General features: G+C 38.5%; 1 protein-coding gene across 1 annotated transcript; it reads left to right on the top strand.

The window, feature by feature from the left end:
* Positions 1-38,364: 38,364 nt before the first annotated feature.
* LOC109984423 (uncharacterized) lies at positions 38,365-43,033 on the top strand. The gene is made up of 10 exons (XM_065958281.1): positions 38,365-38,419; positions 39,427-39,488; positions 39,873-40,155; positions 40,304-40,467; positions 40,635-40,917; positions 41,066-41,229; positions 41,397-41,679; positions 41,828-41,991; positions 42,159-42,441; positions 42,641-43,033. Exons 1-10 carry the CDS (start codon positions 38,391-38,393, stop codon positions 42,816-42,818), a joined length of 1,893 nt encoding a protein of 630 aa, XP_065814353.1. The 5' UTR covers positions 38,365-38,390; the 3' UTR covers positions 42,819-43,033.
* Positions 43,034-72,089: the final 29,056 nt, after the last annotated feature.

Here is a 72,089-nt window from a genome sequence, read left to right as displayed (position 1 = left end):
CACACATATGTACACACACAGACACAAACACACACACACACACACACGTGCACACACACACACACACACACACACACACACACACACACACACACACACACACACACACACACACACACACACACACACACACACACACACACACACACACACACACACACTGAAAGGACAATGATGCATTTTAATCTGTCCCATTTCTTGAGCCATCACAGCACAAAACATATGAAGGGTTTAAAGAGTAGTCTTCAATAACAATGAACTTCTTTTACATTTTTCTTAAACTAAAGCAGATCTTTTGTTGAGCTTTATATATTGAATCTACTCATCTGGCTAGTTATGAACTTCATTTAAATTACATGTGATATTTTTTCTTACTTCCAAAGCACAGTACTGTAAGCTTAGTGAAGGATACTTTCTGGCTCCATGTGGTATTCCTAAAAGGTCTCAGAGAGACGAATAAGTAAAAATTTTATACTAACCAAATCCAAAGGGTGGACTTATGATTATGTCTTTGATTTTTAATATCCACATATGTTTTATCCATTTACTTCATAATTCATTCATTCTTCATACATTTTACATATTCACTTATTTCTATTCAGGGTCACCAGAAGGCTCTTGGCCAACTCTGCATGCACAAAGCAGAGGCAGGGGAACATTTGAGTACACACTCACACCTGTACGCAGCCTTCAGTTTACCTGACATGCATTTTTGTTGCAAGTGGGAAGAGCACTAAGTGACCTTATCATTCCATGTGCAAGCTCTGGTCAAAGCATAGTCCTATGGCCACATATGGGATTTGTGGGGGCGATACTGATATTGGAGAAATAAAAAAATCAGATACAGATACATCGAACAATATCTTTCTTATCTCTATGATCGATTTGTAAAGATAGATAAATATACACGTTTATTGTGTCGATCACTCAAATGAAGTCATCAAACTCGTTGAAAAGATAAATAATCAAGACAAGATGGTCCCTCAACTGGAAAGCAACCGCACATGAATGTTAATGTAATACAACGATACTCAATGAAATGCTATTTGACTGGTATATAAATCTAATAATATCAGCACATATCTGTGATAAAATTAGCTGATACCGATAGTCACTTGATATGCTAACATTGACACATCTATATGGCTGGCCCATTAATCGGCCGGGCTCCAAATCCCCATTTGCTTTTAGGAACGGATTTTAGGGAGCACTTCATGCAACCTCTTCTGTCTGTCTACAGCAGACTCTAATGCTAAAGTAATTTTCAAAACAAAACAAATCCTTGTATCCTGTCATGTTTTACACATCAACACCTTAAAAAAAACCTCACTAACTCCCTGTTTTGAATTAAAGGTTCCTTAAATAGCCATCCTTCTCATCCAGCCACTGCCCTGAAAGTTATAAATGTTCTATATGTGAAATGCATGTGAATAAAACCACTTTACAACCTCCCTTATCTTAAGGATTTACAAACGCTCACTGGTTTTCTGCAATCAAGATATCCTGCTGTGGCATGAAGAGAGACATTTCAACTTCTACTTATAGTGTAGGTCTTCTTATGTTCAGCTTTCTAAGGTATATCATCATACTTCTACGTAGATTTGTTTTTAATGCTAAATGTGTTTCTAATCACATAGTGGATTAATACAATACAACCAAATCAGCAACACATTATGTTACTATCAATACATTTAATCTGTACTCTTTTTTAATAAAGAAAACATTTCTACAAAGCTAGGCAACATCTCTGCTATAAATGTGTTATTCATTATTTGATTTATGAGCATTATGAGCTGCTGGTGTCTTAATGTGACACTGTTTTGTCCTTAAGACATCTGTCTTATCTTTTTTTAATTCCTTTTGGAAAAAAAAACATCAGTTTCTATAGTAATTCCTGCTCAACACTAGGGGCACAGATGAGACCAATAATTACACCTTGACATCCCATGATGATAATTTCTAAGTGTTAGAGAGATAATTATTTATGTAAGTATAGAATACATTTAACATCTTATGGCTTTAAATACTGCAACATGTGTCTTATTCAAGGACACCTGGTGGGCTGCTTTTTAATGAAATGTTTTGACAGTTACCAGAGCATCCACTCTCTATTAGCACAAGGTTTTCATCCAGTCTCCATGGCAACAGAACCAGATTTGTCAGCTCCCTCACATTTTGGGTGTTCTGTAGTTTCATGTATGTTGCAAGAACATGACACGTATTCAGCACACTGCATCTTATAAGGAAGATTAACTTCAATCATGTATTTTTCTCTAACACTTTACAGTTTGTAGAAATAATATGCACTCAGAAGCCGAGTGTGAATGCACCCAGAGGCGAAAGAGACGGATTAAAATCTGATTGTTTAAATTATTAAGAGTGAATGTACTTCTCAAGGACACTCAGAAGCTCACTGTGAAGCTATATGACTGCTTAATGCTATAACTTTATCATCACCACCCCCCCCCCCCCCCCCCTCCCCAATATGAGAAGATACTTGTAGTTTTTTTTACTACCGTGTTTAAAATTCATGATCTGTTTCACAACCAAGGATGTAAAGCTTGTTTATTATCTGAGTGTTGTTGTGAGGCTACTTTGGAAGATAAATCTACCTCTATCTAAAAAAAATAATGAATGGCATAAATTTATATTTACAATGACTACAATGTTGTATATTTTCTAGCCTTTTGTTGTTTTCTACATCTTCTACACATACATTATATTTGATGTTATATGAATCACAAGGCAAGGAAAGTTATTATATTTATATGTTTAAATTAATTGTTCCCTTCTGTGTGATTTTAACCTGATAATTTAGCAGTGGACTATACTTCCTACCCTCAGGTTAAAACACCAAATTAGGAATTCATATCAAACATCCTGGAGCTATACTTACCAACGAACCACTCCATCTGAATGAGTGTCTGTGTGCTTGTTTGCGTACATGTATGCCTAAAAGCAGCCCTAATTTGAATATGCACGGTCATTTCAGATTTAATTTGCCTCACCATGTGACTAATTTGTGCTCCAATAACTAAAATATGCCCCAGGCCACATAACCTAGCCCTCCTTAGTGTCCATTGTCTAAATAAGCTAAATCAGTATTTCTCAGATTCTAAAAACGTTTGCAATGACTAGATAATGTAATTCAATTAGAGGTCAGCATGGACAGCCAAGTATAGGTGAGCTACAAAGCACGCAACAATTACTCCTAGGTTGTTTCCTGTTGACAGTAAGTAGAAGCAAGAAGAATGTTGGCATCATGTTTTTTTCTCTATTTTTTTAAGAGAAGTACGTAAGTTTGGACTAAACATAGACAAACTTTATTATAATAATAACTCTGCTTGCACTCGCTTGTTTGGTAAATTATTACCTTGATATCAGCCTGTATTTTTCTAATTACTGCTGAAAAGCTGATGGACCTGGTCCATGCTATGCGGGCCTGCACAATATACCCAAAGACATTCAATTGTGATAACAGTGATTCATACAGCAATGAAAAAATGTGCAATGTATTAACAAACATTTGATTATAACTGTTGGTCTTTTTTTCGGGAGTAACTGCTTGGCTCATGCCTGATCCATCTGAATGATGCAATTTCTACATGCTACATGTAAACAAGTCATCTCTTTTTATCGAGACCTTTTTTAAGAAGATGTGTTTTGATTCGTACAAAAGCTTGTCAACATATTTATAAATTCTGCTCTCCTTCTAAACTTCTTCAACAAAGTGATGTACTAATGTCCATTAAATCAAACTGAATAAGTCGGGTTACTGTAAACCCTGAACAAATGTAAAATCGATATATATCCCAACAATCACTAGAACTTTATTTGGATTCTTTCCTCTTTCACATTTTTTATTGTGTTCATTCACTACAGTAAAAACACAGCCAATGCAAGGCACCAAGCTTTTTTTTATTTTTCTCACCAACTGATCATGGCCCTCATTGTTAAGTATGAACACTGCAAATGTGTCAGATTTTAATTACTTCACCTCATTTCATATTTCATATATAGTTAAGCTCTTTCAACAGTGGAATAATTTCCTGTCTCTCCGGATATAGACTCTCTCTCCCTCTCTCTCTCTTACACACTCACACACAAAGAATACACACACATGGTCTGTCATGTAACCAGGTACCAGCAGTGACATGATAAATTGTCTTCATCCCTTGGTTTCCAGATTGGGTAATACAAAGACAGACGTCCATCCTGTGGGGACGAGCTTCATATAATTTAATCCTCTGTGGCTACTTAACCTGTCATTGCTGCTGTGTAGCATGTGGGTGGAACAATATAAAGCCCTCTAACCTTGTACTCAGGTATGAGAGCTCATCATACTGAAGGTGTATGACATGGTGGAGATGTTTAACATTGTTTATCTTTAGGATAGAAAATGTACTACAAGACCTGACCAATTTAGTCCAATAGAGCAAGTTATCCGTCTGGCTTTTCAAAATTAGCATAAGAAGAGTTGAAAAAATAATCCAAATAACTACCACAGTCCTTTCAGAAAGGTGAATAAATTGTAGCAGGTAAATCTGTCATGTCATGTTCAAAGAATTAGCTTTACACAAAGGGGAAAAAATCAGTGCAGATCACAAAAAATATCACAAAATGAGAACTAAAAAAAGCAGCAGGGGTATGTTTTGTGTGATATTTACAAAATAAATGTTTGTACCAAAAGCAGTTGTGTGAGGTGTGATGTGAAGCATTGATGTTCTTGTTGTTCTATATGCATCTCATCATGCAGAGCTCTGTCGTCTCTCACTATCCCCCCCCATTCTCCATCTTTCTCTCATAAACACACTTCAGAAACACGCCATATGCACCAGCAGAAGTTCCTGCCACAGTGTATACAGTCATAAATCTCCTCACAGCAGGAGGGCCAACTCTACTGTATGTTCATGAGTGAATGCATATCACCTCCATAATAAATTCAGTATTTATCTAAACCCAGTGCCACCAAAAGTGGATGTCAACTCGTGCAGCAGTGCAACTTTTGTGAGACTCTTTGAACAACGTTCTGGTGAAGGTTTCATGTTTTTTATTTTTTGTCATTTCTCTGGTGTGTGTGTGTGTTTTTTTTTTCTCCTTTTCTCTCACCTTGCTGGTTGTGATCACTGACAGAAAGCATCAGCTTTTGGGTATTCACATGTGCCAGAGACCCCCTGCAGAGAGAGCTGCTGCTGACAGCGTCACACACACACATTTACACACCAACACACAGTTTAGAGTGTCTGTGATGTAACCTCTACCCCTCCTTGTCAAGGAAAAGTATTTCATATAAATGTTTATGCAGGACAGGGAGGGTTACTGCCACCTCCTGTTTCCTTTCTCTTTCAACGGTTAAAAAAAACAAAACAAAATCCAGGACATTTAGAGTAAATCAAACTACCTCATACAGCTTTAGATGTTTATTTCAGTCCTGCCTTTTCTCAGGGGTATTTGGAAGACTTTCAAAATCGTCTTTGATAAAATACTTTTAAAGCAAAGTCTGAATATGACAATGTGTAACAGAACTTTTACAGAAAAAGTGCACAAATTTGTCACAATCATCAGATTAACTTTTTATTAAAAACTAATTTACAAATGTCACCTACTTACTTTAGAAATCTCACTCTCATTCAGCAGGGTATTAACTTGAAACTCACTCTGGCAGACACTGATCATAAGCCCAAAAAGCAAAAAAAAAAAAAGAAGTCCATTCATGATCCTAAGAAGCAACGTCAAAGTGGATTTTTTTTTCTTTATTATTAAAGCTAGCTACTGGACTAGTCATTCACTGAGGCTTTCTTGAACTGAAAAGTGGCAGGCTTACATTTGCTCGACTATGGTTCCCTTGATAAAACTAGAGAGGCACCTGTCAGATGTACCTGACTGCTCTTACACCTTCAATATGCCTCAAAGACAAGTTACCACTTTTTTGTCCCTGATGAAAAAAATCAACTTAAGGCTTTACCCATTATCGGTTTATTGCCATTATCAGGTTACTGTCAGATGGATGAAAATAACAGGTAATGTAAAGGTTGATGGGGTTTTCTATGAATTTTTTTTTTTTTATAGCATTACCATTTCATAGTGATATATGGTAGAAAAGCTGTTATTTCAAAGCTAACACCTCCAGTAAACACAATAACATTTTTGAGTTGGGTTGGAAATAAAAGATTGCTCTTTTTGTTGCTAAATCAATAAAGTTTATTTTAGTTTAGTTCTGGTTAGAGGCTTTAATGCAGCCCAAAGGCTGATTTAGCTGCAACTGTAAAACGATGACTGAGAGGCAGGATGAACAGTTTTTGTTTAAAAATATAAGCCTGGTAGAGTCATAAAAATCGTATAAGTTTCTGCTGGAAAGTATGAGTTTCATTTTGTGATCGCGCATATGAACACATGTTCATTTGTATGTGAATATTGTCAATGTAAGTACAATAGTTTGGTGCGTATCAACGCGGAAGAGGAAGTCACAGCTCCAAAAGCTACTTAGATTGGTGCACAGCGTGTGACAGTGCAGCAGTCATCTCCTTTTGTTGAACACAGTGCACACACTGCGAACACAGAACACAGGGGGTCCTCTAGGCAGGGAACTCTTGCTGTACTCTTGCCATCATCTTTACCGGAACGCTTCCTGACAACCTTCAAGACCACTCAAGCAGAACTTTGTATTCCTGATTGCAGGGTATATCTATCTTCCACATGTTGAGGGCGACTCTGTGCTTACAGATTATGAGAGGATAAATGTACACATCAAAGTCAAAGTCAACTTTATTGTCAATTTGAAAATATGCCAGACATACAGTGGAATCGAAATTGCGTTTGTCTCCGTCCCGCGGTGCAATACAACCAAAATAAGGTAAAATAAGATAAGGTAAAATAGATAAAATAAAATGAGGTAAAAATAAGATAAATAATATTTACAGTAATAAATTCTAAATTGTGCAAAAGGTTCAAAATGGTAAATAAAATTAAATTAAATTTAAAGAAAAAGTAAACTTGTGCAATATGTGCAATGTGCAGTAAACTGATTGTACTTTTGAAAAGTTAGATTCAGAGTTATTAGTCCAGAGTTCTTGGTGGCAAACGGGAGGGGGTTTCAACGTCCAGTGTCCGTGGGGGCAGAGGGGAGGGAAGGAAGAGAGGGGAGAGAGTTAAGCTTCCTGACAGCTTGGTAGAAGAAGCTGTTTCCCAGTCTGGTGGAGCCGGCCCGCAGGCTCCCCGATGGCAGGAGGCTGAAGAGGCTGTGTGAGGGGTGGGTGGGGTCACGCACAATGCTGGTTGCTTTACGGGTGAGGCGGGTACCGTAGAGGTCCAGAAGAGAGGGGAGTGGGACACCGATAATCCGTTCAGCAGCCTTCACTGTGCGCTGCAGGGTCTTGCGGTTGGCAGCAGTGCAGCTTACACACAGTGATGCAGCTGGTCAGGATGCTCTCGATGGCGCCTCTGTAGAAGGAGCACATGATGGATGGGGGGGCTCGTGCTCTCTTCAGCTTGCGGAGGAAGTAGAGGCGCTGCTGGGACTTCTTGGCCAGTGATGTGGTGTTGGTTGTCCAGGAGATATCCTCACTGATGTGAACCCCCAGGAACTTGGTGCTGCTCACTCTCTCCACAGCAGCACCGTCGATGATCGATAGGAGTGGGGACTCTCCGGAAGTCGACAACAACCTCCTTGGTCTTGTCGACGTTCAGGAATAGGTTGTTGTCTCTGCACCACGTGGCCAGTTGGCTGACGTCCATCCTGTAGTGCGTCTCATCGTTGTTGGAGATGAGACCAACCACTGTTGTGTCGTCCGCGAACTTCACAATGTGGTAGATCTGCTAACATTGCAACAGTACTCAGAAGGCTCGCTTTCCAGTGATGGTCTGTGAGAGTGCTCTTCTAAACCAGCTCTAAGCGATGATGCCATGAGAGAAACTTTTATCTACTTTAAGGAGTTTCAAATTAGTTAGTCATGAAACAATCACAATTCAGTTAGGTAAACCCAGAAAGCTCAATTTCCCATGTAACACAAAGTTGAACTATAGTTCCCTCTAGGTAGGTAGTATATGTTGTTCATACTCTTGTTTTATGGGATGTGATGTCTTTTTCTCTATGCTACTTAATTAACCATTAACCTTATCATATGTCCTTTGTCCTATTCAAAATAAATGCCATGGCCTTGAAGCTGTCCACAATCATATCCAATTAGTTTCTTGAAGTTCTCTTGTTTGTTTGACATTTTTTGGTGTAATACAAACCAAAAGGATTCAGTAAAGCAGAAAGCATGGGTTTTCTTTTAAGCCCTGATACAGACATATTTTCTTTAGCACGCAACAATTGTAAAGAAATAGCCCATAATGTAAATCAAGCAAAAACTCATAAAAATAAAACACACATCTTTGCTTTGGGCATATTTCTAATAACTAACCCTTAATTGTTAACAGCGTACATTTTTATTTTTTGACATTACGCCGAGCGTCTCAAGCTTGATGGGGCATGAAGACATAGTAACAAGCACAATAATTTCCCTATTTTTTCCTCCCCCTCTCCCTCTGTCTTTCTCATTCTTTATTTGCAGCGTACATTTTCACTGTTAAATGGAATTATGATCAAAGAGTTTGTGGTTGCGTATTGTGTGTCCTGACGTTAGTCACACATCAGTGAGTTGAATTTTGATCTGCCTGGAGCGCCGCAGACTAAAAAGCAAGGCAGACGGATGGAGCAGAGAGGAAGAGGGGTGTGTGAGTAAAAGAAAGTGGAAATAGGAAACATGGCAAAGAGTGAAACAATGTACTCTGGTGCCAGGATCCTTTTTTTTTGTATATCACTGCCTCTCTCTACCTCTTTCCCTCTCTCTCTTGCCATCTCTTTTTCTCCCTGTCTCCCTTGAAGCTTGTCAGTTAGAGCCTTGGCTGCCACCAAGGGAATTGGAGGATAGAGGATGGGTGTGGAGCAGTAGAGGGAGGGGTAACAGACAGAGAGAGAGAGAGAGAGAGAGAGAGGAGTCATGGGTGGGTTGAATAATGAGGTACTGTAATAATGCTTGGCTCTTCTATGTGCTGACATTACCAAAACATTTCCCCAGAAAATATAAAATGTGCAAATTCTACATCATCACATGTAAATATTTTACTTAGAACATGCCATTTGTCAACCTCAAGGAAATTTGAATCTCAAAACAATTTGCTATGCAGTGAAAAACTTAAAATCTATTTCTTATCCAATGTGTTATTTTTTCCTACTCAGGAGGTTGTAATTAAAATGCATATTAACATAAAATATTCATTAAATAGACCTGCAATTTAAGGTTTACCTTGTTGCATCTCTTCCTACATTGAAGCTATTTCAGCACGTCTGTACAGTTCCATAAGCCCCCAGCACCTAATCACAGACTATTTTTTTTCCCCTACAAAAGTGAAAGGTAACATTGCCACCCACACTCTCACAGTGATACAGAGATGATGACATACGACACACCCTTGTAAGGCAAAGATGCAAAAAAATAAAAATAAAATCTGAGCTTCCATTAAGTCCTTCCATCAGAAGATATGAGATCTTGCAGGGCATTGTCTATAATCAAATCAGTTTCTTTGAGGGAAACACCTCATGGCATGGTTTTCTGTAGGCCCATGTTACACTTTTAGTTGAGTCACAAGTGATCCTGTCATTGGCCCTTTGGCCCTGGAGTTATATTGCTCTTAGCCTTGTGCTTGTGTTTTTTTTTTTTCAGTGCTGACTAAAAAAACAAGCTGGAGGTTGATATGTTGTACCCACTAAACTGTCCTGTGTTCATAAAAATGTGCTATATTAAATAAGAGGTTTGTTTCTGCACAGGAAGTCTTTTTGATCCATTACCTGTCTGGAGGTTGTTTTTTTGTTGTCTCTATTTTTGACAAGTTGCCTTTCTCACTGATGTAGCTGATACTCTTAGTGCTTACCTCTTTTGAGACATGTTACATCAGCAGATCCAGAGCTGTGAAAAACACTGCTTGTACAATAAAGACTCCTCTAACCAACACATAAATGTATTCAAGAGTACACACAGACTCATATCCACCACATCACCTCTGCTTAACTCCCCTGACATTCACAAGTCCCCAGATGCTTAATGCTGAACTTCTGTTGAACTTATTTGTTTGGAAATGTCTGGGTTTGAGCATGTATTTGCATGTGTGTGCATGGAAATTAGGGAGGCAATTTTGCATCCAAAATGTGATGGATGGTGAATTGACGAGCTGTGTGGGCCTGTTTGATGTTTTATTCCGGTAGTCTAGCAATACCAAAATTAACAATGTATGAGGAAAGACAATGACTATTCTCAGGACTAACTACGAGGGTCTTGGGGGTCTCGCTGTTTGTGAGAGAATAAACAGAGGCAGGCAGTTTCAGAAATGGTGACACACAACAGCTATGTCAAACAGCTATGTTTTTTTTCCAATCATTAAAAATTGAACGAAGAGAAAGTTGATATTGAAAGTTCTTACAATATGTATAAGGGGTCATACCTACAAAGTATCCGTTATCAGAAACGTATAGACGAGGTTAGTCCTGAGAAGGATATTAACTTGTTTGTACTGTGGTCACTTTGCTGATGATTTAAAGACCATTAATCTATTTTATGAGTTATACAATCAAAATTAAAATGTATTAAAGAGCCTTCTCACTGTCATCATACTGCCTGATGGTTTGACTGATACAAAAACATATCATTACATCCCATTATGTTCTAATGCTATAAAAACATTGTGCACTACTACATAAAAAAGTGATCTTTGATATGACTTGGCAACAGGATATGATGCAGCTGATAGAAGGCTTCATTCCAGACATGAGTTCACAGAACCTTTATGATTGACATGTCATCAGCTTTGATTAAGCACAATAAATTAACAGCTTCATAGGTGACCAACTTCATAGGTTCAATTGTCAGGAATTAAGTGACACCCTGCATCCAATAAGAATCAAGTATTTACCCTGACCATGGTAGATAGCCCATCTCCAGCAGAGCTAAGATTCAATAATGAACACAGTATTGTTTTTGTTGTTGATAATAGTCCTGTAGATAAAAAATATTTGAGCTGCCCAGGCCACAAGCAGAGAGATATCAATGAAGTAGTACTGACGGAGTAAACCTTCAGAGACAGGACCACACTACAGAAGAAGAGAGTTCAGAGGTCCCGACTCTGAGAAAATAATTGGGCAGGGAGACAGAAAGGCCACTCTCAGGCCAGGCCAAATTCATCGAGGTAGAAGACAGACAGACATAAACTAGGCAGTTAGTGTGTCCAGGGAGGCCAGCGCAGCTCTGACCGGGCCAACCAGTATGTTGACATGTTTTCACATCCAGAGCACACCAGGGGATAGATGGGGTCTGCTGTGAGATCGAGATGTGAAACTGCTCTGAGGGAGGGGGCTGCCTTTCTTTTTGTGGCCTTTCACTCAGTAGTTTTCTACAGAAAGCCTGCATGTCTGCTTTAAATATATTTTTTAAGTTTTTATTTGTAGTTTTGCATGTAGGTATCTAACAATATTTTGTTTTCACAACCAGTGTGGTTGATTAAAAGCCTACAAAATATTTTCACCAGACTAAAAGTCTTTCGAGGTACTTCAATAAAGTGTACAAAGGATTAATGAAAGTCATTAAGAGTCTCCTAATTTAGATTGTGTGGCTGAAAGCCAATGTGCAAGCATCCTGGCCAAACAGCAGTAAGTGAACAAACCAGGCTGCCAGATGACATGCCCTCACCACGCGTTCACATCCACAACACACAGGGGATCTGCAGGGACAGCTGGGGCAGTCAAGGTGAGAGCCTCAGTTCTCAGTGCTGAGAGAGATACAGTAATTGGCCAGCAGACAGAGACAGACTGCATAACCTGCCCAGCACAGTTTACAACAGGGTGTTGTTACAGCAGAGGTAGTGCCTCATCATGGGTCAGCAGTCAACACTTTGGTCCAGATGGAAATCTCTCAACATTTGATGGTAATGCCTTCCATGCAGTTTTATACATTCATGGTCGAAAGAGAATACAATGCTTGTGACTTTGGATATCCCTAAACCCCAAATATTTCCAACAGTTATCAAAGCCAGAGAAATCCTTATTTTTAGAATTGTATCAGGTGACGTGTCTTGTCGTGGCTGCTCAGTGCTGCCATTTAAAAAAAAAAATGTATTTAACCCTTTTTTAACCAGGGAAGAAACTCATTGAGATTAAAAATCATGTTTAGTGCTGCCCAGGAAACACCAGATGATACGCTAAAGACCGCTGCATAAGGAAGCGGGAACTGCTACAGAAAGCGGCCGTATACTGTTGCTGCATCTGCTGCTTTAGTGTCAGAACATGACAAACTATAATTAAACAGGTACATTCCACCTTCAAGCCCTGATATGACAGTTTGCTGCTGGGGAGTCACACTTACTGGCCCAGTGCTTGCTGAGGGTCCACACCATAGACTGTATATATTGGACTGTTTATATTATTATTTACAATATGGTCCACACCACTCATTTGTGACATCTTGTCGACGATGTTTTCTCCCTGCTTTGAGTTGGTGGGCTCAGCATTTTCTTTGGTGTCCCTATCATTAATTTGAGGCACATTCAGCGTCCCCCTTTTCCCAGTGTTTGGACGGTGTAATAACAGGTTTAAATTTATCAAAGTTTTATCGAATATTATTTATATTTATAAAAAGTATATTGTGATAATTATCTTTATTGTGACCCAAAGATAAGAAAATAAAATACATGTGCAAAATTCTCTTCACTTTATATTATTTAATGAAAAATGCCAACCCTATAGCAGAATAAACATCAATTATCTGCTTAATATTCTTAGGAAAATACAAATGTTATGTATACAATAACATTTGACTGCATGCAATATATGTCAGTCAAAGATCTGCCTTCCAGAAATAATGTATAAAATAAGATTCAAAAATGAATCTGAACATTTTGTTAACAACTAGCAAGAATGCACTCATACAGTGGTAAAAAAAAAGTAATTGAACTACTTGAATCACCATGCAAATATGAATGTTAAAATGTAGTTGAGGTACTGACAAGCTAAAGAAAAATCTAGCTAATCAAGCAGATATCATAAAGAATAAACTTCAGCTGACATCTAGTTTCTATTTTCTTTATAACTTTGAAAGCTGGTTTTCCTCAGATTTGAACCACTCACTCTGTAAGAAGAACTCTCGACATTGTTGCATGTGTTTCCTCTTAATGTCCTTTTGAAAAGTACACCCCGAAAAAAAGAGTAGCTGATGGGATTTGGGCCAGGTTTGAGACAGTGCGTGCGAGTGCGCTGGAGAGAGTCAGTGTGTGTTTGTGTGTTATGTTAGTTTATGTGTGTTGTGCGCCCCAGGGAGCCGGACTCAGACCAAATTACCTGTCAGGGGTTGACATCACCTACCCCCCAGCCAACCATACACAAAGGACAACTGGGCCCTGCTCCAAGGGTCCTGTGATCTGTCAGCTCCACTAGACTCTCCTTCGTTCTCTCTCCATCTATCTGAATGTATGTGTTATTTCTTTTTTTTTCTTTTTGGTCTTTCTTTTCCCTCTCTCCGTATAAAAGTACAGGTCAGAAAAGTCAGGACAGTCTCAGACAAAAAAGATGCCCAATGTCTCCCTCTGGTGCTTGTTACTATTGCAGCCTGTTGCCTACACACACACCGCAGGGAAGCTGGTGTCCCTCTTAAACACACACCTGGAGGAAGATGTGTCAGGGGTCTTTGTATCCTCAGGTCCTCAGGGCCCCAGGCTGTCCCTCATCATGCCACTATCACCGGTTGTGAGTGGATGCCCCCAAACGTGCAGATCCTCATTCAGACAGTGAGACACACCACAAAATGCCCCGAAACTAGACCATACACACATAATTGAAAATGAATGTCACCCATAAGCGTAATAACCACACAGAATGATACACAATCCCCCCCCCTCTTCTCTCTCTATTTCAGTCTGGGTCTCTCATTCTCACACACACCCAGTGACCCCTGCGGCCACCAGAGAGTGAGAAAGCTGAGACTGAACCAACATGTCTGATTGGGCTGCACTTGTCAAAACAGCAGAAGGAGGTATGGAACCAAGCTGAATGTTCTCAAGACTCTTTTCTCAAGGTCACAGACTTTCAACTAGACTTCCTATAGGGAAAAGGCTTGACTGACTACTGCCTGTACATACAATATGTGGTGTGTATAATGTATTTTTCACAACACGGGTCAGAGCTACATCCAGCTATACTTGCCTGTGGTGGTGAATCTTGGCCAGGAGTTGCCTGTTGTTATCCCAACCACAAAGTTCAGTAACTTTTTTTTTTTTTTTTTTTTTTAATTTAACCTTTATTTAACCAGGTAATTAACCCATTGAGATCAGGATCTCTTTCACAAGGGTGACCTGGCCAAGAGGGCAGCAGCACACGTCATAAAAAGCATTACATGATAAAGAGACAGTTTACAAACAATAAGTTAAGAGAGAACAACAATTTACAATGTGCAAATTGATTTACAGATCTTGATCACAGATTACAATTCAGAAACACAGGCACTGTCCAATTGTCTCACGTTTTTTATCTTTTAAGATAGAGCAAAAGGCTTCAAGCGAAATGAGATCTGTCATTTTCAAGTCATTTTGGAGAAAGTTCCATGCAGTGGGAGCAGCAGAACTAAACGCTCTTTTCCCGAGCTCAGTGCGGACACGAGGCACAGACAGTTTAAAGACATCACAGGAATGCAAGGCATAGTGGCTTCTGGTTCTTTGAAGGCACCAAACCAAGAAGAGCTTTATAAATAAGCTTCAGCCAATGTATATGCCTGCGCACCTTCAAAGATGGCCAATCTGAGTTAGTGTACAGGTCACAGTGATGAGTGAAGAACCTACATCCAGTCAAAATTCTCAACGCACAGTGATACACGGTGTCCAATGACTGTAAACATTTGGCCAAGGTGCCCATGTACAGTACATCTCCATAATCCAACAAAAGAAGAAAGGATGATGAAACAAGAAGTTTCCTTGCTCTGAGGCAAAAGCAGGATATATTTCTGGAATAAAATCCCAACGTCACCTTAAGTGTAGAGGCCAAATTGGCAAAATGTGATTTAAAAGACAGATCACACTCAAGAATAAATCCCAAGTACTTGTAGCTTTTGACAAGCTCGATTTCATTTCCTTGAGAAGTTAAAATCAATGGGACATTTGTTGTTTCTCCACTTAAATGTGAAAACAATATGAGCTTTGTTTTATGAGTGTTTATGACCAATCTTAGTTCCCTCAAATGAGACTGGACAACATTGAAAGCTGACTGCAGAAACTCAAAAGCTTGTGCAACAGATGTTGAGCAACAATAGATGATAGTGTCATCAGCATAGAAGTGATACATGGCATTTGACAGATTTTCACATGTTATTGATATAAATGGAAAATAAAATCGGTCCTAGTATCGAACCTTGGGGCACCCCTAATTACCAAACCAGGAGGCTGCTTGCTTTGATAAACCAAGTTGATGGAGGATTTTGATCAATAATCCGTGATCAACTGTATCAAAGGCCTTTGATAAATTGATAAAGAGAGCTACACAAAATTGCTTACAATCAATTGTTTCGATAATGTCAGTTAAAATCTTAAGAGCAGCTGTAACAGTGCTATGTTTTTTTTTCTAAAACCTGACTGATACTTAGATAATACATTATTGGCATCCAAAAAATCCTTCAGTTGTTCACTAATGATTTCTTTAAATACTTTTGCCAAAATGCAAGGTTTAGAAATTGGTCTGTAATTGTTTACATGTGAGGGTTCACCCCCTTTTAACAGGGGAAGAACAAATGCTGATTTCCAGACCTTTGGGATTTCATTGCTGATCAGACTCAAGTTAAAAATATATGAAAGAGGCTCAGCAATAAAATCAGCAGCCAACTGAACGGCTCAAGTTTATCAGGACCTGCTGATTTCCTGGAGTCCAGTTTCTTTAATGCTCTCTGCACCTTAGTGGCAGACACTGGCATAAATTGAAAACAATTACATGCCTGCCTTATAATATCTTAAATAGTAATGGTACTTAGTAGCTAAAAGGCATTGTAACATGTAATGACTTTACAGTTGTAAAAGTGTGTCTTTAGTTAAGTGTTTAAGTTTTATCTAGAGCCAAAGCACAGAACAAAAAGTCCTGAGTTTCAAATTTAATCAAATCAATCAACTCTTTTTGTGTTGGTCAGCCTTTGAGTTAATAGAGTGTCTTTATCTCCGTGCTGTACGTGTTTGTAAGTTGCCTATTTTTAGCATGTTTTAAACTCTAAAATGTGATTGTAAATTTTTCCCAAGTGACCAAAGTGTTCTTTTCACCACAGGGTCTTAATCAGCAACATCCTCCCTCTTCTCTGCATCCTTAGTAATGAGCTAGTTACCCAAAAAATCACCATCAACAGAAATGAATCTAAGAATTGCAGAAGCTTGAGCTTTCCTGATTGGCCAAACACTGTGAATGCATTGCCTTCTAAAAGACCAAATTTATGCATGCTTTCATTTACTTGTTTATAACTTTCTTTCAAGCAGTCTTTGGTGATTTGTCCGTTATGCAAGAAAATATAGCAATGACAACTTAAATGTTGCTTATATTATAGCCTTAATATGCAGTATCAACTTTGAACAAACTCTGTAAAGTGAAACATATATCTGCAAAAATGTATGGAATGGCAAACAGCCTCTTAGGGAGATACTCTCTCAAGCCTGTAGAGCAAAGCAAAACAAACACCTAAGCTTAATAAGGGATTTTTGCAACACCGCTGATATTGCCTGATAAATCAACTCCTGCATGCGCAAAGAAATGCATCATCTGATTTATCCAACCACCGTGAAAGACGGAAATTGCTTTTTTCCTGTGTGACAACACTCCTGCTCAGTGCTGAAGGGCTTCTTTTAAAGACCTAGGAGCTTCAACCACTTTTTCGATGTGTCAGGATTTCTATTCATTTGGAGTCCAGGCATGTAAAACCACCACACCTCACCAAAATGTAAATGCTGTCAGTACAAGTAGACGTAAACCAGTTTCCAGCCAGGGACCGCCAGACTTAAAGTTATTTAGTGATGCTGTCAGCCGATTTATTCCTACTTGGTCCAATTTACATGGAGCTTTCTCCGTCTTGAGCTGTGCAGCTTCCTTGTTGAGACTGAATATGTGTGGAAGATCCTTCCTTTTAAGCAGACTGGAGTTCCAGCATTGAGTCTGAGATTGACTAGCTGTCACCAGATATTGATTTCCTCTCGCCTACTTAGTTCACAGCAATAAGCCGAGGGTAAATCCCAGGGTAACACACAGTTCCTGCATGGACAGGAGCCTGCAATTGACTAATGCAGTGTTTTGGTCTTATTTTTATCCTGTGATGTAAAATCCATGTTACTCTAAGTAACTTTGAAACATTGTTCCAACCCTCATATTTTCCACGGCACCATTATTCATCTTAATGGTAGAAAGTTATCTTGGAAAACTTATTTAAAAAACGATTTGTATAATATTTTCCCTTCTCTTCGGAATAAACAAACAGAGGCCAGAGACATAAACCAGATTTTATGGCCCAAAGCTGGAAATGCAACAACAATTAGAGGTTTACTATTAGAGCGCCATCAGGACAAACAAGTCTTACGAGTTTCTGAATTATCATGTTATGGTATTCATCAGCTGATTAGTGATCATGATTGGTGCGATCCCAGTGGTTAATCAGCTCTCTAAAAGAATAATGAGAGGACGCTTGTTAGCAAGCCAAACACCTGCAAAGGCAGACGCTCTGTTGGCGTGTGTGTGGGATGTGTGTATAGCTGGACGCTGTCCAACTGGAGTACTGATACCTGCCCTTGTTTCCTCTTTCAGGCACGGACACCGGTTCAATCATCACGGACAGCAAGCAGTAGAATAAGAAATCCCTGCCAAATATTTTGTTTCTTTTTGTAATACTGACATGCATTCATTGGCTTTTTTCTTGTTATTTTTGTGGAATAACACAACAGAGGTGTACCAAACAAGACCATATTTAGTTTGAATTAAGCTTGTGTAATAAGAGGCAAATGCATTGGCTGCATCCAATAGAAATCAACAATATTTTGTTGATCAACAATCACATAAACAAGGGCAAATAAAGAAGGAAATATATAAGATAAAGAGAAATATTGCCAGCAGTGTTTTTACTCTTGTGGCAGCTCTGCAGGAGGGCAATATTTTTTTCCTCCAAGTGTGAGCCTGGATAACTAATAAATGTTACATACAACGGTGAGTGTGTGCGTGTGTGTGTGTGTTTGCACAGTGGGGGTGATTTGTGTGGTGCGGAGGTAGTTATGAATGCATGACCACTGAGTCAGATCAAATAGGTCTACTATCCTCCATATCTATTCTACTTGCGCTGAAGAGCTTCGTTCTATGCAGACCAGCAGTGGTCCAATAAACTGCCAAAGAAGAGACCTCAATTATATAAAATATTGGCAAATTTAAATCCCATTTTTTTTTTTTTTTTTTTTTTTCAAGCTACCTGCCAGAGGAAGAAGCTAGAAAAAAAGTCAGAAATAAATTTCAATGCAGCATAAAAACCTCCATCCTCTATCTTAACCACTTGCCATGTCATTGAATTGAAGCATTCTTGGCATATAGCTTCCTAAGGAAAGCCCCTTTTCTGCTTTGTTTCCCAGTGTATGTCAGACCAGATTAGGGCCAATGCAGAGGGACAGTGGAGGGTGAAGGGGTGCATTTGACGTGCATCATGGGTCGGGGCAGGCGGACCCCCTGCCGGGTGGCCTCGGCTGTTGTAACCTTTAATTATAGCAACATTGACAGGGTTGCAGATGGTCCAGCTGAAGAGGGCTTAAAGACACAGGATAGTACACATTCTCTGTAAACATCTATGGCTATCTATTTCTGTTTGTTTCTGTCTTTCTCTCTCTCTTTTTCTCTTCCACTAACCTTAAGCCTCCATTTATTTTTCAGTGACTCTGATTGTGTAATAACCCTTAAATAAACTGGCCTAAAGTTAACAATTGAGCTTTTATATGATCTTTTTTGTAACACAATTCCTAACATAAAATATCTGATCAACCAATAGTCATTAGAATGTTAAAGTGGCTGTGCTTCCAACGTTTGCAGTGTGTTTCTTATCCTTGATGATGTTTACTTTTTACTTATCTAAACAGGATTCGTAACTCAGTTTTTCCTATTTCTGAAACGAACTATTCACAAAGAACTAAACTTGATAAATAAGGATAAAATCATTTTCTTGGTGAAAAAACTTAAGGCTTAAGGATTGATGATTATTCTGTGTCCTCGAGTGCATTTTAACCCCCTTCCAGTATTACTTAACCTTATATCCAAGCTCTTGAAAGCACCTCTTCCGTTATTCATAAAAAACATTGGTTTTAGCTTTTATATCAGTGGGATGTTCTAAGAAAAATCACTCAGTAATTGATGTCATTACCATGCATCACCTGTCACTTGCCTTGCTTAATGCAAAGGGACAGAGATTCACCTAAATGGCAGCAGGGAACAGTTAGCGTCAGGGAAGGTGGAACTACACAATGGAGTGCACTTGGTATGCAGTTGTGCCTGTGAGTCACATACTGAAGTGAATAAGGACAGAGAGAGAATGAAGTAAAGAAAAGAGGAGAAAGACACAGGACAAAAATAGAGGAGATGCTAATAAGGGAGAAGAGAGCAATCATTTCCTCAAGTGATTGCATAGATGGGGGATAATTTATTATGAATGTGTGCCTAGCTTCCCTTGACTTAGATGCATTAGCTTTGCTCCCACAACTGTTTCTCAATAGATCGCTGGAATCGCAATTTAGTGCTTTAGTATCATGCAAATGGCACTGTTGGCCAGCTCCTAATTCATAGATTGCACTCAGCAGCCCCTGGCCAAACCATTGTCCTATAATTAATGACTCATTTCCACTTTTTTCCCCATGTGTGGTTATTGCTATAAACAGCTTGAACCTTGGGGGAGGGGGAGGGGAGGGTGGATTCAAATTAAAATAAAAACACAGATACAAACCTGACCATAAAACCTATATGCTGATAAAAGAAAGATTATATCGCTCTGAGACACAAATCGTCTGCATATACTGAAAACAACTATGTAATCAACAGTATTATTTCAGCCCAAGTGGATTAGCAGTCTATGAAATGATGCATCCAAGCAAATTGAATTATACCATCTGTGGTTTATGTGGTTTCTAAGGCTCCAGGGACTGCTAAGATTGTTGTTGACATGTAGCCATTATGGTAGCTACAGTATGTCTGTACGTCTGCTCTGTATTCCATCACATGTCTTAAGACATTGACATATTCACAAACACATGCAACCCTGGCTTTAAAAGTGGAAAAATATGAAGCGTTTAGGAATGTATTTCTGCTTTAAAAAACATACAGAAACACATGGGGTATGTTATTAGGTACAGTATACTTCATTTCATACTCACAGATGGGTTGGCATGTCTTTAAAACCAATTTTTGTGTTTGCCACTAAAAGTGTGACATGCAGAATCAAATTCTCCCTGTCTCTATCTGTAACGCAAGCTTTCACATTTCCCTTTTCCCCCCCAAAAAATACGCCTGCTTTGCTTGAAGTATGTGCATCCAGCCTGGGCCAAAAGCCAGTGCTGTCTCACATATTTGCAGAGCCTCACAGGATTAAACAACATGGAGTCTACAGAAGGAAATGGTCCAAGCAGAAATCAAATCTGCCCCTCTGAATAAATATAATTTCCCTGTCTGAGGCACATCCCTCCAAGATAACCTGTCCACTGAACACAGCTGCTTGACACACATATTCACGTGCACACACATAAAAACAAAATCTGTTCCTTATATATGATTGCACACATCCATACACGCACGTGCACATCCACACACACACACACACACACACACACACACACACACACACACACACACGCACACGCATCTGAGCATGGTGAAAAAATCCGCCTTGGACATGACAGGAATGCAGACAGACAGCCATGTGTAAAAATGCCTATCCATCCATCCATTTACCCATCCACTTATCCAACCATCCATTTGTTCATGTGTCCATCTGTCTGCCAATTCGTTTATCGGTCCATCGATCCCCCCATCCATCTGTCTGCTCACCCATCCATCAAACTTGGTTTAGAATTAAGGTCTAAGGCTGAGGCTCTGACCTAGAGGCCAGACTGATACGGTGGGCTCTCTGAAATGATGTGCTGAGATGTGAATTAGGTAAAAGGTATTGATGAAAGTAGTATATTGTCATGTCAAAACTGTTTGAATAAACCAAGAGTGATTGCTTTGGCTCCCTATGTTGGTAAGCATTATCAGATCTTGAAAAGTATGCCCTTGGAGATTACCTGAATTACCACTTCACTATAAGTAAAGTCAAAAAAAGAGGAAGGACAATGGAAATGAGAACAGAAACAAATCCTTCATCCTTTTTGTACAGGGGTAAGAGGCTGATGCAAAGAAAACTGGACTGATTCCCTGCAAGTATCTATCTTGTTTCATCTAGGAAACTGTGTTCTTAAAATAATGAAACTGACTGCTCAAGGAATCTGTTTATTTTTTGGCCACAAGTTGTCAACAGACGAGTTGTCTCAATGACACAATTTGATATTTGATGAAATACCAAGTACAAAAGCTCAAACAGGCTGAATTACAAAACCACCAGGACATGTTGTCTCTCCATTTTTTGAGACTTTTGTTTCTGTTGCTAACAGAGTGACAAGACTCAAAATAATCACACTATATACTAGTGGTGTTGAAATTAATCATTTAATCGATGCATCGCGATGGAGACAGGACGATTAATGCATCGATGCAGGGACAGGACTTTGTTTCAGTGTTGAGTGAGTTTGTGTTACCTATCGACCTTGGTGGTGAGTAAACAAAAGTAAAGTAGGCTAAAACAGTTGACTCCCGACAGCGTCATCGAGAATCACCACTAAGTGTAGCTCCGCTAAAGCATCATTCATTCAATGATAAACACATTCTATATCTGAAAAGTTCTTCTTCTTTTAATGTGAAATTTTCATATCAGGAAACGGGGTGCTTACAGCAGTAGCAACTTAACACAGCTTGTCTGAATTAAAAAGGACAGAAACAAAACTAACCCTGAAAAAAAAAACAGATCTTCGATTCAATCCCTTAAGAACTCAAAACAAGTCTAAAGGAGAGTGACATCAAAACTCATACATATGAATTAAAATCTGTAAAAAGCCATTCATGTCACACCAAATTCAGGTCTTCTGTAAAGCTTTTAAAGCTTAATACTGTAGGCAAAATATTTGAATCTTTTCCAGTTTGATCTCAATTAAAAACCTAAATGTGATTTAACCACATTCTGCAAAGACAGAAGTCTCCTTTGGGTATTTTAGGGTTAGGCATTATAAAATGATAACATGTTTCCAAATCAACAGACTTGAATTGATTGTTCAGTGTTGAGCACTGCAGTCTGATCAGCTCTGTGTGGAGTGCACGTTCTTCAACTAAGTAAACTCAGTTAAACCACTTCTGATATGAGTCTGGCAGTCCGTTCTTCTCCGTAGCCGCACTGTCGTGATCTAACTCTGTCACTGACTTTTTATGCGCCATGAATCTGTGCCATTTCCGTGCGCAATTCGAGAAAGCATTGTAGCGCTGCTCCACGGTTAAACCAGCGGACCTCTGTATGATCGGGCAGCCTGTGCGTGATATCGTTTTTGGATAAGAATGAAATGTTCAGTAATAGTTATATTTTTACGGTCTGATGAAACAGCAGGCTACTGCATTTAGAAGTGATGTCGTGCTGAAACTTTTACGTGATCAACACAACACGTTCACCTCTGGGTGACCTAAAAATTAACCATCTGTAATTAAAATCAGTTATTATTCATTTTAATTTACTGTTCTTTACAATAACCAGAGGTAAAATAAGTCTATCATCAGGCTCAACGCCGGTGTCCACAACCTACGCTTAGTCTGGATGTGAGGACCGAGGGCTCCGTGTCTTGGCTGGATGGACTCTCAGTAGTGGGGATGGATGGAATGACAGTCGTAGGGCTGGTTGTAACAGTAGGCTTAGTTTTCCTAATGAAAAAACTTTCATTGTTTCTACCTCTCTTCATTTTCCCTCGTTTTGTCACGTTTATTTTCTTTTTCCGTTTCAGTTAGGCTACTCTGGCGCTCAGGTCGCTCGCAAATTTTTAAACACACACATCTTAGAACAGTGAACAGGACCACAGCCAATCAGAGGCAAAGACCCGCCCGAGCTCTGTCTCTTATTGGTTTAGGCCACGATATGATCCTACCATGAGTGTGAGTTCGGTCACAGGAGAACACAGAGAGATGATGCGCTTGCGAAAGAAATGTATGTTTTCACCCGGGCAGCGTCAGGTGCACCAGTGTGACATAGAAAAAATGTTAGTCGCACTCTTAAAAAATTTGGTCGCACTCTGGAGCCCTGTGGAGGCTTGTTAGAATAGAGAGGGATTCTAAATTAACTGTCCCAACATATTACAACAATTATAATACCTTTTTTATATAGCCCAGGTTTACTGCATGTTTTGTCATACAAGCAAAAGCACATAAACACATAAATAGAATGTAAGTACCCAGGTATAATAAAAATCTGAGACTTGATCTGAAGCCTGGTGCATCCACTGAGAACACTGAATAAATTTCACCATTTACAGACAAATTATGTTGAGATTAAAAAAAAAGCAAATGAGTCAGGGATAAACAAATATCCAATTTCACATCTTTCACCAGGCTATTTTTGTGTGTGAAGAACACAAGTTAATGTGTTTATTTTATAAATCAGATTGAATATAGGCAAAAAAAAAAACATGTAATATGGAATAAATGATAAAACTTGGTCCTGAGTGTAAAAAATAAGGACACTAGAGGGAATGCCTGTGACATCACAGTTGGCAGGGGTCACTGCAGTAACAGCCAGAGAGTGGCAGAAAGCACACACTGTTAAAATGAATCAGTATGAAGAATGCAGTTAACTCTATTAAATCAGTTGAAATTATGTCTTGACGATGTTCTCTGCGGGCGATAGATGGTCAGCTGATGTTATGTTTATAGAAGCGTTCGGATTTGTATCGTTATTAAAGCCACAGGACAAAGCCATGCAGATACAACAGGACATACTGTACGCATCATATCACCAAACCGCCATGCTTTCAGTTAGTGATGAATATAATCCAAACCCCCTTAATTTTCCCGCTTCTCCATTTTACCGGTTTGGTTTTGGGGGGTACCTTTAATTTCAGCAGATCAATCATGCAGTACTTTAAAGAACAATGATGGTACAGCATTAAATAATAAGGATAATGATTATATCCTTAGACATATAACTTTTAAATCTGATTAACGGCTGGTGTTACTTGGAAAGATAATACAATGGATTAGTCCATTATTGCAGATTAAGTGAACTCAGTATGTTAACTTGACTCCTATTTATCCAAATACCAAAGTTATTTGCCCGTATTTGTCATGAAGTTTAAGTATGTAGCACCTAATTACAGTTCCTTTTTATAATACTGAAAAAATTTTGAAGTTGAGAGTTGTACTGTGTGCAGTTGTCTCATTAGAAATAAACAGGCGGCAACAGGTGATGAAATCAAGCATAGCTCTTAGTCAAAGAAAGTCTTGGTACGATGAACTCACCGTGATGTAACTGTACACAGTTTCAACAAACACAGAGTAATGTTTTTACAGACCATCAAAAGCTAAGCTAAGTGAAGCAACTAATTAATCTCTGTATGTCTACAACCTGGATATGTGTTTTAAGTAAACTGTAGTCTAAATGTCCTTCATTTGAGCAGATATTCATCTGTTTTACTCACATTTCTGACCTAACTCTTACTCAAGTTATTGATTACACATTATGAATGTAATGGCAAGCTTTTGAACCAGCCTGCTAATTTGATAAACTTTTCACTGAGAATAAGAATGCCTGTGGTGCCATCCCTATTCACAGAGAAAACAGCATAAGCACCAATGAAGGAGCTATTAAGAAACAGACAGGTTCAGCCAAGGCCCACCTACACACATAATACATAATCAGAGACTAAAAGTGCCTATAATAGAACATTTGTGTACTTGAACATCTTGCAATCTTTCACACACATTACATACAAACACTCACAAGCATAAGAACTAACCTGCCCACAGCCAAGGTCAGAGGACTGCAATATGGATGAGCACATTTGATCAAACTAGGAGAGGTTATGCAAATAAGATTCAAGCAATTAAACCAAATTCATGCATAATACATAAAGCCTCTGCACTGATCTGTGTGTGTGTGTGTGTGTGTGTGTGTGTGTGTGTGTAAGAGTGAAAGACTGCCTGATTGCCTGTGTTTTTTACTTTCTTGGGACACAAAGGGGTGTGTCAGCAGCCTCCAATAGTGCTACAGAAAGGATCGAAAAATGATTTTCAGATCTATGCTGGAGAACATACAGTATGTAGTAGTCTAGTTCTCAGACATCTGGAGTGTAACCAAAGAGCTGGACTGTGAATCTGAACCTAAACGACACCTAAATATAAAGAGAGCAAAACATCTTTTAGCTTTAAAGCTCCTGCTGGCTGGAATAACTTCCCTGTACACATCAAATCTTATTTGTCACTTTGTTTGATTAAAAATGAGTTGTCTTCTTTCTCTTTGATGGAGTGTTCTTGTTACACTTCCGTCACTTCCATTCTTGCCTTCATTTGGTTGTCATGTTGTTTATCCACCACTTTGTTTTGTCTAAGTGAGTTCTTTTTTGTTGTATGTTTGTGTATTGTTAAAATGTTTTCCTTGTTTTGTTTGTTTGTTGCTGTTCTTTTCTCTTTTTAATTGTTGTCAATTTGTATGTTGTGTTGTGAGTTGTCTTCGGTTGGGACCCTCTTGAAAATGAGATGGTACATCTCAGGGGGCTTATCCTAATAAATAAATATGAATAGTTCATAGTTGCTGCAATAGAAAAAGGGGGAGGGTTCCAACAGTTCCTAGAACTATGAAAAAGTTCCAGTAGTCTGAAAAATGCCTTCTGATGGTCAACCGACATGCAATAAGCTCCTTAATGCTCATGTAAGGAAAATGTAAAAAGCTACCTATTCTACTGCCAAGCTAGCATGGCCTCTAGCTTCCATCACCTTTTATATCTATCTACAAAGCCCTTTTTTTCTAACCTGAGCCTTAAGGAGCACCTGTTACCTGCCATAGGACTGATCACAGCCTTATTATTCCCATTCTGTGTATCAGACATTTTTTTATTGGGTTGTGATTTTTGGAATATTTGAAAAGTCATTGATTTATCAAAAACGGAGGAGTTCATGCAACGATTTCATGCGCTGCATTCATTTGCAATACATTTTTCCTCTAGTTTTACCAGGTCACTTGTTGTAATGCATCAGACAATGGCTTTCACCTAACTGAACACAGTTTGCTAACTGCATTAAATAACAAAAGAGGAACATATCAGAAAGCATTAGCACCATTTGCCAATAGTCATTTAGTAGAAGGTGATTTATGACACAATCTTTCATATGAGGAAACAGGACTCTCTGGAAGTAAAAAAAAAAAAAAAACTTGGATAACAATTGTTATGTCATCATGGTTCATGGTTACATCATGTAACTTACATGACTTCTTGTTGGTTTTGGCATTGTTATGCAATAGTAGTGCCATTAATGGACTTTTTTGTTTACCCTGGTTCCTCAGGAGGCAGAGCAGGTGAAAACAGTTCATGTCAAAAGGGTGGGGTATGCTTGTGAAGCAGCAAGTTCTTGTTTAACAAAAAGCAGAGAATACAAGGTGGGGCAGCTGTCATGATGAAACAAAAATCAATACATGCCGACACAAACACTTGAAGGAAGCTTGGTGTTCATGGGTTACTCTTAATGACAGCTGTCCTTTTCTATCGGAAAGGTATCCTTAAGTGACTTTTTTCCCTGATTACGGACTCTATCCACTATCATATCCCTACAATAAAGGCACAAAAAGCCCAAAAACAAACCTTAAAAAAAAAAATATATATATATATATATATATATATATATATTTTTTTTTTTATTTATTTTTTTATTTATTATTTTTTTTTTTTTTACTTGACCTTCAAGGGGGGCGGGGGGGCTATTGAGGGGGCGGGGGGCCCTAATATAATGGTAGGGGAAACACTGATCTGGGTGTAGTGCGTCTTCAGTTGTTTTTTCTACTGCAAACACATTCCAAGTCCAACAGATGGGATGATACAAGATAATAATGTTATCTAAATTGCAGCGTTGAAATCAATAACCATTGTTTAATATGCATATAGTTTAGAGAATACTTGAACATATAGTGTACCTTGGATGAGTGCTCACATCAAGCCATATGCTTTGTTAAATCAACTGACAATCCAGTTCACTTCACTGAATATGTGCCAAGTCAAGAAGAAAAAACTATTTCACATGCATTCATGTGGCGTTACTGTGCAGCATGGTGTTGCTGGAAAACAAACAGCATGACAGGCAAGTTAGCATGCACCAATACTGCGACACTGATCATAAACAAGACAGAAAGCCACACCGTCAGAACAGAAATGCAAAGTTATTGTAATTATTCGAACAAAAGTAAAATAAAAAAGGCTTTCCACTATAACAATTACAACCTAAACAACATATTAAATAAAGAAGACTGCATGATATTCAAAAATACCAAGCAGGTATAAATGATGTTCAAGCCCAGCCCTTTAATTCCATGCAGACTGTTTACAGTATCTGTCTGGCTGGGACACTTGCTTACAGACCTCCCTAGACTCTGACTGCCTGTCTTTCTCCCTGTAATTATGCTTATCCTCTTTTGGGGTGACCCCCACTCTCCCAGCCCCATTTGCCCCTGAAATCTTTATGGATCCTGTGCCGGTTGTCATGGAAACAAGGAGTACGCTAGGCACATGGTCCCCCCCTTTGAATACAATTAATAAGCAGCCTGATTTATCCATCTTTCTTAGGAGAGAGGGTGCAAGGAGGAGGAAAGGGGGGGGGGGGGGGGGGTGCTGCTGATAATTGGGGTAAGGAAAAAATAGAGGAGGGAGAGGGAAAATGAAATTAGCAAGGTTTTTTTATAAGTGTGATTTTTTTTTAGGGTGTGAGGCGGAGTGAAACTGCTTAGAGGATGGGTGGGTGGAGAGACTGATGGGTCGGGATAAAAGAGGATAAGGAAGTGGAATGCTACAGTTTTTTGTGTTCAGCTCCCTGCAAACAGTTTTTTCGCCTTTCATTCTTGAAACTGTGACAGTTGTGACAATGTAAGGATGTGCAGGCGGAGGGTTGAAACAGACACTGAAGAAATAAGGTTTTGTTGTCAACCATTCCCATGTCTTCTTAACAAACAGTGACCATTATCTATAGTTAAACATTTGAAAGATGTACGCACAGATATACGGTACTAGGCTCATACAAAAGAAGACAACACATTTGCTTAAAAGGGAGGTTATTTTCCCCCAAAGAAGAAAAAAGTACATCTCAACTAAAGAAAGGACGAATATAATACACTCATCCTGGCCTGGTCTACAGCCACACCTTGAACTAGATTATTTAACTAGCAGAGAAGATTACATTAACAGGATTAAGGTTTATTTGACCCATGAAAGCATATATTTGCTGATTTGTATACTGCTGATTCATTGTTTGATGTGATTTCTGCTCGTGTTTGTATCTTTTTTGAAAAATTGATTTACTGCTTTCTCAGGCAAGACATGGAAAAAAATGTTTGGCTCATAATGGGAATGTTCCTGGTTAAAGAAAGATTAACAAATGAATAAAATGCTATATTTCTTGAAATGTATTGTGTATTAAACCTTGAACATTTAAACTGCACTCTATATCCTTGTTTGTATTGTGTGCATTTGTCTGTTCTCATTTTCTTTTTTTTCTGTCAATATCCTCCTCTCCCCTGTCTCTTCTTATATATCCATCACCTACAACAGCACACATTATCCTCCCTCATTAGACACAACGTGAGAGTCCTTCAGCTGCAGCACAGGGCTTGAACTTACAAGGGGGCCACGACACAGAGGGAGTAGACAGGGGGTAAGTGAGAGAAACTGTGGAAGGAGAAGAAAAAGAGACACAATGAGGAGACAGAAGGGGCAAAAAGGAGAGAAGGGGAGAGGGAAAGAGAGGAGGGTGGGGTAAAAGAAAGAGAGAGAAGTGGGAGCGCGAGCCAGGTGACAGCCATACAGAAGTAGTCGTGTGGAAAGAGCCAAATGCTAGAACCAATTAATTCCCTCCACATGTTTTGAGACAAAAGCCTGTGCACTTGACCCTCCTGTGAGCGGAGGGGAGAGAGGGATGGGTGTCGGCATTAGTGGGGATGGAAGGAGGAGGCTGGGGGTGACAAACTGTATAAGGGGCTAGAAGAGGATGGGGGAAGAGGGAGACAAACATATTGATGGGAGCGTAAGAAGAGGCTGCCTTGGGAAAGGAAGGAGAGTAAGTGACTGGGAGAAGGAAAATAGATAAATATAGAAAAAAAACAGAAAATGCAGTCACAGACAATGATAGTTTTAGATGGACAGTTATAGATTATCCTTAAATTAGTCAACCTGCTTCAGGTTCTGCAGATTTCAAAAACTGTGCATACTTGTGTTATTCAGGGCTATTTAGAATAAGGAGTATCCTAGTTACAATATAGGCTTTACCTTGTTCTGTTGAGAGATATTGGCCTGATTCAGCCTTTGCTTGCAGCAATGAATACAAACAACAGTAGACAAGCAGCTCCATTTTGCAGTGATCTTTCCCTGAAAAGGATTTCATAATACCATCTCTATATAATCTAGCTACACTTGTTTTACAGCACTGCTGAACACAGCCATCAGTAAGATCATTTCATGTATTTATTGTTTATTCTCTAAATCACTGAGCTGAACAGCTCATTCAGTGGGCTACATGACTCTCCCAAAAATGTCCAAACATTGTCCAACTGGGTTGCATATAACGCAAACAGTTGAATCCATTCCCCTGACTCTATGCATACCTATTCCTTTCAACCATCTATATGAAAAGTCTGCATGATGCCAGGATCTGTCTGGAGTAGGTCTGTGTCCGTCCGTCATTACTGCGGCCTGCTTCTCTGGACAGATGCCGTGGTGACTATAATTGCTGTACTGATTATTGATAAGTACGTCACACTACCCCACTTCAACAAATAAAAGCAGTATTTATTTAAAACAGTGTGCGTGTGTGCATATGTATCCCACACCTACACAACCAACAGAAAACTCCACTGCCAGGTACAAACTCAGCTACCCTCCAGACAGATTTTTTGGGAGACTCCCAAAAGTTGTTTTTAAACAGACTTGACATATCATAATAACTGTCATGCTTTAAATGTTGAATTGTACTGCAGTTTACATGGTACTATTTGTTAAGGGTGACAAAAACTGGAGGTCACGCTTACAACAGTCAAAAAAGTTTCCCATCCAATTTGTGAGGCCATGTAGCCATAGGTGTATAATGTCTTTAAACACTGTCATTCCTGTTCAAGCCAGAAGCATTTGAAATGACTCTCTCAAGTCATTGCTACATTGATGAAGAGAAGTCATAACTGACGAGAAATCAAACTTCATCCAGAGTTTCTCGTGTACAAAAGTGTCAGAATGCCAGCTAATGAAATATTAATGATGCTATATCATGTCCTTTTCCAGAGACAGCACCACATTTGCTCAACTGTTGCAGAGGACGAAAGACCAAGCATGTGTATCCCCGCAGATTTTACAGTATTAAATCGATACAGCCGCAACGCTGTGATGACAGCTTAGAAAAGATACATTACACGTGAGGCAGTTCCCAATAAAGCCAATAGGGGGCATGATGCAAGGCACATTCCGTATCAAAACAAACAAGCATGGATAAGAAACTCGCTGAGCAAAACTGAAAGCAAAGATTAAGGTGACTTTTCGTATTTTTGCAGTCTGGAGTTGGACATGAGTAATCCAAGATTTGCAAAAACAAGGTACACACATGACAATTAGTTAGCAACAACAGCTCGGCTCGCTACACAGGGCCAGAGTGTGCCGTCTCAGTTATCACCCAATGAGGCACGTAAAGTGTGTTTGATAACGAAGGCTTCAGGCAGCTGCTTAGTGAGTGAGTCACGCTGTATAACTTGTTGGTTCAGTACAGGAGCCACAGTGTGTTCAGTAGTTTACAGAGATTTCTGCAAATTCAAGTGGACTCAAGTGAAACCAGAATGTTACTCATTATACAAAAAACAAGCGAGACAACAGGAAGAATATTCAGATTAAAGATTAAAAATGAAAGAATATTGTATTTGCATTTATTAATACCTCTGGGATTATAAACAGAATATTTTGGTTTACTTTTAGGATCTCTTAGGACGTAAATGTATGAGTTTTAAGTTGTAGAATCCTTAAATCTATGTTTCTGCTGTTATTCTCAACAATAGAGAACAGCTGTTGAAGTGAATTCTTTGTAGGACATGGTCATGATCCAAAATCAAAGCATATCGTTATGCGTATCAATCGTGGCCTCTGAATCATGATACGTATCGTATCGTGAGGTTTAGCCCAGGCATACTAGGAAGATCGCTTACTTACTGTTTTGTGTTGTTTACTTTTCTGCCTGTGTTGAACAGAGATACAGGAAAACTTTTTTTTTCTTAACAGTCCTATTCATATTCCTCTAAATGGTCTAATTAAAGAAATTATGGGATGCAAAAGGATTATTGTGGTACAAATAAAAGTACAAGCCTTTCAGTCAATTTAACACCAAGCTGCACTAATCGTGGATAAGAAGAAGCAGAGAGCATTGGTTATCAGAACTGTGGAAAGGAGAAATAAAAGACAAACAACCCGAAAATGACCTGCCCCTCAGAAAAAAGGAAAAGTTGATCTTTCTTGACCTGATGGCTACTGAAAAAAAAGGGACACATTCTGTGCATTTTTTACCCCTAGCCTTTCCCTTCTCTTTGTTACTCCAAAGCCAGAGAAGAGGATAGAGACACGCTATCAAAAATGATTGGAAGAGAAAATCCTATCATTTGATTGTCTGAGAGACTGCCCCACGCGCCCCCACCACCACATGCGTAACACCCAATTTTAGGAGCAGCTCTCTGGAAAAATAGACTGAAACAAGTACTCGAGCAGGGGGAGGCAATCTGGTGCTAGAGATGTCATTAGAGGGGACCTAAGAGCAAGCGATTGAGCAGAGAGTGCTTCCCTGGAGAGCCGGTGTAGAGTTTGTTCTTTCACTGAGATTCCCTCTTAACACCCCTTTTTTTCTCCTTCTTTCTGTCTCTCTCCCTTGCTTCTGTCAAATATGTGATGTCTTCACAAATTTAACAAATACATTTTAGCAGCGTACAAGCCCACTGTAAAACTACATTATTTAAAAAAAATCTGAGGCTGGTGCAGGGGAGGAAATGTTTTCTGCACCACTGCCAACATTGAAAGTTCTGTTTATTAAAAGTAAAAGTCTGCATGCTTTTAATGCCTGGTTTGCACCACTGATACAACTACATACAACCATGATGTTTCAAAGGCTGTATGTTATGACGTGAGTTAATAACTGTTTTGTTGTCAACATAATTTTTTTTTTTTTTTAACTCTTATCTTAGGGTATATTTTAATATTAGGTTTGTATTTATATCAAATGTGTTTTTCCCTCTGAATTCATTTTTATTTGCAACAAACAACTTTAATCTGCTCAATTTATCCACGCATGCACAAGCATAGACAAAAACACAATGTCTACACTTGGCGTTTTGAAAAGTTCCACTCGATATTGTGTTATTTATAGGAGTTCAGCACAGAATCAGCAGCAAGCAGCTGCATTTGCTAAGAGTGGAAAAGTTGTTAAATGCCTTAAAGAAAACACCCGATGAACATTCCAGTAAATAAGGTTAACATTTTTTACCCATTGAAATTATTTGGAGCATTATGAAGCGAGAAAGAAAAAACAAATGAGACCCTAAAATGTTGAAAAGCTGAAACCCTATTGAAAAAAGTGGGAAAGATTTTTCTATTAGAGTGTGAGCCTTCAAATTTTAACTTGAATTCATTGAACATAAAATTTCAAGGCTACCAAGAAACTTTGCAAGTTTAAACAACATGTGTATTTGTTTTGTCTCTATAGTGTTACAGTGCAGTCTAACATGAACTGGTAAAATATTTAAAATATGTAAATGAAAGGTTGTATACCTTATAATGTTAACCCTGAGAGCAACTAAGTACTGCCTGTCCCTGAATCCAAGCGACATGCAATTTGAGATTTAATAGCCATATTAACAACACTGTCACCATAGAAACCATCACACTAATTTTATTACGAAAGTTAAGCTTTTGTGAAAGCCCTATAAAGGTTTTTGTATGACCCATGTCTTTTCCTAACCTGCCAAGTCCACTGAAACTCTTCATTGCACCTTAAAAATAATAATTATCTTTAACCTTAATTAAAAATGGACATCCAAATATATCCATCTCCCTCAAATTCCTAAGCCATATGATGATTCCTGTGTAATAACAATTCCAGATTAAAGCCAACGTTGTGACTAAGGAGCAGATGGTGTGTACATTAACTATATCACACACCATTTTATTCTGCCCCCTTTTCTAACAAGGGTTAAGTACTTAGAGAAGGCAGTCGCTGAAGTGTGTCCCTTATGGCAGACTGTCTGTGGCCAGAATAATGTCGAGCTGATTGGCTGCTCTCTAACAAGGTACTATGTCAATGTGGCACCAAGAAATTGAGGTTATTATAATAATAATGTGGCTGGGAAAACACTCAATATCAACAGGAATGATAGCATTCAACTGTTTGCGAAAGACCTTGAAAGACTAAACAGAGATAACCGTTGCCGCATAAATACACTGTAAGAGTTTGACAGCCCCGAAGACCAATTTACAGAAAGAATAGTAAAAATTAACACAATCATATCAGACCTAAGATAGGCAAGTCAGGTCAACAGACTGTGGCATCATTAGAAATGCAGACGTGACCTACTTTGAGTACCCTATATAGTACCCTATATAGTGAGTGTTTGGCTTGGCACATGCATACAATTCAGTTTATACACTAGCAGAAACATAGATAAAATAGGGGACCAAGCAGAAGGAAGGGATGGAATAAAAATAAAAAACAGTGAAAAGAAATAGACAAGAAAAGAAATCATTTGGGGAAAGATAAGAGGGATGAAATGAAGAGAAGATATTGTAGAGAAACACAGGAGAGGATCGCACAGGAAGTCGAGGTGATGGGGCAGACAAAAGTTGGAAAAAGAAAAAGGGAGTTGAGTAGGGGTGTAAAGGTACACGTACTCGAACCGGACCGCTTCGGACCGATCCGAGTATGCGCAGAACAGAAGTGCTTTAATCTGTGTTCCCACACAAACCACAAAGCGTAAGCACACCTCAGTGTGAAGGGCGGCGTCTAGTATGGGTCACAACATTTAGTTAGTAGATTGTAAAAAAGTTCAAACATGAACTGTGCAAACTCTGCAGATTACTAGTTCCTGGGGCGCTGTCGGTTTGGACAGTTGCATATAACCGGGATAGAGTTCTTTTTACGGACTTACTCTTAAGTTTCAATTTCATTTTCAGCGATGATCCCGCTCCAGCAGCGCTGCTGCGCAAAGGGGGAGACGCATCTGTGTGGGAGCATAACCTACAGCATGATAGAATGAACACCCTCCCTCCCCAACAGACAGCCTTTTGCTAGTAATTCTGAACGGGCCAAAGCCATAACAAATGCCTTTGAAGTTCTTATATCGACAGAGGGAAATATGAATAGTTCTGCGATGAAACTATACTGTCCCAGATGTGATTAGCTTTATTTTATTCATTTATGTGCTCAAAAGGCATTCAAAAAACTGTTGCCTTCATAAACTAAATGTGTCAGTGTAATTTAAAAGAAATATTTTTACATATAGGCTATATTAATTACTTCATTTCATTCTAAAATACTTTATTTCATTCATATCTTTTATTTATTGGAGACTCTTTTGGTTGAAGGATAAGTTTATTTTTTTTACAATGTTTAATTTAAAATGTTATTAAAAAGTAACCTGAGCAGGTGTACAAGTCTGAACTGTCGATGCTGCACTTAGCCCAATGTGTAAAACAAAAAAAAACAAAAAAACAAAAAAAAGTGTTGCATCAGGTCCCTTTACTGTACCGAAAATGTACCGAACCGAAGCTTTAAAACTGAGAACCGTACCAAACTGAAATTTTTGTGTACCGTTACACCCCTAGAGTTGAGCATTAGTAAGTACAAGAGAAGTGAAAAACTCACAGGTTGTACATTCTGCCGCCAGGGGGCTCTCAATCGAAACAATACCAAAATATGACGTCAAGGCTGGTGGGGAATCATGGAAGTGATTCTCTCTGCTACTCCAACCGCAATAAAATCTAACTCAAAGTTGACCCTAGTCAAGACAACGAAACAGAACATGTTTACTGACAATGTGATGTATCCAAGTTTAATTTACCTGACGTTTTTATCACAGCAGCACAGCAACAGTGCAGCGGCTTTCAGTAGCAGTTCTTGCTTCGTAATGTAGCAGTCTTGTTATTATCTCACTGCAACGATAAACATGTCGTGTTTGTCATGGCAGCAATGTCATGGCAGCCATTGCAACAATACACGTCCGACTACAACTATCAAATTAAAGAATTCTCTGGATTTGATAATTGTTGGTTAACGACTATTTTGATAGTCGACTAGTCACCTTGTCATATTGTTTGCACAAATACTTAATGGCTTTATTTATCTGTCAGCATTTAAATTGTAGATTACTCTTTCACACTCAAACTATGTCATCCAAAATCTTAATTCAGTCAAATTTTTGTCTTGGCTTTAAACGTAACTAGTGTTAATGCAAGTTGTTAATGTTAATGACTATTTTGTTTTAATCCAAATAATTGTAAAAGTATTCTCAGGCTTGCTTACTGCTTGCTGCTGACGGGTTAAAGTGATGGGGATTAGCCCAGGAAATTAGCTACAACTTTAGCCACGGAGCAGACCCAAGTAGGCAGACGTATTACCTTATGAAACATTTAAGATTCGTTTGAGGGAATAGTGGCATTAAAATGTGGCAGAGGCCACGCAATTTGGGCTTTTACAGCCAAAAATGTATCCGGGGGTGCATGGGTTGGAGGCATGTAATTTTACTGTATTGGGTGATTGTTGGTTGACTATTCTGTCCAATAAATGTTAATTTTTTAAAAGAATTTTTTTTTTTTAATTGCACGTAACTCAAACATTGTTCATCTTCACCTCTGCTGCTACAACTCCATCCTAGGAGAAAACACTGATAACATCATGTCAAATCAAAATCAATAAACTTATTGTCATTAATGAGCTGAATTTCACCTTCTCACAACCTTCACATCATCTCCTTGAGCAAGTATAGCTTACTGGACAACTATTGAGTTATAGTTATATTAATGTTATTTTTTTAATATGACCCTTTAGAAATCAAAACCTTTTAAACATACTTGCACAATGTCCAACAAGGACATTAAGTCATTAGGACTCCATTAAGTAATTACAGCCTTCTTTAGTGACCTGGCTCTTGTGCCCTCTGCTGCCAGGGCTTGTTCTCATGATGTTTCTTCTCCTCAATGGAAGCAACACCTTAGAATATCATTAAACATCTAGACGAAGAGATGCCTACCTTGACCCCTCACTGAGCATAAAATAGCATTAAGGAGAGTAATGAACATTTTGCTTGACTTCTGCTTAGAAAATAATTCAAACTATCACTTTCTTTGCAGCACAGATTTTTTTTTTTTATCATTTTGAAAATGATCATTCTTGGAAACTCTCTATAACTCCAAGCCCCCTTTAAACCAAGGTACTTTTCTGAAAAGAAAAAAAAGGAAAAAGTAGCTTTCTGTGTGGCTCCTCACAGCCCTCCAATGTACAAGATGTAACAGATGTTGGGCTGAGTGGTGTATAATCAAATATGTTACATAGCATTAGTTGATGTTACCTTCTGTCATGAGTCCTTTTTGGTCCATTCAGGGAATGAGGCATCAGTGATATTACTGAAATGTTATCGTGCTAAAAATGTCATATCAGATCGATATTGACAATTATCATGATAAATGTCAAATCATTATTTCTCTAAAATTTAGTCAGATTTTTGCTCCCGAGTTAAAGTTGAAAAAACAGAGAGTTAATTGTGGTTAAATTATTCTTTGTTGTCAGAACATGACACACTCTAATTAAAAAGGGACATTTTACCACCATAAGCATGGTGCACGGTGCTGGAAAACGGTGATATAAGAGTTTGCTGCTGGGGAATAACACTTACTGGCCCGGTGCTTTCTGAGGGTCCACAAGCTTCTTAACAGGTGTCTGTTTGAGGACTTCTCCATGACCAGATGTAATTGATGATGTTTGTTTTAATGTATGTTGTTTTTCATGTTTCCTTTGAATTGCCTTCATGTAATTTGTTGAATAATTATCAGGATTTTAACCCTTTAAATGCGAGAATCATGGAATCAAATTGGCATTTAAAGGGTTAAAATCCTGATAATTATTCAATATTTGATAGGGGTTTTGAGCAGGGCTGAAGTTCTTGAAAGTAGTAGACTTCAGTTGTGAAGTTGTGAAAAAGTAGATAAATTATTAATTAGTTTTATTTTTATAGCAGGTTTTGGAAATGGACATGTTTGTCCTCCAATGTCCAAATGGGACTAAATTTTAAATCTGATGCTACACAAAAACTATTAATGCATCAGTCAATATTTTGGCTAATCTTTGACATATCCGAGACTGATTTTAAAAAATCCCTCAGCCAACCAAATATTTGTTATATGGAAAATAACAAATTTTTGTGTTTTTGTTTTTTTCATAAAAACAACAGTGACATCAAGTAATCAAACTGACATTTAAAGGGTTAAATTCCTAAAAAATGATTGTATGTTTATTAGTTTTGAGCAGGGCTGAAGTTGTTGAAGAGATGTATACAGAAAAAAGTAGAAAAAAAATATCAATCTGTTCTATATAGCAGTTTTTGGAAGTGGACATTTTTGTCCTTAATGACTTAAGAGGGTAGTAAATTAAACTGATGCCTGAGGGTTGGTATAGCAGTATGTGTCGATATTTGACAACCCAGAACCAAAGAAAACGTGATGCTCTTTTTGCAAACATTTAAACATTAAACTTGAAGGTAACCCATCAATTTGAATCATGTGCCTTTAATATACAGTGTATGCTTAACTAGGTGTGGTTGAGGCTAGGAATAATATTGATAGTCAGGGTGTACTTACCAATGTAACATTTAATTAGACACATCGAGAAATGAAAGGTATGCAAACACATTAAAACAACTTATTTGACCAGGATGTTCCCTGTTTAAACAGCCGTCAGCCATGCGCTCCAAAAAAAAGTATAAAATACTTGATTTCACGCAGAGAGATGACAGATGCTTCCAGAGTGCTCAAGAGATTCCAGGTAGGCCTTCATTATAATAACTTATTATAATAACCTTTATTTTCTACTATGGGTAACATAATAACACAATATCAGTAACAACTTAGCATTACAGCTTGGAGTTTCCTGATAAAAACAATAAGGATATCTATGGGACTGTAATCGTTTTACGTGGTTTCAAAGGTGGTAAGCAATCTAAAAGAAGTACGTTAATCAAGTGGTTCCCAAAGTGGGGGTCATGAGACACTTGGAATGGGTCGCGAGATGAAATCCAAAAACAAATACAAATTTGAAATGACTTAAAATTGCATATTTAACCCATTATCGTGAAATAGTCCTGCAGTAGTGAGATTTGTGCTGAAATTAAAGTAAAAATCTGTTGTGCTCTTTGTTTTATTTTGTTGAATTATTTGAAGGTTCTGCTGTAATCTTTAGTGTCATCTTTAGTGTTACTGTAATGTAGGTGTTTGAATCTGCCTATAGTGCGTGCTGCTGTGCGCAATGTTAAATGCTTAAACTCCTTCCAGGGACAGAGGGGAGTCCCCCGTCTCTTGCATTGTTATTTTTGAGGGTTGCGGGATGAAAAGTTTGGGAACCACTGCATTAATGGATGTTACCTATTACTAAAAGTTGAGCCTTTTACCTTTTAAAATATGACTATACTCTTGCTGCTTACAAATCAAATTAGTAACTTAAAGTGAAGGTTTTTTTTTTTTTTATTCACCACCTAGACCTTTTTCAAAGGTTTATGCAATCATTGTTGTAATCTGGTTATACATTGTTGGTATTAAAAGGAAATGACAAGGCAAAGCAGGTGACAGGTCTGTGCATCAAAGCTGGTTGAAGACATGAGAAAAATCTCACCATTTATATAACAACAAAACACAGGTTAGATTTACGTTGTTTAAACCAGGACAATAACAGAGAGGAATAAAAATGATCTTAGCCTCCATGAATCAAATAAAGGTTTCAGTCACATCATGTGCATGTTTGACATAAATATTGTAACATAAATATGTTCTTCACAGGATGACTCCAGCTGTGGTCTTGATACTTTTGGCTGTTTCAGGAATGCCATGCCGCGCACATGGTAAAAAATTATTTGAATTCTTTACTCAAAAATAAAATATATATTTGTTATTGAAAACACTGTAATTTGAAAAATACATAATGTCTTAATTTATTTTAAGTTCCAGCCAGGTTTTTAAAAGAGAAAAAACAGGGAAAACAATTATGAGCACCCTTCATATCGAGTTGTAGCTAACTTTTCACAGTAAATCTGTAGAGTTTAATGCAAAGGGCCCTTTCTTTAGCAAATTTCATTATTAAATTAATATTTAAATTATGACCTAATTGGCTTCATCTATCTTCAACATTTCATTTTATGTCTTTGTCAAGGTACTAATATTGCTGAACAACACATTAATATACTTCTGAAACAAACTTTAACAAGACTATGTTTATCTCTATCCAGCTACTAATATTGCTAAAGGTGGGAAAGTTGATCAGTCTTCCTTGTATGGGAAAGGAGTCCCTGAAAGGGCCATTGATGGAAATCGTGCAAGCAAGTGGGGAGATGACTCCTGCACCCACACACATAATGATTTCAGTCCCTGGTGGAGACTGGACCTCCAAAAGCAGTACAAGATCACCAGTGTCACCATCACCAACAGAAGAGATTGTTGCCACGATAGGATCAATGGTGCTGAGATCCACATTGGAGATTCACTTAATGACAATGGAAACAGTAATCCCATGTAAGCTACGTCAACGTTCAATTTTATGTTCACCCTGATCGTTTAACACTTTCCCCAAAACCTCAAAAACTAGATGTGAAATCAATGCTGCATATTTATCTGGTAACAACGTTCTACCCACAACTCAGTTGTCTCCTCCTTTCTTCAGATGTGCCAAGATCTCCTCCATAGCAGCTGGGGCCTCTAAAACCTTTCAGTGCAACGGCATGGAAGGCCGTTATGTCACCATTGTGATTCCAAACAAAAAACAGTACCTGACTCTGTGTGAAGTGGAAGTTACTGGTGAAACCACAGGAAACACCCCTGTCATTGGTGACTTGAATCATATTTAGTGTCAAACCAAGCATTGATAGTCGATGAAAGTTCAATCACATGTGCTAACTACTTGTTTATTTGCACCTTTTGTTCAGATCAATACATAATATAATTCTGAAACTTCCTGAAATCACCTTAACAAGACTATGTTTATCTCTATCCAGCTACTAATATTGCTAAAGGTGGGAAAGTTGATCAGTCTTCCTTGTATGGGAAAGGAGTCCCTGAAAGGGCCATTGATGGAAATCGTGCAAGCAAGTGGGGAGATGACTCCTGCACCCACACACATAATGATTTCAGTCCCTGGTGGAGACTGGACCTCCAAAAGCAGTACAAGATCACCAGTGTCACCATCACCAACAGAAGAGATTGTTGCCACGATAGGATCAATGGTGCTGAGATCCGCATTGGAGATTCACTTAATGACAATGGAAACAGTAATCCCATGTAAGCTACGTCAACGTTCAATTTTATGTTCACCCTGATCGTTTAACACTTTCCCCAAAACCTCAAAAACTAGATGTGAAATCAATGCTGCATATTTATCTGGTAACAACGTTCTACCCACAACTCAGTTGTCTCCTCCTTTCTTCAGATGTGCCAAGATCTCCTCCATAGCAGCTGGGGCCTCTAAAACCTTTCAGTGCAACGGCATGGAAGGCCGTTATGTCACCATTGTGATTCCAAACAAAAAACAGTACCTGACTCTGTGTGAAGTGGAAGTTACTGGTGAAACCACAGGAAACACCCCTGTCATTGGTGACTTGAATCATATTTAGTGTCAAACCAAGCATTGATAGTCGATGAAAGTTCAATCACATGTGCTAACTACTTGTTTATTTGCACCTTTTGTTCAGATCAATACATAATATAATTCTGAAACTTCCTGAAATCACCTTAACAAGACTATGTTTATCTCTATCCAGCTACTAATATTGCTAAAGGTGGGAAAGTTGATCAGTCTTCCTTGTATGGGAAAGGAGTCCCTGAAAGGGCCATTGATGGAAATCGTGCAAGCAAGTGGGGAGATGACTCCTGCACCCACACACATAATGATTTCAGTCCCTGGTGGAGACTGGACCTCCAAAAGCAGTACAAGATCACCAGTGTCACCATCACCAACAGAAGAGATTGTTGCCACGATAGGATCAATGGTGCTGAGATCCACATTGGAGATTCACTTAATGACAATGGAAACAGTAATCCCATGTAAGCTACGTCAACGTTCAATTTTATGTTCACCCTGATCGTTTAACACTTTCCCCAAAACCTCAAAAACTAGATGTGAAATCAATGCTGCATATTTATCTGGTAACAACGTTCTACCCACAACTCAGTTGTCTCCTCCTTTCTTCAGATGTGCCAAGATCTCCTCCATAGCAGCTGGGGCCTCTAAAACCTTTCAGTGCAACGGCATGGAAGGCCGTTATGTCACCATTGTGATTCCAAACAAAAAACAGTACCTGACTCTGTGTGAAGTGGAAGTTACTGGTGAAACCACAGGAAACACCCCTGTCATTGGTGACTTGAATCATATTTAGTGTCAAACCAAGCATTGATAGTCGATGAAAGTTCAATCACATGTGCTAACTACTTGTTTATTTGCACCTTTTGTTCAGATCAATACATAATATAATTCTGAAACTTCCTGAAATCACCTTAACAAGACTATGTTTATCTCTATCCAGCTACTAATATTGCTAAAGGTGGGAAAGTTGATCAGTCTTCCTTGTATGGGAAAGGCGTCCCTGGAAGGGCCATTGATGGAAATCGTGCAAGCAAGTGGGGAGATGACTCCTGCACCCACACACATAATGATTTCAGTCCCTGGTGGAGACTGGACCTCCAAAAGCAGTACAAGATCACCAGTGTCACCATCACCAACAGAAGAGATTGTTGCCACGATAGGATCAATGGTGCTGAGATCCACATTGGAGATTCACTTAATGACAATGGAAACAGTAATCCCAGGTAAACCAAGAGAACTTCCCATCTTATGTTCATCCTGATCTTTTAACACAGACAGCGTAAGCTAAAGAATTGATGATACCTACACCGATTTGCCATTTTATTTTCTCACCGTAATAGTACCTTCAGTATCAACAACCTGTGAAATCAATTTATCTGGCAACAATGTATGACCCACAGTGATTTTTTACATTTTCTTTAGATGCACTGTGATTTCAACAATAGCAGCTGGGGCCTCTAAAACCTTTCAGTGCAACGGCATGGAAGGCCGTTATGTCAACATTGTGATTCCAAACAAAAAACAGTACCTGACTCTGTGTGAAGTGGAAGTGACCGGAATTGAAACAGAAGAAGAATCAGAAGAATATGTCTGCAACTGAGTCTCAAACAATTTGTGATATTTTTTGGGCTCCAGATTACTTTATTTTGAATTCAAATACAAGCAACTTACTGCTTATTTCCTTTAATACATTTTCTTAATCGTTGGTCAATGACCATTCATTTCAACTTCAATTGACATTAGTCTAACACATTTCTTGCAAGATTTTCTTTTGCTGTATAATTGGAAAAAATAAAGAGAACTTTCACCGCACAACTGTCCTGTTCTTACTGTTTAACAGTTCTATGAGATCTCTTCAAGTGAGGATGTGAAAAAAAACTACAATATAGTATTTCAAGCCAAAGTTCTTGTTTGTATTTAAATAGTAAAAGTCTCCCTTGTAGCTTCATCCTAAAACACATATAACATTAATAAGGAGAGCTTTAAATATTTTGCACAGAATTAAGTTACAATAAGAGAAGTTAAACTTTGTTCTGGTAGATTCACAGTGACAGTTCCATAGACCATGTTGAGCCAGATCAAATGAAACTAAACCAGAGGAAAAAACATTATTATACACTCACTGAGCATTCTGTCACCTCTAGTGTCAAAGCTGAAAATATATTGTTACATACTTACCTTTTATTATGATAAACTGCCTGTTATTGTTTCTTTTCCTGTCTTTTCTTCACCCACAACTCATCATCTCTTTTTTCTCACAATCTCTTACATTGCGTCTTTATTCCACTGTATAACTGTAGCACTATAGGTTCTTTCTTGGATGTAACAACTTGACAACATTTCTCCAGCAAAGATCAAGGCTTCATTGGGGCAAAATAAATCACCCAGTCAACAGGGGGTGGAAGAAATGGGCTGACAGCCCCACATCCATGCAGCTTCTACTTCTTAAAAAGTAAGATTAGATGGCAGGTCGGTCTGAAAGAACAAAAGAGTGCAGGAGTTTGTCATACTATGTTGTTACATGACCTTACATTTCTACTATGCCTAGAGCTGTAATTCATTCATGTGCCCAAATATTCATAGCTACCACTCTATCCACCAAAAAAAATGACACCTTGTGATTGTAAATTATTATGAAATTCAACAAAAAGAGGACACAAAATTGGTCTTGATTTAGTGAATTTATGTTCATTTCAACTCTTGATTTCCCATCATGATACAGCTCTAAAGAGTAAACTTCACAAAAAGTATATATTTTGAAATAAGTCAAGCTGTTCAATTAATAGCCAAAAAAAGTACTCAAGAACAAAGAATAAACAATGCTTTCAAGCATGAGTCAAAAAACATCTTTTTGTTACAGTTGCAAAAACACAAATTAATTTGTTTTTTTATGCTAATGACTTGCTTGTTTATAAAAAAAAAAAAAGATTTATGTAAAAATCGAGATTCTTATCTTCTGAGATTTTAAATAGATTCATACCTTCTAAAAATCTTCTTTCTTTTTTTTAGGGGGGGGTGCTTGCTAAGTGCTAAAGCTAACGCTTTAACTCAGTAGAATGCCAAATGGAGCAGCAATAATATCAGCCAGTCTCACAGATGACTGGAGTAGATCCTGAAGTTCTAATTTAAAAAATAGACTTTGAATCATGAATCACGAATCCAGAATAGTTTTGAATCGTGAGACACCCAAAGTATGAATGTTGCACCTTAATCCATGCATTAACAGTGGGACTGTATCAGCGGACTCTGTCTTTCCCTCAGGAAAAATACTTAGGCAGTCATTAATATACCTGGGTGGCCAGCCCAAGTAACGTCTATGTGTGGGGAACACTGCTATTTTATTTACTTATTTTGGTTTAAAATGATAAAACATTTGTGTTGACATTAATGTCTATAGAACTTTTTAAATAATAAAAACAATGTTCATATTTATCTGACTGCTTGTCTTCATTCATGAAAAAGTAGCCATGTGCAGTAATATAGAAAACTAAGGATGCACCGTGAAATCAAACGGAATCGAATTGTTGAATCTTTGCACAGCCCTGAGGGTTAAACATACATCAAGACTATACAAGAAATTGAGAGGGAACATCACAAATAAAAAAGAAAGCCAGATTGAGAACCAAAGAGTGACACACACTTAGGGAAAGCTTTACAAATATTATCTGAAGGATTTAACTTGCTCGGTTAGCAGAACGTTTATATAATTCTTCCTCAAACACACACCTGGAAGAGCAACGCTTTCTGCACATGAGTTGTGATAACGCAAAAAGTTGAGTCAACACCATCATATTTCCTCTCTACACAAAATACACAACCATACACTCACACCCACAAAGCCATCAGAGCAAGGTCAACCTTGACAGCAGGCAGATGGAGAGCCACTTAGGAGACCTGTCTCTTGTCTTTATCCTGTGTCTCCCCTCTGAGAGCTCTATACTCAAAGAACCTATTGATAGAGAATAAACGATGAAGTCATAGTTGCTCACAATGTCAGTTGGAAGAGAAATGAATGGAATAAGTGTTTAGATAGAGTAGAGTCCGAGAACATAATTGTGTAAAATTACAATTAATCAAAGAATTAATGGAGAATGAATCATGTTTGGTGTCTTCAGGGGATGGTGTTTCATCAAATCCTCATTAACCACCTTGAAGTCTTAAGTAACGCAAGTATAAAGACATGTAATCACTTCTAATGTCCTGTGGAGACATATGACAATGGAGAGTGGAAGAGGCATTGACATTATAACCCAATAAATTATATGATAATCCATACGATGCATAAAATACAAAACAACAGCATACAGCAATCCATATTAAGTGTGATTTAGAGAAAATAAAGTGAAAAGAGAAAACTGAATTATTAATGTTTGACCGCAACATAACACCCTGAACCAACCTTCCACTACGACTGAGGTTCACAATGCCAGAACAAACTGGAGTTGGAAATGAATGCTTTATATCATCAGAGCTTAGAGGAAGGATTGGTGATTCTGTATGTTCGATATTGTTGATTCTGCTCCATGGAGCAGGCCTATCACCTCTGAAAACACTTGAGACCCACTAGTTCAGTGCAGATTATAAATATGCATGGGAATCAATACATATTTGGCAGTGGGGGAGAGAAAAATTGAGAAAAACACAGGAAGAGAGCAGAGGCCCTGGAATGTTCATCTTCATTTATTACAGTCATTTATTCTCTTTCTCTCTCTCCCCTCTACTGCACATGTGTACACACATTCTGTCGCACACGTACACACATATATTGAACACAGCAAAAGACAGAGGGAAAAAGAATATGTCCAGATCAGCAAATTATCCATTCTTTTCTCACTGACCGTCCCAGTGGGGTTGCACAGTGTGTAATAGCAAGTGCACTCCTCTGACGATTAGCAAGACTGTATATTTGTCATCTCAGGTCCATGAGGGAGTACAGGGAGCAGCTTGAGACACAGGTTCATTTATCCATTGGCTTTCATTCAAGACATTACAAGCGAAATAAACAATTCAACACAATTCAGTTCACTTATTGAGTAAGGAAAAAAGACAAATTGTTGTACTGTGGTGACAAAATCTTAAAACAATATCATACAGGAATGTCTTTTTGAGATGTTTTTTCTTTAGCCTCAGAGCAAACAGGGCCAGAATATTTGAATTGAGGTCCAACTGCAGTCCTGTGAACTGAACCCTTTGTCACATATTCATTCTGTATCATGAAGCTGTCTGTTTCCTCACTCCCCGTTTTTGTTTCCTCTTTTTCCTCTTTCACTCTAAGATGACTCGTAGAGGCTTATGCTTTAACATATGAGCACACTGGTGCAAGAGAACTGTGTAAGTCTGAAGCATGTAGACTCAAAGAGTTGAACTACAGAATTTGGCTAAGTAAAAGGTAGACTTCAACTTGAAGTATTGCAGCAGTAGTCTGGCCCAAAGAGATACATCTTTTATTCTTATTCCCTCTTTATGACCAATAATAATGGACCTCCCTGTCTTGCTCCAACGCCCCCCGTTCATTCATTGTGCAATTTGCTGTATCTCTTTCCATCAAATGCCTCTATATATGCTCAAAGTGTGCTGAAATGACCTCTATACAACATTAACATTTGACAACAGAGAGTATTACAACTTATCTTTGTTTAGTAATTGGTGACACTGGGTGGTTGTAATATAGCCCTAGGGGTCATTTGATACCGTAATGATAGCAGGTTGTCATAGAGGCCGGGATCGCTGTCACTCTTTACTATCACTCATGTCTTAATAGCGTTGAAAACTGTACCTTCTTTCATGGTAGGGAAAATGAAACTTCAGGCTGTCTGGTAGGTTGGACTTTGAATATGTTTTCCATTCAAGAATGTCTATCAATTTTGTTCATAATGAATTGTGATTACAAGTGGGGGAGAAAACCCACTGTTATGGATGGGTATACCTGCTTCCTGTATATCGTGGGTGCTTTGTAAGCTACTGCATGTACTGGTTGTATTTTTTTTAATAAAGGAAAGAAGTAATGTGGACATTCACTGTCTTTGTATCTTGTTACATTTATATTCTATTTAACAAGGAAAACTAAACTATATTGTCTCGGTATGGTTATGGTAATGGTTGTAATGTTGTAATGTGTCATGGTCAGAATTGGAGGAAAATTAATGCACTCCTTCTTCACCTTTATTGTCTATTGTAAAGCCTGCCCCAACACAATGGTCTCTATGATAATAATATACCCATTGTGGCATCGCTGTACATGTATCTGATTAATTTAGTGTGCTTTCTTTGTGCACTTTGGTGTACTCCACTGTCTAATTAAGTATTCACTTTCCTCCACTTCGTCTATCAATCCTTTTTTTTTTTTCTTTCTACTATTTCTTCCTTCCGCTGCCTTCCCCTGTGATTTCCTTTTTTTATAAAGTCATGTTAATAACCAAGAATGCAGATATACTGTATGTCAGATTCCACTAGCAACACGTTGAGAGCAAATTGATTAGTTCATTGATCGGGGACAAGGATCTAAAACAGATTAATATAAGAATGGGCCTAAAGGCAGGGTTGAAAATTCTGGAAAACTAACAAGATTTTAAAAGGAACATCTTCTCAGGGCTCTATCTAAACCTACCCCTTTACAACAGGATTATAACTGCTCCGTAACAGAGCAGAGAGGACCTCAGCACATCGCTTTCAACTGTATTCAACTACCTAACCTCATGTCTCATTCATCGGTATGAAATGTAACATTATCATACTGACCCTTCAACTCTCAGTTGTCACCATCGCAGAAAAGCTTTCTGAATGTTTACTGTGGTTTGCCCTCTTGCTTTATCTAAATCTTTCTCGTTTCAGCCTTCTCAGCTTCTGTCTTTCTTTTCTTGCCACACAGCTTGGCGAGAGATTACAAAGAACCGTGGCAGTGGTCATTTGAGCCGAGCTTTCTCTGCCATCCTCCAGTAAACATCGAATACCTCAGATCCAGACCCATGTCATTCATTCTGATGCACAGTCTCCCGCCGGTCTGACCTGTACACAACCATGCAAACGTTTTTCATACAACATACGAACCATTGCAAACATTGTTTATTTGTGCAGGATTTTCTGGCATTGTAAGCGAGTTTAATAATTTAAATGTGTAATTCCCTTGCCGAAAAAGCCCCATTTCTTGTTTTTCCATTTGCTCTTTTCTTTTATCTCCTCTTATCCTCTCTTTTAATTTCAATCTCCTTCTCTAATCACCTATATTCTCTTCATCCCCTGCCTCCTAATAAGCTCTAATACATTCAAGCCATTGGCTTTTTAATGTGTACTCCATATACACCAAACAGGTGCATCATTAATCTAAGACCTTTGCAGTGCTGGCTGTATAATGGTAACAGGATAACACATTGTTTCCTGTGTGAGCCAGGGCATCCATATTATCTACCATCACTCTTTAATAAATTACACCTCGAGATGTGGCATTTTGTCTCTGTGTGCCAAAGCATTGTGTTGCAGGACTTCACTGGTGGATGAATGAATATAATATACAAGTGTATTCCCTAATTACCCTTACTTCTCTCATGCTAACACCCACACTATACTCTCTTGCTTTCTCTCCCCCGATCTCCTAGGTTTGCCTCTTGTTACGTATACTGTGCTACACATAAGAAACTTATTACAATGGCCTACGATGTATACTTAATTGAGCACTATTCTAAAACAATTGCAATGTAAAGGAATCTTGCAAACTGAAAATGCTGGCTTTGGTTACTAGACTCATCCAAATGGCATTGCTGTGCAAATGATAAATACATTAATTTAACTTTTACAAACATTAAATGAAAATGCATATCTTAAAAAAACTAAGGATTTGGTATGGGTGTGCAAAGAAAAATGGGAAAAAGATCACCACACCTTTTATCTACCCTGGCAATGGAGACATCATCTTCTTTTACCAGCATCAAGTCATTTTTTGAACATAATTAAAGTCTAAAATTTAAGTGGTATATTTTGATATTAAGTTTGTGTATATAATTTTGCAAATGTATGACATTCTCTACACTTATCGTGATCATAAGTAAACCTGGGCGGCCCGACCAAGTTTCTTCTATGGGAAACATTGAATCAACCTAATATTTGATGAACAAGCTCTAGTATTGGGGAAATTTGTAAAATAATGATGCTTATTTTCTTTGGCTCAACTTCCAGTAGCTTGCATAACTTCTGTTTGTTTTGAGAGCTAAACTGAATGAAGGAGATATAAGCAGGGCTTTGCCTGGATTCAAATTAGAAATGTGATTGTGATAAAATGAATTGAAATAACCTCCTAATTTAGTCCAATGAAAATAGGGAGTCTTGATGCAATTTCTGTTAAAGATGATGATAAACTAAAAACATTCTTACTATATACACAAATCAAGCAGCCTTTCACATTTGGCATGTTCATGAACTATGCACTCAAGGTTTACTAATTAACGTTCAGGTTTGGCTTTCTCTATTTCCAGGATAGTCTTAAAACGGACAAAATATTTTTCCTAAAATAAAAGATATTGTTTAAAGGACAAACATTAAAAAATACATTTTTTGAAGGGCATGATGTCAAAACCTACAGTGCCAACTGTGATCTTAGCAGATTGTGTAAGAGGTGATTTAACCTTGCACTCTTTACAGAGCTTCATTTGTCCCAGGGCCCATCACAGAAATGTTCTCATCAAGCGTGTCATCTAACTACATCACTCCCCAGAAATAAATAAAAATATATAAACCTCCATCTGGAAGAAATTGGTTTCCCAAAGTGACCCCAGTGAAACAGTAAAAAAAATGTTAACATACGTCCACCTGTTTCTTTACTTTTATTGACAACAAACAAGTAGTTTTCTCACTTCCCGTCTCCTCTCTACCAGTGCTTAATTTGTCCTGTATGCCAATGGTGTGTAAAGAACCTTTTGTCTTTATAAGGAAATGACACCCTGTGGTTTTATTTATGTGGGGTATAGGAAAATATGGGATCTACAGCCCCATGGTTCTCCCAAGATGGGTTCCTACTTATTAATCTCTGTCAAATGCAAGACGTCTGGAGCACACCCACACACGCACACACACACCCACACACACACACACACACACACACACACACACACACACACACACACACACACACACACACACACACACACACACACACACACACACACACACACACACACACACACACACACACACACACACACACACACAGACACACAGACTTTCCACTTAAACCACTTTGTTCAAATGTAAACTGACAAACATACACACACGCACACACACCTGGACAAAAAGATCAAATCAATGGGGTTCATTTCTTGACATGTGTCAGGATCCATTTTTCACATTTCATGATCTTTTTAAATAACTTGAAGAAAGAAAATAAAACTTTTCAGGGACATGCAAATATTTCTGATACCAAAAAAATGAGCCATCCTAACAATTCCTACTTCAGTTTTAGGAAAAAAATGTAAACATCTCAATAACAACACTTATCCTGAAATGCATGAATAGCAACCAGGCCCGAGGCAATTACTTGTACCTATAGGTGAAAAGCAACTTTGCCGGCCCTCTGTTGCAATGCAGCATACAAAATAAAAACCTTAGCAACATTATGCAAAACGCAAATATTCTTGAGCAACATAAGTGAACTAAAATTGCAAGCATCAAAAGTATCCAAGAGTCAACATGCACACATTTTGCAGCTCCCTACACAAATAATGATTATAAAAAATAGGTATGCCTATGCTTATGATGATCTGGAGATCATTTTATAGCTGAGGAGGGAGAGAGCTTGTTGATAGGCAAGCTAGATTGACATTAAATACAGAGGCGGAGCAGCGAGCATTTTTAAATGTTAATACTCACATTAACCATTAATTACCTCAGTCTGGTACACCTATTGAGATGGCACAGGACAAGGGAGACTTCATTTTAAACACACCTTTACAGGTAGGCACGCTGAAATGGAGATGCTAATTCCTGCTGCACTGGGCTAAGTGACGCCAAAATAAGCTATTACAGCACTTTGTCTTGTTAACAGTCAGTCATGGAGACCCTCCCTGACACAAAGAGGCGGAGCCCTGTGTGTAGGAATGTCTGGCTCTAATGTCAAAGCGTGCCAATGAGGTAACTATTACATGCTGTCATCAGTGTGTAGTGTTAATGATGTTTACTCTTGTCACAGCAACGGTACGTATCATGTACCATATAGAAATGAAGAACCGAAATCTATGTTGTGAAAAGGCCCAGTTGGTACACATCTGAATTTCGTTACCTATATCCCTAATTAACATATCCACACACGTTTACTCTCTGACACACACTAAGATGGTGTCAGTGGACTGGGCAATTCATTAAGCATATTGTGCTATGCGGGAAGAACAGCAATTGGTTACTTCACAATTTTCCTGATGAAGAGCTGGTACACTTTTCACCGCCCTCACCACCGTGCTGCTCTAGGCAATCGCCAAACCAAATTGTATCTCAAATGTTTGAAAATATGAAAGAAGCCTTTTAAAATTTCTAAGGGTTTTCAGTGATTTCTTTTAAATGCAATCTTTTGTCCAACAAGCAATATAATAATACCCAAAATGTACAAAAGTAGCAAATCCTCACACCCGTGTTTTCACACCTGTTTTCCTGCTTTTTTCACGATGCATAACACATATCTTTATGATAAAAATGGAATATTTCTGCACTAGTTATGTAACAAGAAATTGTTCCATTTTCAAGCACCAGTTTAAGCTCGTCATCTCTCTAAAAACACTTCCACAACCACAAGTCTTCTCTGTCTGTTGTCTTTCTGTCTGTCTCTGTGGTCCTTGTACCGAATGTACACACAGAGAACCACACATGCACACCACAATGATACAATTTGTTGTACCGGAGCCAAGTCCAGGGATAGCCTGAGGAGGGGGAACAGTTGGCTGCCACATTTGGCTGGTTCCACGCTGTTAGTCAGATATGGGCTCATGTGTACAGGGGAGAAGTCTTTTAAATGATACCTTCCCCACTGTCAGAGCCTGTGTGCTAATATGTTTGTGGCCTGTATGCAAATCAGTAAGACATACACTTACTGTACACGTTAATACATATGCATATGTTTATGCAATACAGTGTGTGTTGTACATACGTTGTGTTTGCTTCTGTCATTATTTGACAAGTTTTTCCTGTTCATAAGCAAGCGATCCTGTCCAACTGGTCCATTACGCCTGCTAGTGAAATTGTGTGTGTGTGTGTCTGCGCATGTGTGTGTACTCATGCCATGACTCTTTTTTGTAATAGATCTGTAAAGTATGAAAAAAAATGAAAATGAAAATGTGCGTAAATGGTTACTGCTTTGCGACCACTATCATTAGTAAAATCTCTGATGTGTTGTTAAAACATTCCTTGGCCCACAGCAGGCTCATATTGCCATATTGTTACCTTTCTTCATTTGAATATTTTGTTAATTTACACAGGGTTCTTTTGTATTATTTTAGACTGCTTTTTATTTTTACTTATCTGTTCTTTAAACATCTTATCCCTATGTTGTTGCTTTAACATCTTCTGCTCATTCAAAATGCAACAAATAAAGGATGTTTCATAGTTTGCAGCTTCTCTGAAAAAAAGTATTGAAACATCCTTTACATATAGGTGCATGTTTAAAAAAAGTATAATACCTATTAAGTAAAATGATTAAAAAAAAAGATTTTCCTTGTAAAATGTAAACGTCTATGTTCTATGTTGAGCTCTTTATTGTGCAATACTGTAACAAAGGTGGCTTAATTGTCCCATTTAGAAGCCTTGACCTTGCTAGAATCTAATTAATTAGTGTGGTATGAAGGTTAATTAGTAACGAAGGATGTCCATGCATCATAAAGCCCCTTGTCTTAACCCACGTTGGCAGTGAGGCAGAAAAACAGTCATCTGTCATCCCCTTGGTGAGAAAATTGTGAAGTGATAGTCACACATTTACATGAGAGTTCATTTCTGTCCAGCTCTTGCTCATTGACCCTTCTGCCATGAAAGGCAAAGGGTCTACCAGGTGGGATTCTGTGTTTGAATAATCAATGGGTTAATGGGATGTCCCATTGTATTTGATAGATGAGCTTTGTGATGCAGAAGGTTAAGGTTTCAGCAATAATTTCAGCATATAGAAACATAAAGATTGCACAATTTTTCAGGAGTTCTCTGCGTCATTAAGACGTTTGGGTAAACCAGACAAAAACTGCATTTATTGTGAATGTTTGGAGAAAAAAAGCATCATTATTTTTAAAGCCTTCCGCCTGGTCTAAAATACCTAATTAAAGCAGTTGTTATCATTTTTGCAGATTAGTTTTCTAGCATTTGAATTGTTTACCTTTTAAGCTAGTGGTTGGCAGATTTATGGCACATGGACTGTTCCAGCGGCAGGTATCCCTTGATGTAATCTATATGAAGTCCTGCTCTCTCTGTATGCTTGAGTTTGGTTGGTTTAGCTTCCTGGCAGCCAATAGGCACAGTCGGGAAGGACATCAGTAAACTGTGTAAACCTGGGTTAATCAGACCTCATTTAAGTGACTTCTACTCTAACATCTCTCTCTTTTTCGTCCAGGCCTCTACCAGCTGGTTTGTTTGCACTCAACTCTAACTACATTTATCCATATGTTGCATTTATGACTGATCTATCAGACTTACATTAGTATGACTTTTTTGTTTTAGTTTATAATAAATAAACTTCCTTTGACCCTTATTTCATGCGTGGTTCCCTTCTTCCTTATTTTCTTAGAGCCATTTCATGACACCTAAAGCTAAGTTAACTAGCTGCTGTCTTCAGACCAAAAGCAATGTACATTTTTTTCAAGGCTGGGGCTAAATACTTATCAATGTCCTGCTTTACATTTGGCCAGGGGCGGACTGACCAAAGGGACATTCTGTCAAAGTCCAGAACGACCGTCCCTTTATGTGGACGATGTGGCTCATCAGAAGAAAAAAAAAAATTATCAGTGATATTAACATCAAAACAACAGAGGGCGCCAATACGATAATTTATTACATGGGGAAAAGACACCAAACTTGAAACAAACAAAAAAAAACACAAAGAAGAGTGAAAGAAGAAAAATGTCAGGTAGGAGAAAGGAGGAAGAGAAAGGAGAAAGGAGAAAGATGGCTGGGCGACTGCAGAGGACAGCCAAGAGGGCCATATGTCTCAGGCCGGTATTGTGACGCGGCGGCTGGTGGTGGCCGCAGCAGCCAAAACACAAGACCGGCCTGCCGGCAGCAACCATCTCATCGCTATTTTTACGCCATTATCAGCTTTCTCCATAGAGCCTGTAAGCATAGCTTCCAAGCAATATAGTGGACATTAAGTTTCGATTCTGGAAGTGAGTTCCCACCCACTGATTTGTGATTGGTCTTGGTGATTAGCTTCAGTGGTCGAAAATATGAGGAACTAGCATTGTAGTTTTACCCCGCTAACCGCAACAGCTTCCAGTGACGCAAGAATTGTCATTTTGCGTCACTAAAAACTCCTTTTCAGACTTAGAAATACAAAGATTTCCCATCTCAGGGGAAAATGAGGGCGGGATGCACGACCATTCATAAATACTACCAGGTTTCTAATGATACGCTTATTGCAAATGGGTGAAGTATCCCTTTAAGCACAATTCTAAACTAAAACGGTCATTATGACAAAATAGGAGATTTCATGGCCAGCTCCCTGTGGATTTTAAATCATCAAGTGAACTTCATGGGTGGTGCTGTTTAGTTATGACGGGCTGTGATGATGAATGCTGAACACGCTGGTCCATTCATAAAGCTGTAATTGACTGTCAAGTAGTGAGGAAACAACTGTGTTATGAGCAGGGCTCTAACCTCTGTCTGTGGAATCAATGTCAATTAGGTTTAAATCCACTGAGCTGCCGCTAAAATGTAAATAAGGACAAACAAAACAATGGCTAAGTAATTGATATTGTAATGAATCTAAGTTAGCCCTCTGCACAGCCATCAAGACTGGAATAGAAATATATTTTATGTTGCCAATAAAGTCATGACTACTTATTGCAACACCACACAGAAATATATCGTGAACATTGTTTATAATAGTAGGAATTGGCATACATACAGTATTTCTGTACAGTACACAAGTTGATGTATTTACAATGCCAGTAAGGATATTTATGCTTCTCAATTAAGCAAATTAACCATTTGTGAAGAATAAATAACAACAATAATAAAACCAATTCTTTGCTGGTAATAAAGTGAAAAGCATTTACATTATTCTTACTATTGCACTAACAAATAGTTGTTTATAACAATTTCCTCTTCCTAATTTATAATATTTTCAAGAACACTGACGTATTATATACTTCCACATAAAAAAAAAAAACAATTGGATGTTTAGGTTTCTTCTTTCGTCAATTCCACTTTACCGTCTCCCAGGGTTTTTTTCTAACTCCGGGGCCTTGTTATGTTCAGTTAGGACTTAAAGGCAACCATTTGTATGCCCTTACATCCCATAGGGAACAATCCTCAAAAGCCACTACCTCAAGCTTTTCATATGATTTTGCAATCAAAGCCTTGGGAAATGTTCAAGTGGTGGTGGCTCTCAAAGTGCTGATGTGTGCAGTTTTCCAGCTCTCTGTGGAGTGGTAATGACAGGAAGGGTAGGTAAGAGGAAAGCGGAAGGGAGTGAGCCTTTTATTACTGTCACAGGTGTGGGATTGCGCTCCTGTCGCTGAGTCTGCATAGTGGCTGCTGTGATTGGGGCAATTCAGTGCAGGGAATAGGAGATTTAGAGGACATGTGGATGGATTACCTGTCTGTCATAGCATCTATACTGTACATGGTAGAGCTCTGATTGGGGCTCTTCAAAGAACACAAAGGACTAAGAGTGGTGTGCCAAGGACAATATATCAAGTCACACAATTTTGGTGCTTTTGTGTGTGCAGCACATTTTTCTTCCTGCAATTTAAGTCATAGACAGAAGCACAAAAAAACCTGAATTCTATCTCCATGATGTCTGCACTTCTTCAACTGATCAAAGATGCATACTGAAACAACAATTGTAAGTGAGCCATTGCTGCTCAACTTTTAAGTGACTATAATAAAGTATTAACTCTACAGTTTACACGTTTCAAACCTCTCTGATATTACCCTATCACTGATTAGAGAATGTAGTATTTTTAGCAAATACTTATTGTTTTACATTGAGAGTAATCTTTGTGTTCTCAATGCAACATTCAGTCTGGTAAAGTTCTAATAACTAGTCTCTATATCACACTTAACATTTTCCTTGATGATCCTTAAAAAAGAATACTTGTTGTTCACTGCATATCTCACGTTTAAATGGGGCAGCAGTAGCTCAGTCCGTAGGAACTTGGGTTGGGAACCGGATGGTCGCCGGCTTAAGTCCCGACGCTCTGGTGCGCTCCCTGTGTAGCAGCCACACTCTGACATCTCTCCACTAATGAATGTCCACAGGTCCTGTTCGCGCATGTGTGTGATTCGGGTGTGTAAAAACAGAAGTTCTGCGATGTCTCTGATTGGTGGAGCTGCTCGCTGTTACCATGGCACGGTCCTTGCAAGTATAGCCGAGCCGGAGCAAATCACGCACACACACTCTCAAACACACTCGCACATACACGCACGCAAATTTCCAGACATGACATTAATGCAAGCCATTATGTTTGGACGTTCTCTACTGTAAGAGAAGAGGACACAAAACTCGTATTTTGTAACATCTGTGGGGCACAAGTTACCTGCGGAGGAACAAACTTGAAGACTTACGAAACAACAAACTTAATCTGCTAATTACCGTAAAATCCGGTCGCACTGGTATTTAAGACTCACCCTGTTTTGAAGGTCTCTTAGAGAGAAAAAAAAGTTTAAACTGTCTTCCTGTGTGACAATTTATATTGTGTTCAGCGATGTCTACAACGTGCAGTTTCTGTGCAGCTGTGTAGCTCTTTAAGTCCCGTCTGTTTTCACATTCAGTGGTTTGCACTCCTACTAGCTACAGTACGGTAGTTGAACTCTCAGCCTGCAGGGAAAGTTGCTAAGCACAGACTCCTAGCTTGCGAGTAGCGCTGTCCGACTCCGCTGGTCACTCTTTAACTTTAATATAGGATTCTTTCAATCAAAAGTGCAGTCCACAAGGTTTATTTAAGGAACAATATACCACTGTTTTCTGTAAATGCATGATGTCGCGTTACCGGAGGTATTTCACCATGTGGTATCCCACACACACAGTCTGCTACAAGTTGATCCGAAATCAGGGATAAGTTTAACAACAGACATTTGGGCGTCTAACGTAAGCCTGATATTAATATTGAGCATGACTGCTCAGTGGGTGAACAAAAATGTTCAGCAAACATGGGTCATTCTACACTGTCAGGAAATGCGATGGTCCCACACCACTGTTAATCTAGCCACAACATGTGACAGAATGTTACAACGGTGGGACATAGACAAGAGCAGGGTTCATATGGTGCTGTGGGACAACCCCCGACATATCGCAGCAGCTTCATTGACACTGTAGCTGCTGGACGGATGGTTATCGGGGATTTTAAGCACTCACGGCTTGTGTACTCGCGACTTCATGACATTCAGGCACTGCTGGGTCAGCCCAAGAAACAACTGCTGCAAGATGTTCCCACGAGATGGAATAGCCCTTGTTATATGCTTCAATCACTGCTGGATCAGAGACGTGTACTAGGGGCATACACAGCTGACTATGAGCTGACAGCCTCACTCAACATGAATCAGTGGGGGCTAATTGATAACATGATAGCATGTTTGTGAGTTCCTCAAAGCACCTTTTGAGGAACTCACAAAGGAAATCAGCTCAGCAACAGCCACAGACGTTATTCCAGCCATTACTGTGCTGAAACAGCTGCTGGAGAGAAGAGCAGACACAGACCGTGGAGTGTGAACTGCGAATAATCACAGTGTTGCTGCAAGCCGTTCAGAGAAGGTTCAACATCGAGGAAGAGCCCAGTACACTTTGGCCACTGTTCTTGATCCAAGGCAAGTTATGAGTCTACTGCTACTGTATTATTATTATTATTGTCAGGTTGCTGTCATTTCTAATTCACCCTGAGTGATGTCTAGGATATAAACAAATTAAATTGACATAGCTAAATAACTATAGACTTGTAATCCAGCCATGTAATTGCCTGGCTACAGTATATCTAAAAAACATAATTTGAACTTCTTTATTGTCTTTAAAAGGTACAAGAATCACTACTTCACAGCAGAAGCAATACCTACACTGTTTAACACATCAGTGTATATTTATATATGTAAATATTGTTTATATTTTTAATTCCTGCACTTTGTACATCATTTATTTTTATTTTTATTATTAGTCCTACTTGGAACTTATTGCTTATTTTATTATTTCTATTTTATTCTATTTTATATTGCAAACTTATTTCTATACTTCCTACTGATATTTGTGTTTAATAGCAACTGTAGCAAACTAATTTCCCCCTGGGATTAATAAAGTATTTCTGATTCTGATTCTGAAGTCAAGGATCAAGTGAAACAGATGCTTTTGACTGTGCCGGAGGGAGACACCGGACCCACATGTGATGAACCTCTTGCATCAAAGCCCACAGTACCTGTACCTGACACAGAAATGCCTCCAGTAAAATGTAGCCTTCTGGTTTCAGCACATGAAGAAATAATGAAGGAGAACTCTGAGGTGGAGCACCTGCTGGACAGTCCTTCATTTACGCAGGTTAACAGTTACCTGTCTGAGCTGCCGATCAGCAGAGGCGAAAATGCATTGAGCTACTGCAAGACAACAAAGACACTGAGATACTGCACTTTTGTTTTGCACGGTCTCTAAAAGAAAAAAAAACTGTTTTGAGATGTGTTAAAAGTGAAAAATAGGATCCAGGTTCTGTTCTTGCATTCATCAAAGTAAAATAAATATGTAAAGTTAAATCAAAATCAAAGTTATGTTGCACCTATTTCTGTGTAGGAAAAGTAAAAATCTTTGATACAAGTGGTATAAACTTTAGTTTATACAAAAAGCTATGGCAAGTAACTTGGACTGAGATTTGTATTAGTGAGCATGAGAGATGTTCATGTAACTTGGTGCATTTCCAAATATTGTTTTACTATTCAGTTACTTAACAATCAATGTTTTATTATGTACATTAGTTTAAAATATTCATTAAAGAAGGTACATTTTTTAAAACTGCTTTTGCTGTCAATTATAGTTCTTCAAAGTAAAAATATCTGTATCGGCCAAAATTGTTATTGGATATTACACTACAGTAGCGATATTACAGTTTAGTCTAGAGAGTCTACAACTTTTAAGAGAACAGAATAGATCATGATTGCCTATGCAGGTGAACACACGTGGGTGTTAGCCACTGACACATTAACATTGTGCATTTATCTCTATTTTTGTGTGGCGTTTGTGTCTGCAGCCTTGTGAAATTGCCCGTTAACCTGTCCATGTTCATAAACTATGTTTCCCACAGCTTCTCATGGTTAAGGTGGCCGCATTAACAACAGCAGGGCTCGACATTATAACTGGCCCGCTGGCCCGGATGAATGATTGACAGAGTCCATTGCACGTTCATTTGTTTGTAAAGTTGATGTCCCTAATACGGGGTAACAAAATACTGTTGATAAATGATGCAGGTTTCCGTAGTACCGTAAAGCCTGGCTCACACTGAAGGATTATCGGGCCAATTTGAGCTCAGATTCTTCCTTCCCGACTCCAGGCTGCTCGGACCCGATTATCTGCTCGGATTATCTTGTAGTGTGAGCGGTACAAAGATCCAATCTTAACGTCCCTGATCTGCCAGGTGATCGTCGGGGGACGCCCCGATTTATTTCAAACATGTTTGATATTTAGAATTTGAAAATCTTGACGATTACCTCATGAAAAGGGTCCGGCAGAAGTTGTGTGTGACAACAATATAATCACGAGATACAAGGGAGTACTGTAGTCATGGCGACCAGCTGCTGGTTGCAACCCAGCGTTTGTTTGTTTTTTGTTTAAGGAACAGATCATCAGTGCAGCACTTTTCTGAAACTTGTATCCATATATCTACTATTGTATCGACTTTCATCTATCCTACAACAACTTCCACTTCAATCTCTTTCACCAACCGCCGTCCGTTGGAGTTCTCAAATGAAACTTTATTAACAATTGTCAACACTCCGTCCTGATTTCACTCATGCCGTGCTCGATATTCGGGTCGTACAGTGTGAGCACATAAATCGCAAGGTCTGGCCGGGCGTCGTAAACAATTCAGTCGTACAGTGTGAGCTGACATGCCACCTCGACTTTTATACAATCGCGGAAAAATCGCACAGTGTGAGCCAGGCTTAAGCTGTACTAGATTTCAGAGTTCAGGTTTATCTAACTTATTGTTTTGTGTGCATGTTGCTTGTGTAAATACACATGTATTTATGTTGTGTTTCATTTACGTTCCACCCCCACAAGCCTTCTACCACCTTAACTGACGAATTTGCTGCAGGAAACACTAATATGTCAGTGTTAGTGTGTGAGAGAGGGAAAGAGACAGAGTATGTGTTACATGTGTAGGTGTAAAGCGGAGGTAACCCAAGAAATTGCAGAGAACTTGCAAGTGTTGCATAGCAATGAGAAAAGGGACACTAATTCTTGCATTTGATGTTCTGTAATTATGGTGTCCAAGGCCCAGTCTGGCACACTAGCCAGATTTATGTTCTCTGGAGCTAAGAGAGAGAGGAGGGGGGGGGGGGGGGAGGGAGAGAAAGAGAAAGCGAGTGAGAGAGAGAGAGAGAGCGAGAGAGAGGAGATAAAGCCAGATAGAGAGCAGAGAACAGGGTGCTAACAGGAAAGGAGAGGAAGGGGAGGGGAGAGCGAGCGAGAACAAGAAATTTAAAGAGTGTTATAAAACAGAGTCTCCTGTCTTAAATCACAGGCATGGCCCCAGTGGAGATAAGATGTGATTACTATGATATAAAGGTGTTGGGTGAATACATTTACATGTTCTCAAAGACAAATTCACCTTGTTGGAGCTCAAGCCATTGAGATTTTAGTGTTAAGAGACATTGTACAGTACATGTGTTTTAATTCCTGCAAACAGCAAAGCATCCTTGTGCGCTGCATTGTGTCTGGGCCGCTCACTCTGGAGCTGATCGTGCCCTCTTTCATCAATGCTCGTGTTTCAACTGCACTCTGAAACGAATCCTGTGAAATTTCATGTTCAAGTGATGATGTTTTTGCCTATGGAGCATATCACACAGTCTTAGATTCAGGGCTTTACAAACCTTAACCATCTATATCAAACGACATTGCAAGTTGTTTTATCTATATCCCCAAGGCTGTAAAAAATGGCCACTTAGATGTTTTAATCATCAATGACTTTTTTTTCCCACAACTTTGAAGGCCGTCAGCAAATCATTCAGAAACCACATGGGATCTTGAACCACTAATGTCACTTTGCTAATGGCATTTAGTCTTATTGATTTTCTATTTAAAAAAAAACTTGATATATCAGTTTGACAATGGTATTGACCATCTTTTCTGCATCAACAAAATCAATAGGTTTCTACATGTGAATCAGACACATGGCCTAAATCAGCCTTTGGATGAAAAAAGGTTGATGACGTTGATGTGCTAGAATAAAAAATATCGAAAAGCAAATTTGAAAATGTATTTTAAGAAGAAATTATACAAGAATGTTGGACATGCAAATAAAATGACGCTGCATCTTTCTGGGGCTCTAACGTGAGTTTAAGCTGTTCCAAGTGTTATCTGGGTATTGTAGTTGACGTGAGTGTCTGGGTCAGGCTAATTCAGTGACCTGTGAAGGTGTCTCTTCACACACATAGGGCAGCAGCTTTGGGTCTCCTTGGAGAGACAGCAACAATAAGAAGGTCTGCCAACTCCAGGTATGCGGTCACAATGCTGGTTTAACCTTATGTTCAGGAAGCATTTCTGGACTCTATTGCTCATTATATTAAGGAGCTGGTGTGTGGTTTTTTGATTGTTTTGTTTTTTTCTTTTTTGTGGCAGCTTACTTTTGGAATTTCAAAGGGTTTTTTTATTACAATGAAGAATTTCCTTTTGTAAATATGGCCAGATTTCTTGATTTCTTTATTCATCTAAACTGTTTGTTTTCAATTACCGTTAGAATCAAGATTACCATCCAACAATAAATCAATTTTTAAATGTTTATTCTGCAATGGTTTGGTCTCCTTTTTTTAGTATTCACAATGTCCATTAGGCTCACTTTGGTTGATGTTACTATGGTAGAAAAATAACAATCGTAAAAGCTGTCCTTTGCTGTCCTTAATTACCAGGGGATATTACAGGCTGTTTGTTGATATTGTAACCTACCTCCCTTGTGACCTGGGAGACTTTTGACCCTTTTAAAAATGATTTATTGCAAATTCGCATTCTTTTTAATTATCCCTGCAGCTAGGTGTCCAGCAGATTTGTAAAGCCATTACAGAAAATCAATACTCAGCTTTTAGGTGATGAATTAATTAATGAAGTGTGAAATTTACCCTGAGTGAGGGCCCATTGATGAAGAGAGAAAGAGACAGAGAAGAAGAGAGAAAGAGAAGGAGGAGACATGGCTGAGGTGACTCCTAATGATTCCATATCAGTTGGTTTGGAGAATTTCAGCACTCCGTTAATTGCACTTAATTTGTGTTTTGATTGAAATAATTTGAGGGCAGGGCAGGGAAACAAACATTTCTCTGCTGGAGACCGGTGAGTAATTTCCTCTTCATGCCTTTGGCAGCCAATCTCCCAGACTGGTTAAATGGATCATTATCCTAGGACCAATTCAGTCGAAAGAATTTAGTCTATAAAGCTCCACTGATTCTTTCTTCCGCCCTTTGTTGTCTTCAGCTTGCTATGCTTGTGCTGTTTTTCACCTCAGACCCCAATACTAAAAGTCCTTTCACAAAGTGAATAAAGAAATGTAGTATGTGCAATATTTTTTTCACCTTGTGACCTTAAATTAACATCAATGACATGGTTGCTGAACTCTCACAAAAGCTATTTTGTTTGCAACTATGTGATTCATTAATAAAATAAAAAACACCTGAAAGGTTACTTAGCTGTTTTGAGATAAAGCCAACATGGTACTAAGGACTGTGGTTAGCATTAAAGATATGTTGGTCTTGTTATGTAAAACTGGGTCATAACGTCAAAAAATACCTAATTTTGTGCACATTTGTGAGAAGGATGGCGGCATAAAAAATGGATTGGAGCCAAAAGCATTACTTGTGCACCTATGGGACCTTGAAAAACAGCAAATGAGGTACGTGTGTTACCTACAGCATGTTAACATACAACTGGATATATTAGAACGTATGCAAAACATTTTGCAACATATCTCATGCATTGCCACATCTAAATTGAACTAGCCCTGTGGCAGAAATGACTACTTTTCTTAGAGTGCACTACCTTGCACCTAATAGTGCCCATTATTCACGGCCCTACAGCAGAGGTCACTGCCATGGGGTTTACTTTTTTTTTACCTCTCTAAATTGGAAGTCAAGAGAAAATGAATCGAGACACCCACACATGGAATGAGCTATAGGTTTGACTTTGACTTGTCCTCAAACTGCGAGGTGAAAAAATAGTTTCATATACGTCATGTGGACTGTTGGAGATTGTGTTGGAGGTCAGCATGGGTGTCGAAGTCATGAGGCATTTTGGTTGAAATATTTCTTGTATGACATTGCACTTCAACCAGTTTACATACATTAAATCCATGATTACAAGAAGAAAACATCTAGTTAAATGTTTTCTAATCACATTCCATAAGTGCAAAATGCCAAGGTAATGCATTTTCTTGCATGTACACATCTGGGGGTACTTGATAACGTAATTTGATGAATCTGCTATATAGGTAGAAAAAGAATAGAAAATATGTTTGAATTTCGGTTATAAAACTATTCAGTAAAAGCCCAAGGAAACCGAACAAAGTATAACTGTTGAATTCCAATTCTCCCACACTAACCAGCTGATTAGAAGATAAATAAAGCCCTTTCCCCTGCTCCTTACTCTGCTTCAAAATCTGATATTTCCGAGGTCCCAGGGAGAAAGCCTTATGAAGAAATTATTCACCTCAAGCACAACACTGACCACCCGATCCTGAGCGAGTGTTCAATTTTCCACAACTGCCAAGAGCCAAGTTATTTCTGATAACACAGACATCTGATAAATTGGGGATTTTAACAACCAGTGGTTGAATTAAGGTGATGGGTGGAAGCCTGGAACTATTTGTCACCTTGCAAGTTCAAGGTCTGGCTTTTGAAAATGGAGACATTTTGCCACAAGATTGAAAAATCCTCTTTAGCTGATGCTCACTTTGTCGAGGTTGACCTTTTCATCTTCAAGGCAGGAATATTATGTTATCACAGGGAGGGACAGAGTCGTCTGGCTGACTCTCTGGTACAAATAAACACAGCTGAAAGATGATGTGTTTTATAAAAACTGGAGTTACAATTCTGTTGATGTTTCAAGTATGTTATATTGATAAACATGAATCTGCAGGTCAAAAGATTGTAGCAAAATGTATGCGTATTCACCAGGAAAGTCCTTTAGTTTGCTTTCTTTGGTCTGGACCGAATACAATGTTTCTTTTTTAGTTTGTCGAGGTTCGTTTTTACATTGCACTTTTCGCAAGAGGCCCAGAATTTGTAAACAATACCACATGTGTGCAAAGATCGTTCAACCATTGGACAAAAAGGTCTGGGGCGGGGTAAAGCTGTAATCGCAAACTGAAAGTAAACATGAAGATCTTGCGTGCTGCACTTGTTGTCCGAGGATTGATTTGGTTCATACAGTTACAAAGGTTTGCAGAACATTTTGAGCAGCAAGAGCGATACGTCTGTTTTATGATGCGATGCTTATCATTTTGTAACGACGAACATGTGCTGCAAGAAGGCTGCTCCATGTTGAACTACGATTAATTTTTAGCAAACAACAACACTGTGCTGCAAACCAAACAATTATTTCCCACAATGCACGTGGCAACAGGAGCCTGTTACATCCAAAAAGGTGTATGATTTTTAGAACTGGGTCAGATTGAGGTCCGTTCGTTTGGAAGTAAACCGAGACCACCTATACGGCTGGGTCTCGATTCAGCTGTTTGGTGTGCACCTGAGTTAGATGGTTTGTATTCACACCTGCCTAAAAGATCCGCACCAGGGTTTTAGATCATTTCAAGTGAACTTAACAAGGTAGGTGTGAATACACCCTTAAATTGCTCACACTGTCAATACTTTTTCTTTGCGTCAACATAATTGAGAGGTTAAAACTACAGGCTCCTTTATCTTGCATTTACATATTACAGATATCACCATGCACACACCTCTGACATACATAAACATGTCATGGCTTTAAAATTCAGGCAGACACCTTGAGATGCATAATGCATTGCCAATATAAAACTGTACTGAATCAATTAGAATCCCATCCACATTTCCTGCCCTCAATATTATGCACATTTGTCTGTTTCATTATTTTTCTAATTACAGGCGAATGGTGGACTCTGATAGGATTTTATGTCTTTCAGTAGCTCTATTGTCTGTCAGGCAAGATGGATTCCCCCTTGGGGTGAGCAATATATCAGCTTTGCAACTCCATATATTGTCTTAAGCATGAGGTAATGGAACACTGATCCATCCAGGTACTCTCTAATATCAGCATGTTAATTTATGGAGCGTTCAACATTGCAACAAGAGATTTCCTGTTTATAGGCTTCTGGTCCACTCAGTATTTTATGTTTTCTTTTTAGTATTATTAAAGGTTCAGGGTTTAGGTAATTCGGATGACTTCAATTCATAGTATAGAAATAATTCCTGGGTTTTTGTATGTCTTGGCTATAAAACTATTTCTTTTGGATTATTGTTTACGGGATGAGAAATATATTAAACATCAGACAACATTATCCATATCAGGAGATAACGAGAATTTTTGATTCAGGGAATTTCACATGAAACACTTAAAAAACTCTAAACCATCAGAAACCCTATGGTATAGAATCTGTGTACTAAATTTGTACCAACTGGCTCAGTGTAAATTAGTCTTTCCAGGTTCTAACACAGCAAATGTCATGCCTGTATACTTCTGGTTACAGCCCCTAAATTTGACAATATCCTGCCACTGCTAAGCAGAGATTTAAGGGTTTGAATGACTACGTTAAGGAAAGAAGTGTCCTCCTGAATAAAATCAGTCATGTTTCAAATTAGAAATATTAATAGTGAGAGGTGAGAAGTGTACCATAAAATGTCAGACGGTGGTATACAGTATGTTTAAGGCGAGATGCTGTAATTTCAAGGTTCTGTAAGTAAGCACATGTACTCAGATGCACGTCTACCATAGACTGTAAATATTACTGGACGAACCCTGACCCGTCTGTTACATAGGCAGCAAATGAGTCCAATCGACGGCTGCATCCATATTGGATTTGCAGTCTCAACCTAACTTCGGATCAACCTAGCAACAGCAGTAAGGCGGGACCGGCGGGACTTAACTCCGCCCATTCAGCTCGACGTTAGCAGTCCACTTGACAGCATAGCTAACTAATTATATTCAACCCAAATATTTTATTAAAGTCTTAAAACTACGCTTTGTTAAATATACAACTATGGTTATTTGTCAGAAAGTTAGACTTTGTCAGTGTTAGCAGAGCATTACATTAGCAAAGTTTTATCCATAAACTGTAAATAAATATGAGACATCCAGAAGAAATCAATATTACAATGCATACAGTTCATGTTACTGTTCTGACAAAAAGAGGAATGTCTGTGTTTTATATTTATTGATGTCAACAGCGATGAGGTGAACATGACAATTGAAAAATAATTATTTAGTATTTATTACAAGACATTTGTTTTCTATTGAACCCTGTGAAGTCATGGAGTCTGTGGACAGTGTCAGCTTCACACCAAAAACTTTAAGTATTAGAAAAAGTAGTGTTTAAGACTGGCATCTATTATGATGAGTTGCAGCTACCTTATTCAATATTATTCCTGCAGATGTGGCTCATAACAAAAAAACACCCTGAGCTGTCACATGTAGTTAACTGTACATTTTGTCTTGTCTGAGGCATTAATTGAACACCTTTGTATTTCTCCTATAGACATAGTGTGGATTATTGGGGACTTGTCCGTCGAGGTGCCCAGAGAGCTGCAGAGACAGAGGAAGAAACCTGAGCCTCAACAACATCTGCATTTGTTGGTTCTTCTGGGGTGGACTTCGGTTGCTTCTCTTCAACAACTCGCTGTGAGGGAGGTCTCCCCGGATGGCCTGAGTGATGTCACCCACAGGCTGAGAGCTGAGGTGTGTTTTAAGCCTCTTGACAAACCGTTACACCGCACCCACCTATCAAGCTGGTCAGCTACACACCTTATTGTGAATAACTCTTATCCTTCATCAAATCAAACGACCCCCGTACAGTGTGTGTTGATCGAGACATGAGCTAATCAGACCTATTTGTTTGTTTTGTACCAAGCTGTAAACATGTTCATCTCTGCTGTAAAAACAGACTTTTTGAATGTTGTTTTTCAGATTAAATAAATATTTCTATATAAATGCACTCCTTTATGTCTACTTATGAGTATACATTTCAAATTTGAAATGACAAGACTAAAATGTGCATTAATGCTCAACTCAATAGCTAAGGGAAGGAAGTCTACTTTTACACAACTTCTTATTCTTTTGACATTTTTTTTACCGAAACTAATTCAGTTCATTTCTGAAAGTGGGATAGAACAGAGTCATTGCAAAAATATGCCCTTAAACACAGCCCCATTCTTAAATCAAGATACATGGAGAGTAAATAAGATCAATAACTTGTGAATAAAAACACAGTTAAAAATGATTTAGAAATGTAGTCTTCCCAGATCAATTTCACAAAACATCAACTTCTCCCATCTAAACTGGACAAAGGTTTTTAAAATGGGAAGAAAATAGTTTGATTGCAAGTTGTTTGGAGGAGATCTATTTTAATTTGAACAGCATGAATACAGTCTTCCAAGGTGCAAACCCTCCTCCTTCTTCTGAAGCTTGTGGAGCTCCTTGATGTACTGCTGTCTTATCTGCTGGCCATCTTCTCTCACCAGAACTTCGACTGTTGAAAAGTCATTCAGAAGAAGCTCGAGCATGTGACATGGATCCAGGAGAACGTGGACTTTTAGTGAGGGGTCTTCAGGATGACAAAGAAAGAGAGAAAATATCAGTTATTCATTAAATCATTTTTTTGTTCTCATCTATTTTTCTGTATTCATCTGTGTGTAAGAGCACATTTATAAATTCAACAGTGTACTACCCAGACAACAAAGGTACAGTATTCAGGTAATCAACATCTATTCAAAGTTAAGAAGATTATTGTAATCATGCTGTTTTCAGCTCTCTCACTCACACAATGATATTCCACATCAAATTGTCTCAGATTTTGTGTGAGGAAAAATTAAGCAATTTATTGTGGATAGTACTTCATCTTAACATGAAACAAATATAACCTGAATTATTTAAATCATTAACAGGTCCCAACTCTCTGTGCTTCAGTACAGAACATACAGTAACTCATTTATTATTAACATGAGCTCAGTACATGGCTGTACTCTTCAAACTATTTCTTGTACTTATTGCTTTATATCTTATTTTCATTCCATATGTTATTTATATTTTACTGCTATATTCTTTGTAAGAGCATCTGTAATGATTAAGAACTTTATTAATAACCAGATTAAATTTACTTGAACTCGTAAAAAGTTTTTTTTTTTTTTTTTTAATTTGGTAACAGTTTGCACAAATCTTAAGACACTACATCAACCATGTAATGTTAATGTCATCCTCTATAACCTACACAGCACATTAGGTTCAGTTCACTTTATGTTACTGACGGATAATTACTACACAAACTTTGTTTTTTAATAATAACATTCATCATAAAGTCAGATAACCATATTTACAGTCTGCGGTTAACCACCGAGGTGAACCTTTAGCTTCTAACATCACACAAACTCATTATTTTCAACATCTTAACAACAAACATTTCTAAATAATGTAAATAATGAGCTACACTGAGTACAGTTAGCCGACTGGTTTACAAGCTAATGCTAAACAAGCTAGGTCCGTAAATATAAATACCGACACATGAGTAAGCAGTAAATATAAAACTACTATATCACTTACCGAGAAAAACTGAAGCATCAACTTGTTGGATGGTCTGTTAACCGCACAGCAAGCCATGTATGTTGTCAGATATGTGTTAAACAAACTCTCCAAACGAAGTAAAAAAGAGGAGAAATCAGACGGATCAAGCTGTTAGCCTCCTGACCTGCTGACCTGACAGACACATGCAGCGCGCAGAGCTGTCAATCAAATCTACCACAACCCTTATATGGGCATAGTTGTTTTCCTGAATAAAATAAAATCCGATGAGTTATAAAAAATTCCCCCCCACAGTGTGAGGAGAAGGGGCTGTCAACTTCTCAGATATATCTTGTTTTTTGAACCAGGCTGTAAACATGTTGATTCCTGTGGTAAAAACGGGCTTTTTTGGCTGTGGGCTTATGGCACTTCCGGCGCTTCTGCAGCCAGCCTCAAGCGGAACCTCGAGGAACTACAGTTTTTTGTACTTCCGCATTGGCTTAATTTTTCGAGACCGGAGGTTGCCCCTTGACGTCTACAGAGAGCTTGGATCATATAGCAAAAGTTCACTGAAAGCAAGGTTCAAGTATCCCATTCAAAATATTAAAACCCTTTTTATCCCCAAAAATTACTACATTTAAGTGATATTTTTGGAAACTTAACATTACTTTGAATTACACATTTCCACAGTGTCCCTGTGTTTGTGAAACCTGCTTCTGGGTTGGAAAAACTATGAGAGATTTTCCAGATGACTTACATCCCTGCCTTTTACATTTGAAAACACAAAACAGATCAACTATTCCTGCTCCTGTAATCTATTTTATGTCAGGTGCTCTTTTTATTATCATTCCTACCATCTAACAACCTTTCAAATTTCTACATTAACAAGGCTGTTATTTTACATGTGTTAGTTCCCTGTCCTACAAACATTTATAAAATAGACATCACATTAGGGGATAATAAAGGTTAAGGAAATAAGGCAGGACATAGATAGAGAGACTGATAGATTGATGTATATATATATGTTCAGAAAGGCAGGCGGACAGATGGACAGACCCAGTGAGATCATTCCCTGGGTTCTTCCCCAGTTTAATATCAGCTCTGATTCTAATATATATTTATGAAGCTCTCCTCTGCACACTGACATCCTAGTTACCGCAGCAGCAGGTGTTCGGTCGATGTAGTTTACAGCCTTGCTCTCAGACACAAACACACACAATGGAACACAGGGACGAAGCCCAACATATTGCTGCAGGACACATACATACACACATACACACATACACACATACACACACATACTTGTTTCTCAAGCAAGCGTTTCCTGGAGGTTGACGAGCTTCACTTTTGGTGCTTCCAAGGTCAAAAGGAACTCTATGTCTCATTACAATCTACAGGTGCTTGTGGAATCCCAATGCTAGAGTGTGTGTTTGTTGTAATGTGCAGTATGTGTTGTCCATCTGTATGTGTTTATGTGTGTCTTGGGATGGAAATGAGCCCTTCGAGTTTGGCTTAAGGGCTCTCACCCTCTCTCACAAGATAGATAGAATCTTAACAAGCATGAGAGCAGAGGGGAAGTGTGAAGGGTGTGTGTGTGTGTGTGTGTGTGTGTGTGTGTGTGTGTGTGTGTGTGTGTGTGTGTGTCCTCTGGCTGCAACATTTTTCAGATTTCCATTGCATCAAATCACAAAGACGATTCCCTTGATTTCTTGACTTGTGGCATGGCCGGTGGTGAGCCAAAAAAGCTCTTGTATCAAATATTTACCAGTATATATCCTGGCTCACTCTCAGCCACTGTTATTTATGTTTGTGGTCAAAGTACAGAACCCATATTTTACCCTGACAGTGTCACCTCAAAGGACAATACCAAAAGATCAAGAAGTAAGATTGGAATTTGTCTTTAACAAATTTAATAAGATGTATTGGCTGTGTGACAATTATGTAGCTCAAATTTCTATAGATCTCAACCTCATCCAAGAAGATGCCCCTGTATGGTATTTAGTCCCCATTGACCTATTAATTTGGCCCTTGCATATGTTAATAAGACTCACTGTGCACCAAGTATAGATGTCAGCTAAAACCAATAACCAAAGATAAATTATTATGAGATGAAAAACATCTTTCTGTTTGGATATATAGCAGACCTAAAGGCTGTGTGGAAACATTGGTCAATGATTCCTATGAAACCTTTTCATGGCCCTCTTTGGTTTTTGAACCAACAAGGCCTAAACAGTAACCGTAATCGACCAGACTTCTTGTAGGAATTGCATCTTGCTCTGTGACACTCAAAAAAATATACATTTTGGAAGCCAAATTAGCCACAAAGACATATTTGAAGATTATTTTTCAAAGTATGTTGAGTTATACATCAGTGTTTCCCCTACCATTATATTGGGGGGGGCGACCCCACCCAAGGTCAAGGAATTTTTTTTTTTAAAGATTTATTTTTGGTCTTTTTGTGCCTTTATTGTAGGGATAGGATAGTGGATGGAGTCGGAAATCAGGGAAATAAGTCATTTAAGGATACCTTTCCGATAGAAAAGGACAGCTGTCATTTAAAGTAACGCATGAACACCAAGATTCCTTCAAGTGTTTGTGTGTTTGTGTCTTCGTGTCGGCATGTCGGCTTGTCCCCACTCCCCCAACGCTGTAAACATAGGGGAAACACTGTACATACACTTTAAAACTGCAAAACAATTACATTAGCTATTCTCAGATGTAAGATTAATGAGCTGGAATAGTATTGCACTGATAAGAATGTCACAGAAAATAAGGGTAGAGTAA

The sequence above is a fragment of the Labrus bergylta genome, chromosome 8 (assembly GCF_963930695.1).
Source record: "Labrus bergylta chromosome 8, fLabBer1.1, whole genome shotgun sequence".
Lineage (NCBI taxonomy): Eukaryota > Metazoa > Chordata > Actinopteri > Labriformes > Labridae > Labrus > Labrus bergylta.
Note: the sequence above shows the minus strand (reverse complement) of the source record. Positions and strands in the feature narration are given on the sequence as shown.

Excerpts from the sequence above, each read along its gene's own strand:
- LOC109984423 (XM_065958281.1), top strand. The coding sequence starts at position 38,391 with ATGCTTCCAGAGTGCTCAAGAGATTCCAG. Across the intron at positions 39,489-39,872 it reads AATGCCATGCCGCGCACATG|CTACTAATATTGCTAAAGGT; the intron begins GTAAAAAATTAT and ends ATCTCTATCCAG. Across the intron at positions 42,442-42,640 it reads AATGGAAACAGTAATCCCAG|ATGCACTGTGATTTCAACAA; the intron begins GTAAACCAAGAG and ends CATTTTCTTTAG.